Source organism: Artemia franciscana, chromosome 5, assembly GCF_032884065.1.
Source record: "Artemia franciscana chromosome 5, ASM3288406v1, whole genome shotgun sequence".
NCBI classification, from domain to species: domain Eukaryota; kingdom Metazoa; phylum Arthropoda; class Branchiopoda; order Anostraca; family Artemiidae; genus Artemia; species Artemia franciscana.
The window spans coordinates 23,249,330-23,321,418 of record NC_088867.1 but is presented as its reverse complement, the minus strand read 5'-3'; the positions used below and the strand labels follow the sequence as shown (position 1 = coordinate 23,321,418).

General features: G+C 36.3%; 1 protein-coding gene across 2 annotated transcripts; it reads right to left on the bottom strand.

Moving 5' to 3' along the window:
- Nucleotides 1-33,390: 33,390 nt before the first annotated feature.
- Nucleotides 33,391-66,546, bottom strand: LOC136027126 (4-hydroxybutyrate coenzyme A transferase-like). 2 transcript variants are annotated; one of them, XM_065704081.1, is made up of 7 exons: nucleotides 66,265-66,546; nucleotides 51,440-51,592; nucleotides 49,800-50,039; nucleotides 47,105-47,293; nucleotides 38,955-39,170; nucleotides 36,615-36,878; nucleotides 33,391-33,646 (listed from the first exon to the last, which is right to left on the bottom strand). In XM_065704081.1, the coding sequence occupies exons 1-7, from the start codon at nucleotides 66,455-66,457 to the stop codon at nucleotides 33,462-33,464; spliced, it is 1,440 nt and encodes a 479-aa protein (XP_065560153.1). In that variant the 5' UTR covers nucleotides 66,458-66,546; the 3' UTR covers nucleotides 33,391-33,461. The 2 variants fall into 2 exon arrangements, with proteins under 2 accessions (XP_065560153.1, XP_065560154.1); XM_065704082.1 differs by lacking the exon at nucleotides 66,265-66,546 and adding an exon at nucleotides 58,822-59,029.
- Nucleotides 66,547-72,089: the final 5,543 nt, after the last annotated feature.

The window sequence follows — 72,089 nt, the reverse complement described above, 5'->3', positions numbered from 1 at the left end:
TAGATTTCTTAGCACCACAAATTAAGGGACCCCCTCCATTCCCCACCCCAGATAGAATTTGTTGTATCGAGAAAGTCATTAGGCCCAACTGGGAAACTTACTCTTACTTTCCACAAAGACTGCCTTACCAGAATTTAGGGTCCAATATCCCCTTACCTTCCCCCAGGGGGATTGAATTACACGTGGACCTTCAAACACACAACAAGGACAATGACTCATACTTTTCACTAGGTTTATTTGACATCTGAAAACTCTTATGGTAGATGGTCTAAGGACCAGCATTTAAGGACATCCCCCCTCCTTCATCCCCGAAAGAGACCAGTTGAGATAATAATCCCATTAAAGACATAACTAGGACCCTAGTTCTTACTTACGACAAGGTTTGGCCATGATTCAATTGCTCCTTCAGGTAAATTAGTCTTTTTAAAATGCTTTCTAAAAAAGAAGGTTTTTAAAGAAAGATAGAGCCCAAACTAAAACCTAAAACCAGCAGAAATGTCATATAATAATGCATATTCAAAACAAACACAAATAACTATGAATGAGATAATTAAGTCAATTATTGAAATTAATAATCAATCACATTAATAGAGGTCCATTTGCACTTTAGAGAATACAACGTACATTTTAAACAGTTTCTCTTAGGTTCGTTATTAAACTGAAAATTAAAAAATTAAAATTAAAACTGCCAAGATTTCTAGAGACCAATATCATTGTATTTTAAACAATCAATCCATTTTCATAGTCTTACTAGCGGTGTCAATTGGGGTAGAATACCAGGTGTCATTGAAAGATGACTTCTGGTATTTCCAACATAAAAATAATAAAACTGTTCCTCCTGGATTTTGAAAAATTACATTTTAGCCCCATCTCCCTAATTTCCGTGAACTGACAACACCACCGAGTCTGATACACAATCAGTTTTTATCCATACTTTTTTTTTCTTTTAAACGCATCCCTTTCAAACATATAAATCAATTCTCTGGTGAACCATTTTCTTGTGAATTGGGGTCCTTCTGACCTAAGGATTTTAAGATATGATTTTCAGGACCATCATGGAAAAGACTGTCGGCCCATTTTTAGGGGTCTTTTTTGTACACTAGGATCCTAAGCCCAGGAACTTAAGATTAAGTTTCAAGCTTCTCAGAAAAACAACTTTTGGGAAATTTTTTGTCCCTTTTGGGGAGTGTCAATTACTTTATTCTCAATTTTTTATTGTTCATCAGGGTTCTCTTGTCCGAAGGACTTGAAGATATACATTTTAAGCTGATAAGATAAAATAGTCCTTTTCGGGCTGTATTTTCGGCCAGCCTTACCCCCCAACAAATTTTTATATATACTTTAGACTCCTTTTGACCTGGGTATATGTAGCTCTAAGTTTAAAACCGATAAGGGACAACACGGGTTTTAGCTCATTTGCAGGCCACCTAACATCCCCACTTCTTCAAAGCAACATGTGTGGTCACCTCAGCCCAGGCAACGATCCTCGAATAATTCAAGCTAGTCCAAATAAACAAATTTGTTCGCCCTTTGTGGGGCCAAAATTCTGAAGAGAGCCGTATTAAGTGGGAGTCGTCATCTTTCTATTCTTTTATCATCCTCCTCAAATTTTAAGCATTCATTTTCAATAGCTTATGGCACTTATCGCCCTTTTCAAAATTATGGTCTTCTTTCTTTTGGTATGTGGTATGTGTACAGCCCTCCCTCAGCTTCGTCCCCATTAGGTGGAAGTTATCATCTTTCGATTTTTATGGCACTTGGTATTAACCAAGTGACATATAGCAATCGCAAATTCTGTCGGTCTGTCGGTCCCGGTTTTGCTACTTTAGGCACTTCCAGGTAAGCTAGGACGACGAAATTTGGCAGGCATATCAGGGACCGAACCAGATTAAATTAGAAGGTCTTTTTCCCGATTTGGACATTTGGGGGGGGGGGGGGGGGGTGAAGTGGGGGGCCCGTGGATTCGGAAAAATAGAAAAATTTAAGTATTTTTAACTTACGAACGGTTGATCAGATCTTAATGAAATTTGATGTTTGAAAGTATATCATGTCTCAAAGCTGTTATATTAAATCCCAACCGGATCTGGTGATATTGGGGGGGGGGGTCTGGGAGGGGGAAACCTAAAATATTGGAAAACACTTAGAGTGGAGGGATCGGGATGAAACTTGGTGGGAAAAATAAGCACAAGTCCTAGATACATGATTGACATAACAGGAAAGGATCCACTCTCTTTGGGGTAGTTGGGGGGGGGGGGGTTAATTCTGAAATATTAGAAAAAATGAGGTATTTTTAACTTGCGAACGGGCGATCGGATCTCAATAAAATTTGATATTTAGAAGGATATCGTGTCTCAGAGCTCTTATTTTAAATCCCGAACGGATCTGGTGACGTTGGGGGGGAGTTGGGAGGGGAAACCTAAAACTTGGAAAACACTTAGAGTGGAGGGATTGGGATGAAACTTGGTGGTAAAAATAAGCACAAGTCCTAGATACATGATTAACACAACCGGAACGGATCCGCTCTCTTTGGGGTAGTCGGGGGGAGGGGGGGGGGTAATTCTGAAAAATTAGAAAAAATGAGGCATTTTTAACTTACGAACGGGTGACCGGATCTCAATTAAATTTGATATTTAGAAGGATATTGTGTCTCAGAGCTCTTATTTTAAATTCCGACCGGATATGGTGACATTGGGGGGGATTTGGGAAGGGGAAACCAAAAACTTGGAAAACACTTAGAGAGGAGGGATCGGGATGAAACTTGGTGGGAAAAATAAGCACAAGTCCTAGATACGTGACTGATATAACCGGAACAGATCCGCTCTCTTTGGGGTATTTGGGGGGGGGGGTTAATTCTGAAAAATTAGAAAAAATTAGGTACTTTTAACTTACGAACCGGTGATTGGATCTCAATGAAATTTTATATTTAGAAGGATATCGTGTCTCAAAGCTCTTATTTTAAATCCCGACCGGATCTGGTGACATTGGGTGGGGGGAGTTTGGGGTGGGGAAACCTAAAATCATGGAAAACGCTTAGATTGAAGGGATCCGGATGAAACTTGGTGGGAAAAATAAACAGAAGTCTTACATACGTGATTTACATAATTGGAACGCATCCTCTATATTGTGGGGGTGGGGTGTAATCCTGAAAAATTAGAAAATTCGAATGATCGTATCTTCATGAAACTTCATATTTAGAAGGACCTCGTAACTCAGATCTCTTATTTTAAACCTCAACCGGATCAAGCTTAATTGGGTGGGGGGGGTAGTTGGGGGGACCGAAAATCTTAAAAAATACTTAAAGCGGTGAGATCGGGATGAAACTTGATGGGAAGAATAAAAACCTGTCTGAGATACGTGACTGACATAACCGGACCGGATCTGCTCTTTTTGGTGGAGTTGGGGGGGGGGGTAATTTTGAAAATTGAGGTATTTGTAACTTACGAAAGGGAGAACAGATCTTAATGAAATTTGATATTTAAAAGGATCTTGTGCTTTAAAGCTGTAGTTTTAAATTCCGACCAGATCCTGTGACATTGGGGGGAGTTGGAGGGGAAACGGGAATTCTTGGAAAACATGAAAATTGGGGTATTTTTTTCTTACGAATAGGTGATCTGATCTTAATGAAATTTGATATTTAGAAGGAATTCATGTCTCAGAGCTCTTATTTCAAATCCCGACCAGAACTTCTGACATTGGGGGGAGTTGGAGGGGGAAATCTTGGAAAACACTTGGAGTGGAGGAATCGGATGAAGCTTGGTGGATAGAATAAGCAAATGTCCTTGATACGTGATTGACAGAACCGTACTGGATTTGCTCTCTTTGGGGGAGTTGGGGGGAGGGTTCAGGGATTTGGCGAGTTCAGTGATTTAGGACGATGAAAATTGGTAGGCGTGTCAGGGAGCTGCACAATTTGACTTGATGAAGTTGTTTTCCCAGATTCGACCATCTGGGGGGGGGGGGCTAAAGGGAGAGGAAAAATTAGAAAAAATTAGGTATTTATAACTTATGAGTGAGTGATCGGATCTTAATGAATTTTGATATTTAGAAGGACATCTTGACTCAGAGCTGTTATTTTAAATCCTGACCGGCATTAAGTCACTTATTTTCTTTTTTAAATCAATCTATTGATTCATAGAATTTTGTTAGAGCTCATATCATATGATCTCTTGGCTCTTAGCTCTTCTTGCCTCGTCACAAGTGCCATATGAGCTCTTAGCTCTTGTTTTATTCCCCTTCTCAAATTTTAAGCATTCGTTCTCAATAACTTATGGCACTTATCGACCTTTTCAAAATTCTTGTCTTCTTTCTTTTGGTATGTGGCTGAATACTGAAGATGGGTCAGATACTTATAGTTAAAAAATCTTGATGAGAAGCTGGCTACGTTCTACTAAAAGCTAACAAATAAGGTCAAAGAATTGTTCACTACTAAACCGAAAAATTGTTATTCCGAGGTTAAAAGCTATGTGTCAGGAGTCAAGAGCAGATTAACTTCAATCTACCCGAGTCCCCTAATGTCCTCCCAATTATCGAAACAAATTCCTGGCTTCCATTATTCATAGACTTCCCACTATTTCTATCCCCTTCTTTTCCCAGTCTTTCTCCATCTGAGATAGACAGAAATATTGAAAAACTAAGAGAAACAAGTGATTATCCTTTGGATATTCCGTTTCCTCTTATTAGTGCCTTCGGTGACTTCCTTTCTAAACCCTTCTCTTTCCTGTTTAACGAGATTACCGAGTCTGGGCGAATTCCACCAATGGCGCAACAGGGTTTCATAACCCCTTAGAAAAAGAAAGACGAAAAGTCTGTTTTTGAAGGCGTTCGTCCTATTACTCTTACTCCTATTTTCTCAAAACTTTACGAAGGATTCCTTTCAGATGGCTAAAGGGGAAAATCCTACCTCTTACGGGAGGATTCGGGAACCTAAAATCCACTTCTACTTCCCACTACCTCGTTTCTCCTATTGACCACATCGGGAAAATCCTCGAAAAGCCTAATTCCTGGCTAAATTTAATTTCCATTGACCTTCAGAAAGCATTTGACCCTGTTAACCACAATATTTTAATTGAGAAACTTGTCAGCGAGTTCAATATTGATCCCTTACTGGTGAAATTCGTTGCCTCCTTCTTAACAAATAGATCGCAGGTTGTCAAATACAAGAACAATTATTCAAATCCTCTCCCTGTCCACAATAGCATACCCCAAGATACGCTCCTAGGTCTCCTTTTTTTCAGTCATGATTAACAGCCTCGGGAGGAATTTCCTGACCGATAGAAATTTGTTGATGACCTAACAGTTGTTGAAACTTGCTTCAGAAATTTAACAAGCAACCCCATGAGTATCCTCAATGAAATTGGAGATGAGGCCATGGACTTAGACATGACAGTGAACCCCTCTAAGTCCATGATAATCCCGATTTGTTTCCTCAAATCCTCGCCCTTTTTTCTTAAAACTATCCCTCCTGAAATTTTCTGTGTCCTCATTCAAGCAACTTAGCGTCTAAATTTCTTCAAACTCGAAGTGGGATATCCACGTTAAAGACATCATTCATAGAGCTAATGTGTCAATCGCCCTCCTTAAGCTCCTAAATAAATTAAGCGTCCCCCCTCCCCATTCCTGAAGGGTTTATACGTTTTCTGTCCGCACGCATCTCGAATATGCTTGTCCAGTTTGGTACCCAGGTATCTCTCACGAAGAATCGGAAAAAATGAATCAATCAAACAGTTCGTGGTAACGAACTGTAGTAAGGAGCGACCCGGCTCAATAGTAACCAAAACTCTAAAAAAAAAACTCTAAAAAGTTTTTTACTGTTTTAAAAAGAAGAATTGAGAGAAAGAGTCAAACTTTAGCGTAAAGAGCAGGGCGTTGATGAGGAAGCAGCCTCTTTCATATACGAAGTAATTTCTGTGCGTTTTAAGTTTTAATGTCGCTCCTTACTTTCAGTTAAAAAAACTTGTTTTTTTATTTAATCCAAAAAAGAGCCTTGCGAATAATTTTCAAAGAAGGCAAGGTGCCATACTCTCTGGTCCGAGGAAAAGCTTGCTTGAAAACCTTTGAGCCAAGGAGGGTTTCGTTGGGCCTCCGTTTTACAAAAAAGGCAATAACAAACCCTCGAGCGAAAAATATTTTCCCCAAATATCTATCCAGATTATGGCCGCGTCGAGCTGTTTCTGAGCCCAGTCCTATTTTGTCCCAAAATAGCGTTACTTCCAGATATGAAAAAAACTTTTGTACCCTTCATCACAGAAAAAATGAATAAAATATCCCACTAGTTTTTCCTTCTCTCTCTCTCTCTCTCTCTCTCTCTCTCTCTCTCTCTCTCTCTCTCTCTCTCTCTCTCTCTGTTTTATATTGGCTGATGGTGCTGCCCAGTTCTTGTAATTATTTGCTTGTTTCCCCCGTCTGTTTTTTTGTTTCCCTTTTAATTTGTATATTTTTTATATTTCGTTCTGTTTTTTGTGTTTATTCACTTATTTTTATCCCCCCTTTTTTGACCAGCTTTAATCTTTTGTTTCTTTGTATTTATTCGCTTATTCTGCTCCCCTTCCCCCATTTTTCTGTTCCTTTAAATTCTTTATATGACTTATATTTGTTTCAGCTTAGTTTGACCAGTTTTTATCTTTTTACTATTCAATTCATTTTTTTTACAGTTTAATTATTAACTCACAAATGACTATTCCCTTTTTCGTTGTTGTTTTTGCATTTTTGCCAGTTTTAGTGCAACCATATGATTTGTTGACTCCGAATCCGAAAGTCCGAATTCGGCCCTTTGTGGGTTTGTGATAGAGATTTTTTCAAATAAATATCTAATCTCTTATCTTCTCCATAAGCGTCAAGCCAATAAAAAAAAAAACCTGGACTCAGTTTTTTAGGGGAGAGGGATCCATGTCCCCAACCTAATTTTGTTTTGTACATGAGGGTTCACTTGAAAGTTATGGGTGAAGTTTCAAGCCGTTCGGAGAGGAAAAATTGATTGGATTTTTCGCCTTTTTCGGGGAAAATAATATTTGTTTTTCCTTTGTTCTTGTTCACTAGGGCCTGGTCACCCCATGACCTTAGGATATAAGTTTTGAACAGATCAGAAAAAGTCTTCGGGCCGTTTTCAGACGCTGGTTTTAGGATAGTGCTCACCGATCTTTTTTTCTTAATAAGGCTTGCACAGGCTTATGGCTGCTAGTTTCAAACTTATCAGGAACAAAAATAAAAATTTGGCCAAGGTCCCCAGCACCATTCTCCATGTCTCGTCTTAATATTGCTGGCAACGATTCCCAAAAGCTTCAATCCAATCAAAAAAAGTGTCGATCCTTTTTTGGACCTCATTTATAGCTGGTTTCTCTCCCATCACTTACGATTCTTAGGATACTAGAACCTTCCATTTTCGAATTGGATGGGCCCCCTGCCAAATTTCTGCGACCAAAGCTTGAAACGAAGTGGCCAGACAAAAAGAATGATAGCAAATGGAAGGCACACACAAGAATGATAATATACTGAAGGCACAGAATCATGCACTATGGGCAACGCTTGGGCATTGCCTAAGATATCCTGACGACAAGGTCTTAGGAACCTCCCATTACTCACGTCCCAATAAAGGTAAGAATATGTAAGGATAGCTCAGAGCATAACTTAAAAACAGTATTATACGGATTTTAATATATGAATGAGCTGTAAAAATCTGTTCTGGTTGACGTGCAAATGACGAGCTTCCAATCCCCTTTCCCCGCCATTGGGTTCTATCACATTTAGAACTATTTCAGTCTAGAACTATTTCGTCTGGCAAACGAAGTGGCCAGATGACAAGAACGATAATATACTAAAGGCACAGAATCATGCACTATGGGCAACGCTTGGGCATTGCCTAAGATATCCTGACGGCAATGTCTTAGGAACCTCCCATTACTCACGTCCCAATAAAGGTAAGAATATGTAAGGATAGCTCAGAGCATAACTTAAAAACAGTATTATACGGATTTTAATATATGAATGAGCTGTAAAAATCTGTTCTGGTTGATGTGCAAATAACAAGCTTCCGATCCCCTTTCCCCCATCATTGGGTTCGATCAGCTCTAGAATTATTTCAGTTCTAAACTGTTTCTTCTGGCCAACGAAATGGTCAGACGAGAAGAATAATAATACATGGAAGGGATACGACCATGCACTATAGGCAACAATCGGGCATTGCCTATAATATCCTGATGACAAGAACTTAGAGATCCCCCATCCCTCACGTCCCCAAAAAGGTAGGAACATGTAAGGATAGCTCAGAATACAGCTTAAAAAGAGTACAGAGTACTGCAACATAAGGAAGATAGTATTAAAAATGAGCTACTATAAGAGATTAATTCCATCTAGAATCATCATAATTATTATTGTTATCTAAACATATTTATATGAAGTATCACACTTGATATCATACTTGAATATAGCAAACTAAAATTATTTTGCCTGTGCATCATGAAGTGTTGCACCAATCTTTAGCTGGCTTTGCTCACTAAAGGGTTGCATGAGCAAAACTTTGCTCCTTTTTAAAAGAAATTATCAATAAGTACAAGCTAATGCTATATTACTTTTCCCAAAAGCATAAAACATATCATTTATTTCTTGTCTATCTGAGATTAGGAGCAGTTTGGTTCCAGAAAGATTAATGGGTGTGTATGACCCCCCCCCCCCTATTCGAAGCCTTAAGATCTTAATCTGCTTCTTACACTTCCTAAGATATTCACACAAATGTTTAATTAATGTTAATTCCTAATTTTTTTTTCTAGATTGGGGAAACCAAGCCGTGCATAACTTTAGATAAAAACAGAAAACATAATTTGGTTTAAATGAGACCAACTTACCTAGGAGAGAAGCTGACAGCGATTTCAATGTATTGACAATATCATTTCCAGATGGAAGTGGTTGTGTCTGATGAATCAATCCTACATAATAATCCTGTAGATTTTGTACTTTTGCACTGACTGAAAATAAAACGATTCAATGAAATAAAAACTTTAGCACTAGAGAACTAACTGGAAATGTTCTCAGTCTTAGTACTTGTCCAAATTCAAAATTGTCGTTTGTCACAGATATAAATCAGTTTTTACATGCAACCTAAAAAGGAGTCAAATATCAAATTTTGGATCGGGCTGCCGATCCTGAATTAAAGAATTTTAAAAATAAGGCAAAACTTTGGCTTCGAATTTGGGTTGATTGTGTTATATCTGCAACGGGGTCTGTTGCAGATATAAAGCAGAAAACAAAGAATGATTATAAAAAGTACCTTAAATCTATTCGTTATAAGGGTATAGAATTTCCAGCCTCTAAAAAGGATTGGTCTAAAACAGGGCTTCTTAAACTATGGGTCGCGACCCCATTTGGGGCCACGTAGCAAAATTATGGGGTCGCGAGTGGTAAAAATAAAATTTAACAAACATTTTTTTTTAACTTGTAAAATTATTGTTATAAAGAAAAATAACAAACATCGTAGATAAATATATCATAAAATCTTGTGGTTCGGAAAGACTGTTTATACCGGCATTTCTATTCCGATCATTATAATATCTTATATATATTTGCTATAAAACAGAAAATGTTATAGAAATTTATAAAAAATGTAGATTTATTTTTGTCAATCTCTTAAAACCGAAATAATCAGAAACCGAAAACCGAAACCGAAAACAGATGGTACAAGAGCGATGACGGGCAAAAATATTGGTTTTAAATCATTTTTTCAAGCTGTTCATTATGATCATATAACTTTTACTTATTGCCTTATTCACCGAGAGGCTATTGCAGTATTTGTATTTCTATCAGATTAACGACGCTTCTTAACTACTAAGGTCCCTGCGTCGGCCCTGCAGTGCATTGCTTCAGCATGATTCGATCTCTGGGTCCCGTATTACCAAGCTAAGGTCAAACCCACTGCGCCACCACAGGACAGGCTCTTGCAGGAAAAATTAGCACCAGAATTGAACGATGTGCTTCAGGATGCTGTTAAGGTCATACTTTTTATTAAGAGCCATGATCGAAATATTTTTAACTGAAAGAAAATGTAAAATTGCTGCTTTTTTTCAAAATGACTTGTGGCTATCCAAGCTGTGTTATTTATCAGATATTTTTGCGAAGTTAAACGTTCTTAACTTGTCTCTTTAAGGTAAAAATTGCGATATATTTACTTCAAACGATAAAATTGAAAATTTTATTAAAAAGATCAGCATTTGGAAAAGTAGGGTCAAAAAACATTCGTTCGAAATATTTTCCAGTGTCGACAATTTTGTAATTGAGAAAATTCACTGTAAAAATTTTATTGCAAAAACTATTGTAGATCACTTAAAAGCGCTAGAAATACAGTTCCGGATATATTTTATATTAAATATTGATTTACAAAAAATAGTTTGGATGCAAAAGCCGTTTTGGATTTGCTTAAGTGAGATTGATCATCTGCCACTTAAAGCTCAAGAGGAATTTGCTAAGCTTTCGTGTGACTAAAACTTAAAACTACAAATCCAAAAAAAGCCCTTGACTGAACTCTGGATCGGAACTAGAACTGAATTTCCCACAATCGCCGATATGGCGTTAAATGTACTTCTGCCATTCAACACCGCCTATTTATATGAAATTACTTTCTCAGCTTTAACACACATTACATCTCAATATCGTTCGGCGATAAAAAATGTTGAAGAGGTCTTACATCCAGCAGTTTCAAACATTACGCCAAGATTTCATTTATTATGCAATAAAAACAGGCATATCCATCTCATTAAATTTTTAACGTAAACTTTAATTTAATATTTACCAAGCAACTACTTGGATATATTCGAGAGAATTAAGACGGTCAAAATCCACTTTTGTTTTCGAAACTATAATAAAAACGTTTCTATAACATTTTGTACAAATTTCAGTTTTAGATTTTTATATGTTTCAAAACGAATTCTAAATTTATATATTTTCATCTGCATATGTATATTGTTACCTAATAAATATATCATCAAAAAAATATTAATTTATTTTTTTTTACATTTGTTGGGGTCGTTAAGAAACTCGTAATCATTAAAGGGGTCGGGAACGACAAAAGTTTAAGAAGCCCTGGTCTAAATTGATCAATTCTGAGAAGCTGGATAAAAGTGATCTTTATAATAGTGATTCGATTTCTAGTTCAACGTGGTATGTTTACTATTCGGGAATTTTTTTCCAAAATTAATTTTTTCGTGCAGTCACATTATTCTCGGTTACTTTCTAAAATTCTTCCGCCTTCGCTTCATCAAGGCCATATTATTACAGTATCAATAACTGCTGTTGAAAATGCAATTAAGCAACTGAAATCTTCATCCATTGATATTGACGGTATTAGTGTAAATAATATAAATCCAAAGTGTGTTGTTCTTTTATTTCATTTGCAGTTGTTGTTCCAAATGTGTTTCATCTTCTCTGGTTCAGGATAGCTTTCTTTGTGGAAATGTCACCTCAATTCTAAAGCGGGGAAAACTCCCTTCTCAATCTTCATCTTATCGCCTTATAACCACTACGTGTAACTTGAGTAAAATCCTTGAATATATTTTAATTCCTCATTTAAATGAAAATATAAATTTTGGATCGAATCAATTCGGGTTTCAATCTAGTATTGGTTGTCAACATGCACACCGTGTTCTTTCTTCCGCCCTTGAGAATAGCATGGCTGAGGGGTCGCCACTTTATATGTGTACTTTGGACCTTTCTAAAGCTTTTGACCATGTAGTTCACAGTCAAGCTTTTTTTCCCTTTTTAATAATGGTGTAAATCTTTCAGTCATTTTTCTTCTTCGTTTTTGGTATGAGAATTCTTTCCTCCGAATTAATAAATCTGGATCTCCGTTTGTCCGTTTATGTCGAGGTGTCAAGCAGGGAGGGATTTTATCAAATGTGCATTTCTCGTATTTTAGAGGAAATTAGATCAAATTATTTTATTGGACTCTCAGATGCTTCTTATCTTGCTTATGCAGATGACCTTTTACTTTTGTGTAAAAATAAGCTAGGTCTCTCGTTTAGGGTCTCAAAAGTTTCACGTCTATTTTCTAATATTGGTCTTTCTCTTAATGTTGAGAAATGTGAATTTCTAGTTTTTAATGGTCCGACTTCCTCTAATGCTCCCTTAGCTTATCGCGGTTTTTCCATACCCTTTGTTTCCGCCTTTCGGTGGTTGGGTATTACTGTTACAAATTCAATTTCTTGCCTACGGCAATGCACTGTTCGTGATATTCAAAAGAAAATTCAAATGGGCTATTCTAAGATAGTTGCTAATCGAGGGAAGTATAATAGACGTGCACTCGGTAGACTATATGCTACATTCTGTCCTTCATCTTTCTGGTCTTTATCCCCTTCTAAAGAAAAATGATGTTAATCAGATTCGGACTTTTTATTTCAGATATTGTAAATTTTTACTTTATCTCCCCTCATGGTATAGCGATGGGAAGATAATTCGTAAGTTTGATGTCCCTGATATAAGTGCAAAGTTGGCCCTACTTCATGGAAGGTTGTCGGATCAGCTTTTTATCGTTTATCGCCTTATCATCCTTTGGTCTGTCTGTTCGGTTAATCTCATTGTAGCGCAGTGTTTTTTCTATTTGTAGTGTATTTTACTTGCAGTGTATTTCATTTTTAATTTCTTTTTGTTACTCCACAAGTGCCATAACTTGTTATGATGTGGGTTATAAATAAATTATTATTATTATTATTATTAAATGTGTTATTATAATATTCTCCATGTACAAAATGGAATATTCCAAGGTATGGTCCAACACCCTCTAATTTTCAAATGATGATTAAGAGCCTGGCCGAGGAATTTCCTGACAGACAAAAATTTAGCAATGACCTAGCGTTTGTTTAAACCTGCTGTAGAAATTTAATGAGCAGCCCTATCAGCATCCTCAGTGACATTGGATATTATGCCTTGGACTTGGATTTGAGAGTAAACAATTATAAATCCATGATAGTGTTAATCTTTCCCTTAAATTGCAAGCCCCATTTTCTTAATTGTATTCTTCCTGAAACTTCTGTGTCCCTCTTTAAATTACTTGCTGTCATATTTTCTTTTAATTTGAAGAGGGATATCCATGTTAAAAAACGGTATCCATGAAGCTAATTATCTCCTTCATCAAGCTCCTAAATAAACTTGGCATTTCCCCTCCATCACTTAGGGGTGATACTTATACTTCCTTTGTCTGCATTCACATGGAATGTGCTTGTCCAGTTTGTTACCCTGGCTTCTCCCAGGAAGAGTCTACTAAAATTGAATCCATTTGAAAAGAGCCCTAATAATACTTATTAAGACAGTAAAGTTCCATAGTCTCATCTTCTAAAAAAAAAAGCTATGTTAGAAACACTTGAGTGAGAGAGAATTACGTTGTGACTCTGTTGTCCAAAAAATGCAATGACAAACCCTCACCCAGGAAAAAATGTTCCCTAAAGACAATACCCACCTAGAATCGATCTGTCCCAGGCTGCTTCTCAGCCCGTTGCTATCTTGTCCCAGTTTGCTCTCCAGACATGAATAAACTTCACATCAGGAGTTTTGAGATGACTCCATTGAAACCACGTCCCAAGGTTTGAGATGGCTTATTGGACCTTCTTTTGAGGGAGTCAATAAATAAAATTTTTGGTACAACAGCAAAGGATCATTCCAAATTGAAGTGCTACGTTGAATGAAGCTGTTGTCCAAGAATTCTATTCTTGGTGTTTCAACTTTCACATAACTGGGCTGGGCCATGTGCCTTCAAGTCTACTTGTCAATTGGACAATGAAGGCACAATACAAGAGAGCTCTAAAGAAAGAGGTGAATTTGTTTACTAGCTGAGAACAACCGTCATTGCTACATCAAACTTTTCATTAATAGACTGGAAAGAGTCATGGAGACTGACTAATCCTACCCTATTCTGGATCAGTTGGAGCGATACCAATCATGTTTTCAGGACACTACTATGCAGTGGGTATCTATACTTGGCAATGGGTCAGCCGCAAAACTTGTAAAGTGGGATGACAAAACGAAGCAGTAGAAGGTTTATGCAACAAACAGTTATCCCCAGATTTCTTGCACAGATGGTTCTGACCTGATTAAGGAGACAAAGCTTGTCAAATCTTTATTAGGCTATAGCATCATTCAGGAAGATGAAATTGGGGTGCATGCATGACGCTTTGATCAGGAGATCAGCAGTTCCTTTGTTGTTCATGCATTGAAAACCTTCATTAAAATTCTTCTATGGGCTGGATCAAATTCTTGTTCTTAATCAACAAAACTGAAGACAAAAGGGGTATGATAACTCAGACACTTGTTAAACATTAATCTAAGGATGAAAATGTTTTTGATGTTTCCTCTCCCCTTCCCAAAACCACGCTGTTCTTCTCTTAAAACTTTATCTACAGGATCTCCAAGTCTTAGGAGTATCATAATACTAAGTAACTGTTCCTACAGAAACCAAGCTATTGCCTCTATAATCACCACACTGACTCCCATCACCTTTGTTTTAGAGGGGTTTTATTGAAGTTTTACTAAAATCGCTAAGTACTTCCACTTTTCAAAAATCATCTTCTTAGTTTTTAATAATTTGCTCTAGCCTTGCAACCACCATGTTCAGAAACTTATTCACCACACTATCACCACCTGGTACCTTATCAGGATTTAGCATTCTCAAAATATTGCACACATCTCTCTTTAGATGTTTCTTTATCAATAATTGTGGCCCTAGTCCTATCTTTCTATTCCTATTGTAAAAAAAATATGGAATCAATTCTTTGAAGATAAAGTGACTGCTGATTTAACAGGTGATTCAACAGTGACTGCATTCAAGCGAAATCTTGACCAAGAGTGGCTACAGCAAGAGTTCCTGTGCAATTGGGAAGCTGCCGAGTCGTTAGCACAAATAAAGCAAGCAAATGCATCAAACAAAATACAGAAGTCATAATGGAGCATTACAAGGATTTTCATCCTCCAGATTCGCTCTAAGCAATGATTTAAGGTAATTTTAAGCTAAAATTCAGATAGCCATTCCCTCATTCTCTCTCAGTTTTTTAAAAAGTAAAAATATATTTTGCTATTAAGCCATCTGGCAGGTCTTCAGTAATTTTATGCATAACCTCCGCTTCACATCTCCTTAGTTCATATTTTGGTACTTTCTCTACTTACATTACATTCTTCTTATTTCATGTGATTTTATCACTCAAATGCCTCTTGTACAAGTCCCTGCATCTCTCTATCCGACTTTAAGCATTTTAACTAATATGCCTAGCTACGTTTTAAGCATTCCTCCCAAAGACAAATCTAAAACATCATGAACTATTTTCCTAAAATTATTCCATCAACCTTCTAGAGTGTCAGATTTCAGACTCTCAGTTTAATAGCAAACTATTTCTGCAGAGTTTCTCTTAAAATCTCATCCTGTAGTCTACCAGCGTCAAAACTTTCTGGAATACAGTTGCCTATCCTGGATTTTAGCTTCAAATTAACCCTAGACAGAACTAGACGGTGATAATTATTTTTAACATCAATAACAGCACTTCTAAATACCCCAGTATATTGTATTGATCCTGCCAGTTTTTGATTTACAATAGCCTTAATTACCTTACCTTAATTCATACTTTGCAGCAAAATAAGGTCCAATATTCAATCTGTTTGGCTCCATTGTCAAGATGCCAGTTAAAGCACTTTACACAAAATATAAAAAAGGGTCGGAACTGTGCTTATGGTACAGTGATATGCTTTCCAACCGGAAGGTTCTACCGGCACCGCCGTTAGGGACTGTAAAGTCTAATGCCGTATCCTTTACCTTTTTTTTATATTAATTACTATTTACGAGATCCAGATGATGGGCAGCTCCAGTCATCAAAATGTTAGTGGTAATAAACTCTAGTAGGGAGCAACCCAGCTCAGTAGTAACCAAAACTCTAAAAAATAGAATTTTGATACCAATAGTTACATCAAAAGAATCTTTTAAGATTTTAAATATATAAGTTTCATCAAGTTTAGTCTTACCCATCAAAAGTTACGAGCCAGAGAAATCTTGCCTTATTTAGAAAATAGGGGGAACACCGCCTAAAAGTCATACAATCTTAACGAAAATCACAGTAACAGATTCAGTATATCCGAGAACCATACAGTTCAAGCTCCTATCGACAAAAAAGATGGAATTTCACATTTTTTGCCAGAAGCCAAATCACAGATGCATGTTTGTTTTTTGTTGTTGTTGTTTTTTCCCAGGGGTGATTGTATTGATACAGTGGTCCTAAAATGTCGCGATAGGACCCATTCGAACGGAAATTAAAAGTTCTAAGGGCCCTTTTTAAGTGACCAAAATAATTTGAGGGCACCTAGGCCCCCTTCCATGCTCATTTTTTCCCCAAAGCAACAGATTGAAATTCTGAGATAGCCATTTTATTCACCATAGTCGAAAAACTTAATAACTATGTCTTTGGGGACGACTTACTCCCCAATAGTCCCCATGGGAGGGGCTGCAAGTTAAAAACTTTGACCAGTGTTTACATACAGTAATGGTTATTGGGAGGTGTACGTTTTAAGGGGGATTTTTTTGGTTTGAGGGGGAGGAGTTGAGGAGGGGTTATGTGGGAAGATCTTTCCATGGATGAATTTGTCATGGGAGAAGAGAATTGCAATGAAGGGGGCGCAGGATTTTCTAGCGTTATTTAAAAAAAAGTGAAAAAATAAATATGAGAATTTTTTTCAACTGAACATAAGGAGCAACATTAAAACTTAAAACGAACAGAAATTATTACGCATATGAGGGGTTCACCTCCTTGTAATACCTTGCTTTTTATGCTAAAGTATTTTTAGTAATTTAAACTGTTTATTCAATGGCCTTTGTGATTCAGGGGTCATTCTTAAGGAATTGGGACAAAATTTGAGCTTTAGTGTAAAGAGCGAGGTACTGACGAGGGGTGAACCACCTCATATATGTAATAAAAACATACAAATATAGAAGTTCATTACGTAAGTTAATTCGTAAGTTACATATATTTTTACTAATGAAAACGTTTCTAAAAATTAAAAGCTCTAGTTACCTTTTTAAGTAACCAAAAATTTGGAGGACAACTAGGCCTCCTCCCCCGCTCCTGTTTTCTCAAAATCTTCCAATTAAAACTATGAGAAAGCTATTTAGCCAAAAAAATAATATGCAAATTTCATTTTAATTATTTATGTTTGGAGAGCCAAAATCAAAACATGCATTAATTCAAAAACGATCAGAAATTAAATAAAAAAACAAGTTTTTTTTAACTGAAAGTAAGGAGCAGCATCAAAACTTAAAACGAACATAACTCTGTATATGAAAGAGGCTTTTCCTCCTCAACGCCCCACTCTTTACGCTATAGTTTTTTACTGTTTTAAAAAATAGAGTTAAGAGAAAGAGTCAAACTTTAGCATAAAGAGTGGGGAGTTGAGGTGGAAAAGCCCCTTCCACATATGGAGTAATTTCTTTTCCTTTTAAGTTTTAATGTTGCTCCTTACTTTCAGTTATAAAAACTTGTTTTTTTTTATTTAATATCTTGAAAGGTTTGGTTGGCTTCCCATTCATTGTCAAGTCTCCTTTTGACAATTTTGGCTTATGTTGACAACATGGTCTCCTCACCTAAACAGTTGAAATCATTCATCAGCTAAAAAAGCCTTGTCTGATTTTGCACTTAGCTCTGGGCTTATAAAGCTTCTTAATGGCCATGTGTTGGTCTTTCCTTAAGTAACTGAGTAAAGAGCAATAAACACAACCAATAGGGTTGGCCATCTTATGATCATGTTACCTAGGCATAATAACAAATTTACCAAGGCTAGGATATCATATCCCCCTGTTTCTACCAGGCTAAGCATTAGAGTACTATACAAATATTTCTAACTGAAGCCCTTTCTATTTTTCTACAAAAAGCATTGGTCTAAAATCAGTGTAGGATAGGAGGACTAATGGATCTTCTCATCCCTACAAAAAGCACTTAAGCCAGCTTAGAACTGGGTAGCAAAAAGTCCCTAGGACTTCCAGCAGTATTTGAGCCTTTTTGCAGTCCTATACCAATGTTGATCATACAAATGTTTTCCTTGCTTGGTAATGCTTGGCAGTCTACAAGAGTTTAGATCCTGCACAAGCAATAGGTAGTCTATTGCCTCCAAGTCATTACATATTCACACCAGCAAATATCACACTGATATGGTGAGGCAGTCCATAATAGGCTACATAACTTGGCTAGGAAAAGATTTTTCAGCCCAAAAAGCCTATCAAAACAAACTAAAACCAAGAAAAAGTATACATCCTAAAAATTTATTGTAATTGCTACACTGCTTACTCAGCTAGTTTTTTGGGGGAGTGCTACTCTTCAAGGTCACCTTGCAGTGGTGTTTTCAAATGTGGTTCTGATAAGATAAACTTGTGAAAGGTCCACCCTGATGCCACTATAAGGTCATGCAAGGAGGATTTCCCTTATGGGGATAGAAACTAAGGAAGGGCTTATGATGGGATAGAGACCCCAAATTATCTCGAAGCATTAGAATAGCTCCAACCTTTTATACTCAGACTATCTTCATTTAGCTGTTCTAACCAAGTGGATGGTGCATTATCCTCAGTCTCAAGTGTAGGGGTTAGATTCCTGGTTTGGGACAGGGGTCAGTGGAGTGACTTAGTAAGCTCAGCTAGGGTTGAACCAGTTCTATATAGGTATCTGGAGGAATATGGAGAAGGAAAGTAGGAAGGGTGTTCAAAAGCATAGGATGGCTGACTCCCATCCCCCATTGCACTTCCTGACCCAAGGAGCTTGAATTGGAGATCTGCACCACCAGCTCAGAACGCAAGAGTCTAGTCTGTATCCTTTGCCTTTTTTATCTTCATCAGGTACTTCTTTTTACAGTAGCAATTAATCATAGAAATAGCAAATATGCAACAAGTTTAGAATTTCTACACAAACATTACTCAATAGTTGGTTGATTTTGGGCTTTTAAATAATTTGTTTCAGTTCTAAATAATTAGACTTTATTATTATTTTTATCTTGACATAACAGGTCTATTATCTCACTAGCATCAATATCCACTTTAATCTGACACAACTAGACAATTTCTTTAATTGGCTGAATTGCCACTCTTTGACCTAAGTTAATTCACCAAAGTGATTTGTAAATAAGAATAATTACAATGCCTGTCACTGAAACACATTCAACTTACCTTAAATTACAGGTAGGAGTAATCTATAGATTTCTCCTTGTAGAGCTCCTAGAATGATGACTTGAGCTGTATACAATGCACATTAGTGACCAGGTGCTGTTCCATGTTCAGTAGCATCCCAATTGAGTTTATACTCTCTGGAGGACCACTCAGCATCTAGCCTTCATTTGATATATCAATGGATTCAGCAGTAACTATTCCATTAGACAGGGATATCTAACGTTCCATTAGATAGGGACTCTAGACAGTGTAGACTGCTTAAAAAGTTACAGGTGATGACCTCTAGTTCTTGAGTTGGTACCAACAGTAGGGAATAATGCTGGGGGATTATTAGCCCTCAATAACATGTAGGCTAAAATAGCATCTTCTCTATTTCTACTATATACAAGAGCAGGGAGAATCAGCTTTGATATTCTTACAGGGTAGGAAAGTTCCTGCATGACAGATAGCCTATCACTTTAATGGCATGTTTCTGTACTTTCAGAACTTTTACTTGTACTTCAAGAACTTTTGGGGAGGTAAGAGACATTTCAGCATTAGGCTTAGGACACACACATCCCTATGTAGAAGACTGAAGACTTTAGGGGAACTTGTGTTTGAGTCTTTGAGGAATAGTTCCTCTTTGTATGATCACTGATATTTGATATTACTTTTTGACTTCACATCATTCAGAGTAATTACCATTATTATTCAGCGGATTTGTTAGCTTCATGACAGATATGTAATCAATTTTTTTTCATATAGCCTATTATAGCTACTGGTAAATCTTTTTCTCAGATTTTATCTAATTTATTCTAATCAATAAATTTCCCACTATTTAGGGCAATAATGCAAGAAAGGTAGAGATGGCTAGAACATGTTCTGCAGATGGATGATGGCAGATTTCCCAAATAGTGTACTTATTTTTTCAGCCATCTATGGCTTAAGAATAAGCAAATAGGAGGCTTTTGTAAGGACAGAATTAAAGAAAATAGAAATTTTGGATGAAATTCTAGTTAATTGACTTCTTGCTATCTCAGAAAGGGTTTAAGGTTAGGAAAATGAAAGTTTCAGGGATGAATCTACAGACTAAAGTATATCCTGGGAAGGTATTTTGAAGCAACTACCTACACTCCTTCTCCCTCTAGAGGGCCCTGACCTTTAAAAATATATGTGTTATAAGTGAAACCTTGCAAAATAGATCTTCTGGTTAATTAAAGTATAATAAAATTGTTTTCAGCTTCACAACTTTGCTGAATCCAAATTTATAAGGTTTTAAAGATATTCAAATACATTTCCTAAGTTAAAAAAAAAACATTGATATGGCTTAAAATTCTACTCAAATAACAGAAATTGCATTTTCAGAACTAAAGGCAGAAAAAAAGCAACTAGTAACTCAAAATTAAGGTAAAATGTTGTTTTGCCAAAATTTCCATAGGTATAGACCTGTCATGTAGACAAATTTCAAGGCCCTCTAGAAGGAGAAGGAGTGGAGGTAGTTGCTTCAAAATACCATCCGAGGACATAGTCTGTAGATTTATCCCTGAAAGTTTCATTTTCCAAACCTAAACCCTTTCTGAGATAGCAAGAAGTCAATTAACTAGAATTTTACTAAGCTTTTGTTGCTATTTAGGCTAGATAATTAGTAAAACTTCAAAAACTAACCCAGTTGCTCTATAGCCTAATCCAGTTTCTAGGCTTGAAAAGCGGGCTAGCCTAGGCCTACAAGAAAAAAACGACTGAACATCAACTTCAGAATAGAATCAGCATCCCAAAGGTAGAAGTACTTGTATTAAGGAAAAGGAAACTTACAGGCAGCAGCTCTAGTATTTTTGGTTAAAAAGATCAATATAAAAATTCATTGATTTTTTCTACTTCAATAAAGAAACCCAGAACGAAAATAGATGGCACACATGATGCCTAAGGATTACCGACGCTACCATTCAGAAATGGGGCAACAATGGCTGAGTTTACAGAATCACACAACTGACCCCCATTCCAAGCCAAGTAGTCTGTGATATCAGGACTCAAACCCCTGACCTCATTATTTCAAGTCTGGAGCGCTAGCCACTTAACATAAAAGGTTAGAACTATTCCAGTGCTGCGAGATGGTTTGGAGTCTCCATTCCATCATAAGTTCCTTCCTCTGTCCCTATCCCCTTAAGGAGAATCCTCCTTGTGTGGCCTCATAGTGGCGTCAAGGCGGACCTTTTTGTCATGAGGCCATTATGATTTTAAATCATATATTGCAATTTTGAATCTTACATTGTTAAAAGAAACAACAATCTTGTTGATATATTGACTGACGAACTCAGAATTTTTGAACAAGACTTGTTAGGAGTCTCAGAAACTCATATCCCAGGGATATAAATCATGAAATTAGATGACATAGAATTTATTTATTCAGGCGGGGAGGATGGAATGCTTAAGCTGGGAGTAGAGCTTATAATAAATAAGTTAGTTGCTAAATCTTGCTCATGTTGGGAACGTATCAACAATAATAGAATGCCAGTTTCTAATTTTATGACTAAAAACTGTAAAGTACCAATCACAGTTGTTTATGCCCACCCCTGTAGAGCTGACTGATGGCGATAGTAGTGACTCAGACAAAACTTACTTACTGCTACAAGAGCAAACAGACAGTACCCCAAGTAGTAAAGATTGTATTTTATAAAAGGATTTTAATGCTCAAAATAGTAGAAACAGGGATATATAGTATCCTAACATAGATAAAATTGGTTTAGGAAAAGGAAATAGTTATAGTTCTATTTTGCTGAAACTTTATAGCTAGAATAATTAAGTTATAACCAAACACGTATTTGGTCACAAATGGCCTATAAGTTGACATGATATTCACATGATCAAAAGACGGCCACCTAACTAATTATTTGATTGCTCCTTTCTCAGTTACCAAAAGGGAAACAAAGCAGAGGACACATTAAGAAGCTTCATAAGCCCAGGGTTAAATGAAGAATCAGACAAAACATTTTTAGCCAAAGGGTCATCAATAATTTCAACTGTTTAAGTAAGGGAACCGTGTCTTTGACTTCTACCAAAATTTTCAAAAGGAAACTTGACAAAGAACGGGAAGCTAAGCCTTCAAGATATAATTCGAGTTATTCACCATCTGTATCTTATAGTATATCAAATTATACAAACTAACTCACATACTCTATCGAAATTGATGTTATGCGGTGGTGTGTACTCGAAATTACAAAAGAATTGTCCCCTTGATCATACTTATCTGCAGTCTCTGTTATCGAGTGGCCTTAAATTGCATCTATCCTAGCATTCTCGTAGTTGGAAGGTGTTTCACTGGGCTTCAAACACAGTCACAACTCTCATTTTTATATTATTTCATCTCATTGTGTAAAATATTTTCATCGCTGTCTCAACAATGGAGCCGAACAAATCCAATATTGGACCTTATTCTGCTCCAATTTTGATGCGTCTTTGAAAGTTCCTTTTCTACCCCATACTCCCTCCCATCAAAAATGCTCCCTTCTCCCACTGAAAAAAGGAACAAAATTTTGGATAGGGCCTAGGGGAATATATGTCAATTTCTACCTCCACCCTCCCCTCATCATCTTCTTAGAACTAATTCTGTTTTAATCTGATGGCTCGATGAGAGCTGTGATGTTTTGCCATTAAAATGCACCCTTTAAGGTATGTCTCTCCCTCCCTAACTAAAAAAAAATAAGAGAACCCCATTGTATAAGTTTTAATTGCCTTTTTAAGTTTATGTAATTTGTCCATTGTAGAGGGAGGATTGTCTTGGGAAATTTTAAGTGAGGAATAAATTTTTACAATAATTTCCTTTTAACGGGAGGTGGAAGTTTTCCACGGGGGGCATTTCTTGAGGTTTTCCGCGGAAGCATGAACACCTAGAACTGAAATATCATTCCGAGAAAAACTTTATCATTGTTTTGGACCCTCTCTGTATCCAACCTGGCACTAGATAGAATAATGAAAAGATAAAACATTTCAATCTACATAATTTACATGACAAGCTAAGATAGAATGAAAAATTCTTTTAAAGAACGTGAGAAAAAAGATCGTAGGATAATTACAACCCTAAAGATTTCCTTATGAAAGCAACGGAAAGTAATGAGTGTATTAGGGGTAGGGGGAGGTGAGGTTAGTTTTGTGTTTTCAGTAGAACTCTTTTTTTGGAATTCTACAAATATCGGAAAAACAACCAGCTAATTTGGAAGATATCTTGAGCAATCTATGAAACACTAATTTTATCTGTCATCTTCAAGTTCGCTCTTTCACATCGTAAACAGCTTTCATTCGCTCTTTCTTTCATTTCACAAGCGCACAATTTATTAACTTTAGTCAATTAAACCAGACATCACATTAGTAACTCTTACTCTAAAGTATATCGACATCGGTTCTAGGCTTTTATCCCTCTCCCAACCACAAAAAAGAGCCCCGGAAAATACCCCTACCCATGGAGAATACCCCTGGAAAATACCCTCTTGAAAAATACCCCCGTAGATAATCCCCCCCACAGATAGTGCCGTCCCTTAGGGTAAAATACATACTCGTTGAAAGGAAATTATTCACCAAAAATTACTCCCCACTGAAAATTCCCCCATACAATTCCCCCTCCCCCATCACCGTAGAACTCCCCCACGAAAAGTGTTCCTATTTTTTTCAATAAAAAATACTATCTGTAAGCAATGGATACATCACAAAACTGAAAAAGGCACTTAGATTTCAACAATGGAGTCTTCTGATTGTTTTGTAGTTTGGTAAGGATGAAGATACATCAAAGTGTGCATTTTAATGTTAAAACATTCCAGCTCTCATTGAGCCAACAGATAAAGAAATAATTAGTTCTAATCGAGAGATGAGAAGATAGGTCAGGGGCGGATCCAGGGGGCGAGAGGTCCTTAGCCCCCCCCCCCCCCCAGATTTTCTGGCGCCCTCATCCGCATTCCGTTATTTTATCTTTTTAAGTATAATTGTCAATTTAATCAATTATTCGTAGGTGATTTTTCCAATCATCAACAAAAAGCAAAGCTTTCCTATGAATGTAAAGAGCAAAGTTGAAACTTAAAATAAACAAAAATTATTTATCTTCAGCCGGCTCAGTATATATCTGCAAAATTGGCATAAAAATCTTTGATTGCTGCAAAGATTTTTCTACGAACATGGAACTTCCCCCTATTTCACGAAAATGAAAACGCCTGTTGAAGATAAAAGGGTTATTTTCAACACGTTCAATAAACGTTGTAACACAGTTGTAACTATTTGTCTATTTACAGTGACATATTCAAAAGTAGCTTTGTAGTTAAAAGTTCAAAATGGATAAAATCAAAATCTGGACACGAGCATAGAATGGATAAGAGACGAAGAATGATGCCTGAATGTGCAAGGGGATCAAAGGATATTTCTGGATATTTTGGCAAAATATCCGAAAATATTCGGAAATCGAAAGATAAGTTTTGACTAATAATAAACCGCCTCCACCTTCAAAATGTCCTTAATTTTAGTTTTGTGACTAATTAAATAGCAAATGGCCCGATAGGGCTTTCGTGTGAATAAATCTATCTATCTGTTTATTTTAACTATATAGCTAATTTGTATGAAATTAGATGAATGAAAGAATTAAAAGCAATTTAGGCCAGGAACAGATACATGAGGTCAGAGGGGGCAACATTCCTTCTAAGACACTTCTGACACCCTTATTCCGTTCTTTTTTTAATCTTTTTAAAATAGAATTTAGATTTTGGTGCCCACCTCGAGTAATATTGGCACCCTTGGTCCAGCAGCTCCCTTACTCAAGATTTTGCTCTTGATCTGTTAGAGATTCAGACACGAAACTGCTCACTCGATCAGTTTACGAATCATTTTGTCATAAAATTAATAAAGATAAACCTCGTTTCCATGAAAAATCAATCATATAATTAAACTTGCTTGCTAGATCTTCATCTTCAGAATTTGTTTTCTTTATTTCTTTTTTTGGTAGATTTGTTTTATTCTCTTTCTTGTGAGCCTACCGATTTAGGATATGGTGTCTGGGCTTCAATGACGGGGATATGACAAAGCAAATTACAACATTAGTTTATGTTAAGGAGTAATTTTTTTGAATTGCCTCTGTCCACTCCCCACTCAAAAAAATTATTAATTTTAGTTTTGTGACTAATTAAATAGCGAACGGCCCAATAGGGCTTTCGTGTGATAAATCTGTCTATCTATTTATTTTAACTATGTAGCTAATTTATTTGAAATTAGATGAGTGAAAGAGTTAAAAGGAATTTAGGCCAGGATTAGATACATGGGGTCGGGGGGGGGGGGGTGACCCTTCCCTCAAGATATTTCTGGCACCTTTATTCTGTTCTTTTCCTTTTTTAAATCTTTTTAAAATAAAATTTTTAATTTGGTGCCCACCTCGAGTCACATTGGCACCCATGGTCCAGTAGGCCCCTTACCAAAGATTTTGCTCTTGATATGCTAGAGATTCAGACATGAAAATACTCGCACGATCAGTTTACGAATCATTTCGTCATAAAATTACAAGATAAGCCTCGTTTTCAGGAAAAATTAATCATATAATTAAACTTTCTTGCTAAATCTTCATCTTCAGGTTGTGTTTTCTTTTTTGGCAGATTTTTTAATTCTCTTTCTTAATAGTCCATCGATTTAGGGTATGGTTTCTGGGAGTCATTGATAGGGGTATGATAAGGACGGGTCACGGGAGGGGAGACACATTATAAAGGGGGTCTTTGGGAAGTATTTTGGAGATTTGGGTTTGCCGTGTGGGATTTGGGAGAGCTAATTCACATGCCCTATCTTATTGAACTGCCTGACTGTAGTATGATGCAGGGTAATAGAAGTGATCGCCTGCTACAAAGCATGTGGAAAATTTTAGGTCTGCGAAACACCCAAATTTCCTGGTTGGGAACAGTTTTGGTTAAGTGATAGTGCATCCTTTTTTTTGTAGATATTTTGGTGCAATTGTTTCATAGATTCGAAGAGTGGCGATAATAGAACAACAAAACGCTAAAACAAGAGGTTTCAACCACTTGCCTTCCCTGGTATTCCATTAGAAACAAATAGCTTTCAAAAACTTTCTTTTTTCCACATTTTAAAAAATCCAGAGAACCAAACTAAACAAAATTCAAGTCAGAAGAAACTTGAGAACTTCTCTGATACTTATGACAGTTTAAGGTACGCTTAAAATTTGCCCTAGTTGCTTAAACAGCAACTAGTTAGGAATTATTAAGGCACGTGTTTAAACAGCATTTTGACCGTCTTCCGGCAAAACGCCCTAATTTGAGATAAGGCAGAACACCCAAGACCATTCATTTCTGAAGTGAACAATATCACCACAAGGAAAAGCTGTATCTCTACTTAGGGTATATTTTTCTTATTTTTCACCCCTTAACGGGGAATTTTACAAAGAAAAATGACCTAACTGGTTCTAACGAGAGGAATGCTCAGAATTGATCATTTAGGATTTAATTGAGTGCTTGAGGTCAATATACTGATCAAACAGAATTAATGAAACGTAAGAAAGGTAGAAATTTAAGAAACGTAGAGAAAGGTATATCTAGTAGAAAAGGGAACTATTTTACATTGCAATATTAATACTTTGTGATAATATACATGATATTACTTCCATGTTTTGGTTCTGATTCCGATTAAAGAATCCTCGAAAAAAAAGGAGCCCTTGACACAGATAAAAACCAAATATGCCCTTGCTTGTCGTGGAACGTCTTCAAAACATTTTCTAGCTGCCAAAGCTACAAGGTAGGACCCCCACATTTCAAGTGTTAATCAGATATTCCGCAGGAAAAAGGCGTGCGGTTGGTTTTCAGTCTCTTTACAGAAAATGTTGGAATCTTGTAGCGGATCAAAAGGCTGCTTTACAATTCTCTACCTCCTGTAAAAACAGTTGTATTTACACTCTTAGAAATTAAAGGTTTCCCCATTAATTGATTTTTTTATCCAACTCTAAACTAAAAACATTAGTCTGGTCTACTCATTCAGAAAGTCTCAATGAAGCCATAGTAATTTATTCATAAAAGAATCTGCTCGCGTCTGTTGTTAATAAAAGTTTCACTGCTATAGGAAAATTTTATTGGCTTTCAAAGAGGTTTCTTTGTCATTTTACATCAGCACCAACCAGATTCACACAAACGAACTGGTTTGACGAAAGCATTATCTCCACTCCCCCTATCATTACGCTTGAATTATATTGGCACGCTTGGTCCAGTACCCCTTCCCAAGATTTTTCTCTAGATCCGCCCCTGAGACAGATGGAGGTAGAAACTGATATATAATCCCCAGGGCCGTAACTAGAATTTTGTTGGGCAAGGGGATACAAAAGAAACTTACAAAAAGGGATAAAAGATTGCAAGATTGATATATACACCCCTATGATTTCTAGAAATATTTATGGTCTACGCTGTTATTAAGAAAGGAAAGGTAAATTAAACCACAAAATGAGCACAATTTATTCCGTATAGGACTGCCTCTTTCTCATCCATACCTCTACCTTCATGCCGCAAAAACTTCAGAGGGTGCTCATTAGATGAGAAATTAAGACTCCAAGTCCTTTTTTTATAAGTCAAAAGCGATTGGAGACCAACAAGCCTTGGGGGAGGGGGTATTTTCCGTAAGGGAATTCTCAGGAGTGGGGTATCTTAGTTTCTGAGGGGGCAATTTCCACGTGGTATTTTGCAAGGATATTCTTTTTTTTTTGGGGGGGGGGGGTTAACGCAGGTCAATGTGTTATCAATCGCTCTAGAGTATCTTTACATTTTTCACCTAGGTTAAGCAAGTCACTCACCTAAATACTAAAGGTTGTCTAAGAAAGAACACCCAGATTTGAAAAGCCATCTTTATTTGTTGTTGTTTGCACATTATTGAAATTATGTTGTCGATCCTGCTTTTTGTTTTTCTGGTTAATGTATGGGGTTTAAACTCGTAAATACGAGGTAAATTCGATGTGTAGTGGATTCATATCTACCGTTCTTTTTTAGACACCCTTTTGCTCAAATCATACTTTTTACCATCTACCGTTATTGAGCGTAAACAAGTCTAACATAAGTCGAGCACAAAGATAATGTTGGGAGCAAAAGTTAACGAGTCAATGTTTTTTTCAGCAAAATATTACATATACATATATTTTATCACAGATTCGAAGGGCTTGACTTAGTGGTACTTAAGCCATGTTCGTTCTATATTGGCGCAAAGGGTAGGATCTCAGTTTGATAATACGGGACGCAGAGTTCTATCTGAGCTCTACTAACACACTGCAGGGCTTGGAATTTAATTCCAGTCATGAGACTATGCAAAAGCTTCTCCTTATTAATCCAAACACTTAGAAGAAGTAAAGCCAGGTTGTGTTGCAAATGAATTAGAACCCTCATTTCTTTTTTCTGTAATCAGAAGACATTTGTTATATCTGAGATTATGACACCATAAGCCAAAGTAACAATGTTTGACAAATGTAATGGCGAAATTTCAGAACCGACTGAGTACATTCAAGATTTATTTTGGAAGAATCATCTCACGATAGCATAGTGAACAAATAGACTTACTATACTAATGCAAGGTCATATACCAGAGAAGGTGGAGGGGGGATGGTACCAGGTTTGAACACTAACCTTACATAGAGACATTTCCTTACATAGAGGCAAAGGGACCACATACTTACCCCTCAGTACATGAATTTAACAAAGAATGATTTTGTGCACATATATAACATAAAGTCAATAGATAGTAAGAATGTATCTAAAAGACACACAGAAGCAAATATTTTAGTAAAGAATTGTCTGAAGATTTAGCAAAAGTCTATCGAATGAAGGACCTTTTTAGTAAAATAAAGAACGACTATTAATCTTGCATTTTAGCATTTTAGGATTGTATAGGCAGTAATCCTAAAATACTTTATTTTTGAAATGTGTCCTTGATCAGTTTGCTTTTACGGTACCAAGACTTCTATGTTGTTTTGTGTCTTCAGTTAAGCGCTAGTTTTATGCAAATATAATTAGTTGGTTCATTTACACAAGTTTTATTGATATATGCTAGTTATATTATTGCTAGATATAAAGCAATATTTTCTTTTCGTTTTAAGTTTCAACTTCGCTCGATACTTTCCTCAGAAGAACTTATTTCTTTTAAATTATATGTTCTAGAGAGCGGAACACCAGCATTCGACTTAGGACCCTCGTCAATTCATGATGTTTGGCAAGTTGACATAAAACTTTGCTATTTACCCCTTACCCATGCTAATATTAAGCTTTAGATTAACCCTAGTCACCATTAGATGATAATGTTTACTTCTAACACTAATTCGTCCTTCATATATACCCTATTTAAAAGAGTATGGGTAGCTTATAAGAGTAAAAACTGGTGCTAGCGTTGACCAAGAAACTATTAACACCACCTAGCATTTGGCAACACATGGAATTTTTCCAGTGCAATGATAAGAAAAATTAGTTTAACTAGTAACTGGTAAAATTAGGGTAGTAATAAGTGTCTGATCTATTCCTGAAAGAAAAGCAATTACAAGCTTAAAAAAATGTCATGTGTCGCCAGACACTAGACGGTGTTGATAGATTTTTTTTTTAATGCTAGCACCAGTTTCCACTCTTATAAGTAATTCACACCCTTTGCCCTAGTATCTTTAATAGATGCTACCAGTCTGTAGTTTCAAATAGTTCGTGCTAACGAAGTGTAGTAGGGAGCGAGCTGGCTCAATAGCAACCAAAACTCTAAAAAACGGAGCATTGATACATACATAAAAAGAATTAAAATGTTATACCAATTTTAATTATACAAGTTTCATCAAGTTTAGTCTCACCCATCAAAAGTTATTCTCCTTATTTTCAAAAAAAGGACAAAAAACCCCTAAAAGTCATAAAATGTTAACGAAAATTACACCATACGATTCAGTGTATAAGTGAGCCCTATTGTAAAGGTTTCAAGCTCCTATCTGAAAAAAAAGTGGAATTTTGCATTTCTTGCCAGAAGAAAGATCACGGATGCGTGTTATTTGTTTTTTTCCAGGGGTGACCGTATAGACCCTGTGGTCCTAGAATGTCGCGAGAGGGCTCATTTTAACGGAAATTAAAAGTTCTAGTTGCCTCTTTAAGTGAACAAAGTTGAAGGGGCAACTAGGCCCCTCCCACTCTAATTTTATCCCAAAGTTACAAGACCAAAATTTAGAGATAGCCACTTTGTGCAGCATAGTCAAAAAATCTACTACCTGTATCTTTGAGGACGAATTAATCCCCCACAGTCCCTGGGAGAAGGGCTGAAAGTTGTGAACTTAAACCATTGTTTACATATAGTATTGGTTATGGAGAAGTTTACTGACGTTTTAAGGGGGATTTTTCTGGCGGTGGGGGGGGGGAGAGGGATCTACGTGAGAGGATCTTTCCATGGAGTAATTTATCACGGGGGAAGAGAATTTTCATGAAGGGGCGCTGGATTTTTCAGCGTTTAAAAAAAAAAAACGAGAAATGAGATAAAAAAAGGCAAGTTTTTAACTTCAAAGTAAGGAACAACATTAAAACTTAAAACGAACAGAAAATATTACGTATATGAGGGTGATTGTCCTATCCTCAATACCTCGCTCTTTATGCTAAAATATTTTTAATAATTTCAAAAGAGCTATCTATTCTATCTATTCTAAATTAATGGCACTTGTGATTCAGGGTTCATTCTTAAGGATTTGGGCCAAAATTCAAGACTTGGTGTAAAGAGCGAGGTATTGACAAGGGGACGAAACATCTCATACACATAATAGAAATATACAAATATAGAAGTTCGTTACGTAAGTTAATTCGTAAGGTTCGTAGGTTTATCACTAACAAAAACGTTCGCAAAAAAAAAAATCTAGTTGCATTTTTAAGTAACCAAAAATTGGAGGACAACTAGGCCTCCTCTCCCACTCGCTTTTTCTTGTCAACATCATCCGGTCGAAACTATGAGAAAGCAATTTAGCAAAAAAAGTTAATATGCGATTTTCTTTTTAATTATTCATGTGCGGTGAGCGAAAATCAAAACACTAGATTAGTTCAAAAACGTTCAGAAATTAAATAAAAAAAGTTTTTCTAACTGCAAGTAAGGAGCGACATTAAAACTTAAAACGAACAGTGATTATTCCCTATATGAAAAGGTCAAGGTCAAAAGGTATATGACTCACATTCAGCGTATCAGAAAACCCTACTGTAAAAGTTTCAAGCTCCTATCTACAAAAATGTGGAACTTCGTATTTTTTGCCAGAAGACCAATCACGGATGCGTGTTTATTTGCTTTTTTGTTTTTTTCCCAGGGGTCATCGTATCGACCGAGTGGTCCTAGAATGTCCTCCCACGCTCATTTTTCCCAAAGTCAACGGATCAAAATTTTGAGATAGCCATTGTGCTCAGCATAGTCGAAAACCATAATAAATATGTCTTTGGGATGACTTACTCCCCCACAGTTCCCAGTGGAGGGGCTGCAAGTTACAAACTTTGACCAGTGTTTATATACAGTAATGGTTATTGGGAAGTGTACAGACTGTTTTTCAGGGGGATTATTTTGGGTTGAGGGGGGTCGAGGGGAGGGGGCTATGTGGGAGGATCTTTCTTTGGAGGAATATGCCATGGGGGAAAAGAAATTCAATGAAGGGGGTACAGGATTATCTAGCCCTATTATAAAAAAACAATGAAAAAATAAATATGAAAAAGTTTTTTCAAATGAAAGTAAGGAGCAGTATTAAAACTTAAAACGAACAGAGTTTATTACGCATATGAGGGGTTCATCTACTACTAAATACCTCGCTCCTTAGGATAAAGTATTTTTAGTAATTTCAACTCTTTATTTTAAGGCATTTCTGATTCAGGGATCATTCTTAAAGGATCGGGATAAAATTTAAGCTTTAGTGTAAAGAGTGAGGTATTAACGAGGGGACACACTCCACCATATACATAATAAAAATATAAGAATATAAAAGCTCGTTACGTAAGTTAATACTTAAGTTACGTATATTTTTTACTAATAAAAACGTTCATTAAAAATTAAAAGTTCTAGTTGCCTTTTTAAGTAACCAAAAATTGGAGGGCAATTAGGCCTCCTCCCCTACCCTTTTTTCTCAAAATCGTCCAACCAAAACTAAGAGAAAGCCATTTAACCAAAAAAAAGAATTAATGTGCAAATTTCAATTCAATGATTTATGTGCGGAGAGCCAAAATCAAACATGCATTAATTCAAAAACGTTCAGAAATTAAATAAAAAAACTAGTTTTTTAACTGAAAGTAAGGAGCCACATTAAAACTTAAAACGAACAGAAATTAGTCCGTGTATGAAAGGGGCTGTTCCCTTCTCACCGCCCTGCTCTCTACGCTAAAGTTTTTTACTGTTTAATAAAGTAGAATTGAGAGAAAGAGTCAAACTTTAGCGTAAAGAGCGGGGCGTTGAGAAGGGAATAGCCTCTTTCATACACGGAGTAATTTCTGTTCGTTTTAAGTTTTAATGTGGCTCCTTACTTTCAGTTAAAAAAAAACTAGTTTTTTTTTTATTTAATATTATATAAAATATAGTCTGTAATTATAAAACAATGCTTTCTAAGACGGTAGATAGTATTACGTATTAATTCTATCTACAAGAAAATTAAATCAGAAATTATTTCTGTAAACACGCAAGCTTGAATTGCCCTTCTGATTTCCAAACTTGGTTTGGAAATTTCTAATTTCCAATTTCTAAAATTTGTTACATAAAAGTCCCAAACTGCAGAATAAGAAATTGTACAACTCGAGCACAATAAACAGGCCACCTTTAAAAATATGCGTTGCCATCTATACCAAAAAGTCTTTACTGAGGTACGTAACAGGTACAGTTATAAACAGTAAACTGTATAAAAAATATAGATCTTCTCCGCTACCTAAGGCTATAATGAGAGAAATGTTGAAATGGCCGTGGTAAGTTTTGTGGATGAAGGGTGACAGATTGCAAAAGATCGTCCTTTTCGACCATTCATCTAGGGTCAAACGAAAAGCAAGTAGTCCTCGAATAGGGAGAGGAGAGTTCGTAAGAAAGTCTCGGGAGACTCAGAAACTCTCGGGAGGGTGTAAAAAGGGATGCTTTGGATATATTGGGATGAAGAAGGAGCATGCACAGCTGTGTTGGTGTAAGACTTGGTGCTGCAGTAGGTTGTTTGCAGTAGTAGTACTTATAGACTTATTAACCCTTTAGAATCCTTTGGACAACCGAAATATCCGTAATTGTGCTCATAATTTCCAAAACAAAAATTAATACTGAACGATTTTACTTATTAATATTCAAGAAATAACTTGAAAATAGGAAAAAAATTCACAATCAATTATGGTGAGGGCATACATTTAAGCCTTTCAAAAGCTGCTTTCTCTAGTCCTTCTCGGTGGTCTGGATGAGCAACTTGAATCAGAGCATGTGCTCTTTGTCTAAGACTCTTTCCAAAAAGATAAGCAATTCCATACTCTGTGACAATGTAATGAACGTGTGCTCTTGTAGTAACAACACCAGCACCTAAAACAAAACGCCAGAGTCAAAATAAATGAAAGACGTGGCCAGAGATAGAAGAGGGAGAAAAGGCAACAAGAGAAAGAGATAGAAAAATAAAGACAGGAATAATCTGAAATTTTACGATAAGAAAGTCCAGCAAATCCTCAGAGAACCATATCCATACACATTATCCACAGAACCATATCCAAGGTCATCTACGTTTCTTTGAAGTACCAATTCAAGAGCGTCAAAATTAAAATATTTTTTGCCCTCTGGGGCGATCTCAGGTATAGTCACACCTGAAAACCAACATTTCTTAAATTACTTCTTTTGGTTGTTTCAAAATTATCAAGTTTTAGGGCAGTAACACATTTGCGTCTGTGTTGCCACGTTTAGCCATGAAAGTATAAGCAAAACTAATCAGTAGCCAACCTATATAGATCAGTTGAATTCCCGACTGTTCCTAATTTTTAAAGATACATATGGCTCTGTAAGTTCCCACTTAATCAATTGGTTTGTTTACCATTTAAAAGGTGCTAACTCAGTCTTCGTCTGGCCTTTCAATCAGTGAAAAACACGTGTTGTTATATATTTTTATATTTTGGGCGAATCGGAGGTAGGGTTCAAGCAATTACTCCTAATCTATTCCTAGATACAATGTCAATGCCAATATCACTAAACGGGGAGCTATAGGAGCATCTGGTTTCCAATCTACACTTTTGACTGTACTGATATTGCTTACCTATGTTAAAGTTAATGTCAAATTCCAAATAATTAAACTTCATTGAAGAACTTAAGCGTAAGAAAATTCAAGGGAAAGAATTTCGTTCGAAAAGGGGGGGAGAGGGGGGGAACAACAACAAAAAGTCAACACTTACATAAAAATATGTGAAATTTTGGATTTTTGCCAGAAGAAAGGTCACAGACACGTGTTCGTTTTCTTTTTTTGTTTTCCCTAGGGACGACTGTGTGGAGCCCATGGTCTTAGAAAGTCAGAATGAGGCTCATTCGAATGGAACTGAAAAGTTCTAGCGCCCCTTTCAAGTGGCCCAAAAGTTTGGAAGGCAAATAGCCCGCCTCCTACACCTCTCTTTTTCCGAAAAGCATCCAATCAAAATTTTCAGATAGCCGTTTGATTCAGGATAGTTGAAAAGTACAATAACAATGCCACTAGGGATGATAAAACCCTTCATAGTCCCTGAGGAAAAGGTTGTAAGTTATGCAATTCGCACATTATTTACATATAGAATTTGTTATCGAGAACTATTCGGAATTTTTTTTTAGTGTGATTTTCGATGGGAGAATTTTGGCGCAGAGAGAAGTTTCCAGGGGGATTTTTCAAGGAAAATTTTACAAACGAAAGGGGAGGGAGGAAGGAGATTTCCTCGTATGGTTTAAAAACGCTCATAAATTAAATAAAAAAAAACATTTTTTTTTCAAATGAAAGTTAGGAGCAAGATTAAAACTTAAAACGAAGAGAGATTATTCCACACATGAGGCAAGGCTACCCCATCTTCAACCCTCTTTACATTAAAATTAGCAATTGGGCATACTTTTGTTATCATTTTACACAAACAACACAGTTAAAAGTGAGGGAACTTGGTGCAGCAGGACTTATACCCTATTTACCAGAGGGTTGCTTTTAAAGCAGGAGAGAAGGGTTACTAAATATCTTATTACAGAAAGAATCCAACCCTGGTCAATAATGTATGCCTCTTCTCCTATTCTAATGTTGAGTGTGAACCATCTCTTCAGAAGGATTGAGCCCTGAAAATGTACTTTTTTCGTGTTCACGGTGTTCCCACGATGATACACAAAAGTATGCACGAACTCTCTAACACAAAGTTGGTTAATGGTTACAGCAGTAGCTACAACCTACTATTGGCCGAACCACAGCCCATAGTAACAAAAAATTCAAATAGGCGTTTAAAAAAAACTGGCTATTGAGAAAAAATTGTCCTTTGTATCTTATTCAGGAATGGTAATTATTATCACGATTAGTCTTAGTAGTAAAATGAAATTTTGAAATTAATTTCTTGGAATCTCAAAACATGCCCAAAACTCCCCAAAAAGGCGTCAGATTGAAACAAGAAACATACCAGTGGAATCGCCGTGATCAAAAGCCTAGTACAAGAGATTTACAGTCCCCTTATGTGAATAACCAGGAAAATTCTTGTTGCTTTTTGCATGGGTAGCAATGATGTGTCCTCTTTTTTTACGCTGCTAGCAGCGTCTTTTTTAACACTGCTTTTTACACAAATAAGAAAATTGGACCCTAACAGTTTTTGCTGGCACTAAAAAACCTTTTTCTAAAAAAAACGTTTCTATTCTAGCTATTAAGCTAGTGACCGGGGCTTTTAGAAGAAAAAGTGCAATTTGTGCTTTTAGAAGTGTGCTTTTGCGTGAGCTTTTTGTGCTTTTTCCCAATTGATGAATCAGAAAAGATTAGAGGAAAGTAAAATTCAAGAAAGATCACCTTCTTTGAGAACTTTCCTCCCACTCTCCAGACATTGGACAATTGTGAGGACCACTCTTCCTTCTGACCCTTCCCAAATATCTTATTATTTCCCAAAGTGGCATAGAATTACCTCCACATGAAATTACCCATTTAATATCATTCCCAGTCAACAGAACTCTAAACTACACCTGTAGGCCTATCCCTGTTTCTGTTTCCCTAGAATGAGTGGAACCCTAGTGGATAGAAGAGCTAGGAATGCCACTGCTAATGTCATTTAATGTTACGCCAGCTTTTTTTTCAACAAAATGAGCTTGAATTTGGATAATTGTCTCAAGATATGATCACTCAGATATTGGTTTTTATCTAACTTAAAAAATATAAAAAACTTTTGTCACAATCTTATTAGGAAAAGACCATGAAAGTGTAGAACATGGTGCTTTTTGAAGAGGTGTGCTTTTGTGTGAGTTTTTTGTGCTTTTCGCCAATTGATGAATCAGACAAGATTAGAGAAAAGTAAAATTCAAGAAAGATCACCTTCTTTAAGAACTGGTACAATCTTTGATTCACCCCGTTTTGTCGTTGCGGGAAGGGCTAAGATAGGTTTTCCAGCTTCAGGACAAATGGCTGCACCTCTAAGGAAATCCACTTGCCCACCAAAGCCTGAATACATTCGAGTACCAATGGAATCAGCAGCAACTTGTCCAGTAAGGTCAACTTCAATGCAGGAATTAATGGCGGTCACTTTTGGATTTTGAGCAATAATCGGAGAGTAGTTTACCCACTGAACATCTCCCATTACTAAAAAAGAAAGAAAAGTATACTTCGCCATACTACCCAAATTTGCCGATATCTTTCATGGTTGCGGGGCAACCGTAGGGCCACCCTACTGAAGAACCAACTCTAGCCCATAATTAATAAAAATTTAAAAATCGTTGCCATTTGAAACTTATAATGGAATTATAATTATTATTTTGATTAATTCTGAAAAATTCCCAGAAATCTAATAAAAATAGTATTGGATCGAAACGATATCACACAAGATTGAGACTAATGGATTGAGGTTGTTACCGTATAGAAACTTCCATATAGACCTAGAAATTCCACATTGATCCCAATTTAAGCTTTTTTAAGAAAAGTTAAAAAAGTTTCAAAAAGTCTAAAAAGTTTTAAGAAAAGTTTAAGAAAAGTTTTTTAAGAAAAGTCTCGAATTTACTTTATTTCAAGATTTACAAGTTAAAATTGCAATTTTGTTTTATCCCTCTGAAAAAATATCCTCCCCCCAAACAAGATCTTGGACACAGCCTTGACCGTGATGACGTTTTTTTTTAAATAAAACGATATTTTAGCACACAAATATAAATTTGGCCAATAAATTACAATAAATGCGCAAAATACCCTGACATGTTTTTTTTCAGGAATTCGCAGTTCTTTTTTAATTCTTTAGTTGATGATGATTGAAACATTTTTTAGACTTTCTTAGTAAGATCTTTCGAAAAAATTTTGACACAAAAATATAAATTTGGCCAAAAAACTAAATTTTTTAGAAAAGAATCCACAGTTCATATTTATTTTACATTTATAATCAAAATAAATTTTTTCGGAATCTATATATATAAAAATAAGTTGTCTGTCTGTCTGTCTGTCGAGTGACGTCATTATAAGGATGAGCTGTATGTAAACTGAAAAAGAAAAAAAAAGAAAAAAAGGAAAAAAACTGAAAAATAAAGGAGAAAAAGAAAACAAAGAAAATAAAATCTATATGTATAAAAATAAGTTGTTTGTCTGTCTTTCCGCATATAACGTCTAAATTATTTTATCATATACCAATTCCAAAACGAATGTATACAAGCTGAAGTAGCTGATTTGGTAGAGCGTTATGTTTCAGGTTTTAGGTCCGAGAGGTTCCAGGTTCGAACCTTGAATACAAAAGAAGAAAAAAACTAAAAAAGTAAAAACTACAAAAAAACTACTAAAAAAACTAAAATAGCTAAAAAACTAAAAAAAAATAAAAAACTAAAAAAGAAAAAAAACTAAAAAAAGGTAAAAACTACAAAAAAACTAAAAACAAAAAAACTAAAACTAATAAAAAAACTAAAATAACTAAAAACTGAAAAAGAAAAAAAAATATATGCGAAATACTGAAAAATAAAAAAAAAATATATGGGGTCCACCAACTAGGTGTTGGGGTGGCGCGAAGCGCCACCCCAACAGCTAGTTTTATAATAATATCTTCCGAAAAGAAACTAGTGGGGCTATAACAGATGAGCCAATCTGTGGTCATAGAACCCAATTTAAATATACAACAAACTACATAATCGTTTGCTAGTGTAGGTACTAACTGTGGGCCCGCTGTTGAAAATAAATAGAGGCATACAACCAGAATGTTTTTAACAACGTTATAATACAGGATACAACCCCAAAAAGCATAAGAGGAGGGAAGGTGTAACTTTTTACTATACCTTACTATATCAAAAAATGATTGGCAGAAGTGGCGATCCTGCTTCCATATCCAGCACCGATGCCACGATCTGCAACCTTCATAGGCGTCATTCCAAAAACTGAGCCTCATTCCAAAAACTATCTCAGCCCCCCTCTCACCCTGTAATCACTAATAGTACGCTGGTACTATGTGCGCTGTTGCTGTTAAAACAAAAAAGAATGAAAGATAACAAGTAGTAACAGCGACAACGAAATTTATTTTCCATGACTCACTCCTTGGTTTCCTATACGCCTTTCTATGGACTCTACAAAGTCCTTTCTAGCTTCTTAGATGTCGCAGGGGATGATGAGCCTCATTCCAAAACCATCTCAGCCCCCCCCCCCATACTCTGTGGGCACCAATAGTAATACGCAAAGATGCTATTTTATACTCACAAACGAAAGGGTTGTTATCCAAAAAGTCATAGAGTTTCTTGGAACCAATGCAGAAAGAGCCAACAATTTTTCCTGGTAAAACTTTCTTATGGTGATTTGTAACACAGCCTGCTTCAACCAGGTCAACAACACCGTCACTAAACATTTCAGAATGAATTCCTAGATCTTTGTGATCCTTCAAAGCTGCTAGCACAGAATCTGGAATGTTGCCAATACCTAAAATATGAATGATTATAAGACAATTCCTCTCCATTTACTTTTAAAACGGAACGAAAGTGTAAAATGAGTAAAACTTTTAATCAGGATAATAAACTTAAAAAAAACTGTTTTAAACAAGTAAGCCTTTTAATAAATGTCCAAATATTTCGGTTATAAACCCGCTAAAAAAACGCAATAATAGTTTCCTAACTATAACAGCTCAATTAAAAATCGGGTAAGACCCTCATGTATTTGAGAATTTCTAATAGTGAACTTACTTGAACTAACTTTGAGCATTCAAAATAAAAGTTCAAATAAAACGAACCTTAAGAATGAATTGAAATCTCAGTTAAAAAATTTTCATCATGTCAATTTCAAATGTCAATGAAAAAGTCTAACCTAAGTTACACACAAGATTATACATCAAATAAGACTTTTATTTTGTACGAACCTTGTATTAGAAGATAACTACAGTTACAGCATTGCCAGTGCGGTACAACTGTAAACTCTTTACCTGAAATTTAAAATGTCCCGGAACAATAGGGTACATTTGGATATTTTCTGCTACATACAAATCGTCGGGTACATTTTGGTTTCACTTACTCCTTTCGGACTCGTATGGTCTGTTCAGGTTTTAGTTTATCGAAAGTTTTCTTCTTGTTACGGTAAATTTTTAACCTCTGTTCAGATGGTGCAAATTAATCTCTTGCAGTACAATTTTAGTCAGAAAATCAGTACAGTTGTTTTCAAAGCGTTGGCAACACTGAACAGTCATACACAGTGTAATACAGCAGTCTCCCTGCGTTATGCCTCTGTGTGACTGCCTTATTTAGATTTGTTTCGAAAAACATCATCCATTGTTTATTATATGTGAGTTCCCTCCACTTTTCCTTTTTATATTGTTTTCTAGTGTGTGTACATTTATTCAATTTACTTTTATTTTTTATTTTCTCTTATTTTCCCATTGATAAAAGCTTCTGGGTGTGAAACCGAAATATTTGTACATTTAGTAGTATTTGTATAAAGAATTCAGTTTCTTTGTTCAAAATCCACAGTCGTAATGCAGAGTTTTACCCATTTTCCACTTTCATTTCATTTCCATTCTAAGCATCTACTAATGCTTACAGAGCCCATAGGCAATCATACACAGGCGGGGGAGGGGGGAAGCTTATGGGCTGATTTACGAAACAATTATTCTAAACAATATGGAAACCTGGGATTTTGAACATCTTAAGACAGGGACATGTACAAGGGAGAAGCGGTAGAGGTTTCAGCCTCCTTCCTTTTAAATATTGGAATATTCTATAAAATTCGGTTATCAGTTTTTTTTTCGAATAAGTCCTCGATTCTTCTCTCCCCCTCTTCCCCAGTCGAAACTATATATTTCTTGAATTTATGGTCACTTCTTATTCAGGTCATCAAATAAAATGCATTATTATGTTATTGCTCCCCCTCGAAAAACTCCAGGTTACGTCTCTGTTTTGGCAATCGAGCTGGTGCCAAATAAAATCAGGATATCCCTGAGTTGATTGGGAAAGTATCCTAAAAAGATTTAAAGGAAGCGGAAGCTCTGTGGGAGGGAGTAAAGAATGAAGTGTACAGCTGAGTGTGCTGATTTAAGAGCATTCACAGCTGTAATGACATCAGGCGGCTTGCCGTCGTGACGAGTCGTAAGTATTAATATTCTCATAATGCCAACAAGACGCTTTAGTATTTTTATCATTTACTTGAAGCACTAAATCTGCAATTAGCGAATCATAAAATATCCGTCCTGATTCTTACAAAAGTATGATGGAATATCATTGTCAGCGTCGGTGTGATATGAAGAACAGCACCATTCCTTTGATCTTATTTCAGTCGTCCAGTAGCCTACATTTTTGTTTATTTCAAGTTTTCAAGGGGGGGGGCTACATGACCCCAGTGGCACTCTTGGCTAAAAAAATTAGATGATTTTGTTGTTTGTTTATTTTTTTTTGAAGCAGTATCTCGTATCAAAAACAACCGAAAACTAATTAAATGTAATATGAATGAGTGAAAGGAGTGACAATTATCTTCCTTCATTCTTAATCTCATTTGTATTTTGAGACCTTATATGTAATTTATTGTTTCAAACTTTTATGTAAATTCATGTAAATGTACACTTTCATCTGTTTGTTATATGCCATTTATATAATTGTTCCACTGGCTGTCAGAAAGCTTATACAAGGTTTATATATTAGGAAAGTTATATCATGTTTTTAAATTCAGCATAGTTTGTCGGCTAAATGAATGAATGAATGAACTTTATTACCCGTAAAAGTATAAAAAACACAAAGTACGGAGTATTATAAATAAACAAAAACAAAAACGATAAACAGCGAAGAAAAAAAAAATTCAAACTAACAAAAGACAACATCGACTAACTAACCAGTATCAATATGGAAAAAAGGCTGCAGAGGGTCATAAACGTGAATGAAGTTGATAGTCTTTTTACATAAATCATCACTGGAAGACCGAATCCGAGAAGGCACATCAATTAAACCAAATCGAGCAATTATTTTTTTGTTTCGGTGCCATCTAGGAAGCCGGAGGAGGAATTTGCAATATCTGAAATAAGCCGTACGTAGAGTATGTCGATCTTTCTTACGAAACAGACGAGCCATGCCTGATAAAAACAAAAGCACAGGGGCGCAATAAGCGTTATAAATCATGCACAAACCGTTGCGGTTGTAACGGCTTTTGTTTGGGGATATTTTTCCGTAAGCGACGCGTAGGTTTTTCACGGCTTGATTCACTAGGGATTAACAGGTAGTGGAAAGTGTTGGGCCGAAACACAGACCAAGCCAACTAATTAAAGAAGAATATGGTAGAACTGCAGTCCCAGTAACGAATGGAGCGACCGCATAAGGGCTATTAAAACAAATAAACTCGCATTTAGATGCATTAACTGACAGTCCAATCTTAGATAGTTCATTGGTTAATATAGTAAAATTAGAAAGCAATCCACAGCGAGTCCGGGCAACAAGAAGAACGTCATCTGCATATGCAATAGAAGACAAACCAGTATTACCGTAAAAAACAGAATTTCTAAGGGGACGCAGGCACGATGCAAGCACGCATTTAAATATACTAGGAGACAATACGGCACCTTGCCGAACTCCCTTATTAATTTTTACCGGGTCAGATATTTGGCCATTCCAGGTAACTTGAATTTTATACTTTGAATACCAAAAAGACAATAAACTTAGTATGGAAGGATTAACACCTGAAGACGCAAGGGAAAATAGAGCCTGAGAGTGCACAATATTGTCGAAAGCTCCAGAAATATCAACAGTAAGACAGTATAAAGACATTTTAGTTTTTACGGCATCTTTCATGAGTCGGCTTAAAACATGATGTGCATGGGAGCAACCGAAACTTTTCCGAAAACCAAATTGAAAAGGCGTAAAATCACAATTCGACTCAATTTCTGGTAGTAGCAAATGTTCAAGCAACTTACTTAAGAAACACGATACTGTAATGGGACGATAATTCACACATGACGTGGGGTCCTTGCCTCGCTTTTGAATAGACGTTACACGGCCACAAAGAAAACTATCAGGAACAAGCGACTGTGCTAAGCAAGACTGGAAAAATATTTGCAGATGGTTAAGTAGAGCAGGACAATCATAAGCAAAAAATCGGTAAGAAAGGCCGTCACCATCAAGGCTATTTGAACGCTTAATTTTTCTTAAAGCCCGGCGAATTTCAGATATTGCTACAGGCTGGACATGAGCCTGCAGGAGACGGTATGGTAAAAGCGGTTTAAGCAACTTATAATGAAAAGACTGAAGAAAACTATTAAATACACTGAACACACGCTTATAATGATCAACAAAATTAGCTAGCTGGAGACAAGATAGGGTAGATGGGGAACATTTCTCACTATTAATAACCTTGTTCCAGGAGGCCTTATCGGTGGGGCCTGGCCATACATTCAAGCGTGCCCTCTTCAAACTGGCCTTATATTCAAGTTTACACTTTTGTTTCACAGAGAAAACAGTTCCGGAAGATGGTCGGTCACATGATATCCACATACGTAGCCAAAATTTGGCTTTTTGCTTAGCACGTTTTACTTCAGGATCAACGTTCCAATTAGGCTTTCTTGTACCAATCCTAACTTTATCCACAGGCACTGCAGCTTTGGAAGCTGATTTAAGGCTATGGACGATTTGACAATAATAGAAATTTAGGTCAACTCTACTTGAAGGCGAGGAAACTGACGTTTGCAGCAGGTGATATGGCACTTTTATGGTCAACAGTAAAGCAGTTAGCGTAGCAAGGTATAGTGGGACATTAGCACGATCCCAATTCAACTTCGTATGCCACTTCGGCTGAGCCGAAAGTGTTTTGCCAGATAGCTCACAGGACAAATTACAGCTAAGAATAAGGTGATCGTCATCAATCTTCTCTTCGTCCACCCTGACAATAGATGATATTAATCTGGAACTGGAAGAGATCACGTGATCCAGGTTCGATTTTGAACAGCCTCTGTTATGAATATACGTGAATGGGAGGCTCTTAACTGCGACGTGATATATGCTAGGAAGTGATTCTAGCAAGAGGATTGATCTATTGGAGGTATCAAGAATGTCACAGTTAAGGTCACCAGCTAAAACCCAATTTAGGTCTTTCAAACGTAGACTTTCGAGTAGAGACTTTATAAACTGGAGCAACATTTAGCGAAAGATGTGAACGATGCTATAGAACGTCGATCGCAAGGTAAGTAAACGTTTATAAAGGCGGTACTGTCACATTGAATCGCTAAGATGTTATCATCACAATGAATCACAGAGGGCTTTGATGGGGAACGGAAAAAAATTGCTAGGCCACCGGAAGGGCGGCCTCTAGTTTTCTTGGCCTCTTGCGAAAAAAAATGGTGGACAGAAGATCGCTTCAGGCTAAAAACGTTTGATTTGGTCAAAAGATGTTCTTGCAAGAACACTATGTCATGGACTAATAATTCATTAATTAACAAGTCTTTGTCTTTTGTGCCGTTAATATTAAGAGAAGCAAAACTTAAAATAGTGGCTTGGTTCATTTTGGAGCAGAGTTCAGAGCGCGTTTTATCACTGGGCAATTCATACTATAGGAAACATGAGCTTCGCCGCAGTTGGCACATTTCGGAGCCTCTAAGCAAGGATTGTCTTTAGTATTGGAATGGCATCCAGAACATTTAGAGCACTTCATCTCATTCGGGGCACATGGGCAGTGAGCTAACGAATGATGGATACTTTGGCATCTAAGACACCGTCTGGGCAATTCTTTGTATTCTGATATTTTAAAAGACTCGTAACCCAAGCGCAGACCTGTAGCGATGGCAGATTTTAGTGCAGCGGAATCAAGGAACTCTAAACGGAATGTATGAGAAGAGCCGATCTGGCTGGCCTCAACAAGACCAGGAATAACGGAGATGAGTATACTGCTAGAAACACTATCGGGAAGTCCCCTAATTACTCCAAGAGGTTTGCGATAAATCACTTTAGCAAGAATATTTTGATAGCTCACAACAGTAGATGCGGCAAGAGAATTGGCGGAAACTTTATCCCGCGTAAAAACAACCCATCTTTTCCTTACCGGATCGGACTTTACCGACACAATACCGTCGAATCCGGCGAAAGAATCAAGCTTTTCCTTGCGAGAAACGGGGTCTCTTAGTTCTGGAGGCGGATATTTAAGAACAACGGCGTACGAGGGTTTGTGATTGGTACCCTTACTATCTGAGACCAAAGAACTATTTATAGACGTTGTTGGACTATTGAGGTGAGCAAGCGATTTTAACTGATCAAGGCACTGGTTGATTTTGGCGGTAAGGATAGAATAAGCTGACGCCGGAATGCTAGGGACTTCAGAGGGGGATTTGATCACGAACTCTGGAATATCAATATTTTCTGCAGAGCAGCGAGAAAGAGTAGCGATAATGTCCGACAATGAACTATTCTTATCACTGGGTCCCGAACGACGAGGTATAGGCTCATCTGGGAAGCAATTGCTATATAAAAGTTTCTTAGCTCCAAGAACATCTTCATGCGGGAAAAAATCACTAGCGTATTTCACAATAGACTGATGGCTCAACCCCTCATCGAGATTGTGCTGAGCAAAATTCAAAACTGGGCAATAATAAAGCGTACTAGTATTCCAATTGTCCATGATAAGCAAATTTCACTCACGACTCGGCATCAGTCCAAAAACAATTAATTGAAAAAGGTATATCCACAGAGAAGTTCTCAATAAGCACAATTATGAAATGATCCACACTGGCTAAATGAATGCAATGAGAATAAATAATAACTTATCTTTGAGTGGGGCAAGTAATCCAGTGATTTCCAAGTAATCCGAATATTTCAATGCACGACTCAGATGATAGTAGTGCTGAATACTAACTCACAGCCACAATCCATAAATAATCCTTAAGCCGTTATCATATACAAGTTTATAAATTTATCTAACAAGTTTCAATTACAACTTCAAAAGTATTTCACTCGTTATTTATTCCAAACAGGTACAGAGTTAATCCGGCTTAAATTCAATTAGTTGTTGACTGGTCAAATACCAAAAGAGAATGAGAAAATGTCAAAAAACTTAAGTCATGTGTTAAGATGAATGCACGCTTGAAAAACCATGGCGAAAGAAACAGAGCCAAACATTCCATACCTAAATTCTTCAGAACATTTTTACCCCTGGTTTTACGCTCAGAATCAGCCATCTCCCAAAAAAGCAAAACTCCCCATCACGGTTTTTTTAACGTTCATGATTTATTTCCTTATATCAATTTAAGACACCCCTCTCCTCCACTTCAATTTCCTTGACCGATAAAGATGGACGTTTGGCCAGCAACTTATGTCTTAACGAACTACCTAATGAATGCACTTTTACCTCTACAGTTCACCAATTTAACGGCGAAACATTATTTTTGCCGTTAAATTACGCCATTCTTCATAAAAAAAACGCAACATTCATAGAGACGTCCCAAAGGAGGGGGTAGAAGATTTCATCTGCGAATAAAAGTGCAAACAAATTGAGCCACAATTCCTCTATGAATGCCTTGAAATATTCTAAAACCTATTTTATTTGCTAGATTTCTAGTAAAAGTAATATACTGATGAGACAATCGCTTTTTATGTATTTTTTTTTAACAGAAAAAATATTTAAACAACTTGAACTTCTTCTAATTTAAAAACAAAATTTTGGGCTTTGATTTAATTACAGAGAGCAGAGCAAAGCTATCCAGCTAGAGACGTATGCATGCTTCATCAAGGGTATGAGAAAACAACAGGTGAATTCTACGAAAATTAAGTGAATTATGGGAGGAAGGAATAATGATATTTCCGTTTGTCCAATCTTCTAATACCCTCCTCTCTTTCATAACACTTGTCTGTCAGAGTAAACTACAATTTTAAGAGACTTCTGAAAATATTTACAAAAACCATCTAAAGCTAGAAGGAAACAAGTACCATAAAAACATACAAATGATTCTGTCTGTTTTACTTCAGTTTTATTTCTGGTTTCCTTTTCATCCAACTCAAATAAAATATTCGTTTACAATGAGGTAGTAGTTACTGATGTAGTTTCAACCTCTTTTTATTGATTCATGGTAATACCTGATATGCGACCACACTTTGTTCTTGATCTGTAATGAAACCGGTATTCTGTATCCACTCGGAGATAATCAGCTGAGTCTGAGCATTTATATACAGGCATATTTCAATTAAATATTTAATATATAAGAGGTGGTTAGGTTATGTTTTTAATATCATGCGCTCTTAGCGGCCTACTTTTCTTAATTCTCTGTTGTAGTTTGCATAATTTTTTTTTAGTAAAGTCTTACATTTTCATCGTATTTTGGTATATATCATTATGATCAACCTAAATTGACTTCTTTAGTGTGGTCAATATAACAAGTAAGTACCTGATTCATTTAAAAGCAAACATACCCATCTGCAATGTAGCACCGTTGTCAACCAAATTCTCGGCAATTAGTTCTCCGATAGTTTTTTCTACGTCTGTCATCTTGGTCGTATGTCTCACATGCATAGGAGCGTCATGTTCTACCATAGCATCAAAATGAGACATGTGGATAATACCGTCTCCAAAGGTCCTTGGCATCTGAGGGTTAACTTGACCTAAAAAAAAAAAACAACAAGTCTATTTCAGCAGACTACCGTAAAAATAGTTACACTAGCAGGGTATGTCCCTTATAAACTTATCAATACCCTATTTGCATTTAACCCTCTTCGAAAGTCTAAATTTTAAGCCTCAAGCTCTTTCCTAAAAATTCTGATACTTTTCTTTTTTAGGTATGTATAAAAATGATTTTTGTTGACATGTACCTATTTTTTGAAAACGTTCATATTAGTAGTACATAAGCTACATCTATGGGATAGCCTAAATTTCCAGAGAATAATGAAACGATTTGAAAAACTTTTATATGAATGAAGAATAGAGAGAATATTTATATGAATGAAACTTTTACATGAAGACTAAAACTAAAAAACACAATGTCGGGGTAGACGAACACCAAAAATTACGAGCGTATGACTCCCAATACCCTGGCCTCTTATAATTTCCTTACCTAACACCCTTAGGTGTCTGACTGATGCAAAACCTTAAAAAACTTCCGATTTCTTACAAATCGTCACATAATGTTTTTCATATTTCATGTTATTTCATTTCATGTTTTTTCTTTTACTCAGCAGGCGAATTTGCCCCCACCCCCTCCTTCAATGACTTTTAGTGTATTTGTCCATCACGACATATTTATGAAACTTCATATTATGGCTGCAATTACATACCATGTTGCATTTTATTAAAAATATCAGCAGTGTTCAAAGGCAATAATTTAAGGGGACAATTCCTCTCCTAGATTTTGACAAATATTCTTCTGTATATTCATAAAAAATGAACTGAGCAAAAATCCTTCCACCCTAGATTTGGAAAAATACCCTTTTTTGTATCTTCACTATAAAAAACAACTCTTCCTCCCTACATTTTCATGAATTAGCCCCCTGTAACCATCAGATATCTATTAATATCTCCCCTTTTCGTTGATTTAAGATAGTTCAACAATGATTTCAATGAATGTTTGTGAATATTTTTTTACCAGTTGTCCTGAAATATTCCTATAAAACTTTTCTAAATACGGAGGCTGGATGATATTGAACGATTGTGCTTGGCCCAACGCCTGAGAAACTAGGTTTAGCTGTCGTTTCTGGAAGTGCCGCTGTCAAGCACCTGCGACTAGTCTTCTACCACCATTCCCCTTTGAGCATACTACAAGACAGCTGTTGAATGTTGATAAATCCTCTCCTCCCAAGATTGACCAAAAAACCTGCCCCCATTTCTCTATGAAAATTATTGCCTACAACTATAACTCTTTTGTTTTTCCAACCATCCTAAAGCATATTCTGACAGCAACCCCAGATTCTAATATATACATCTATTGGAACGTTTCACATAAATTAAGACATTTTGTTGATTTTCCGCTTAGTGAAATAGACTGTATGGATTCCGTCCCAAATAAACTGGCTTTTGCTTGGGGAAAGTCAAGAAATCTTCTATCTATTTTTGTTATTTATTTATAAACACAGCAGCATAAAGTTAAACTAAGAATGGGTGGAGGCGTAGTTTGTCAGTTTCAATACGTCAAAAAAAAAAAACACTTGATTTCGAAACCAAAAAATGTAAAGGCTCACCTCGTTTTTACAACTAAAGGAGAAAAAGTAACAAGAATGGGTACATTACGCCTTCATTAAGTTTATTTGCCATCAGCTCTCACACAGGACGATCACCTAAGCAAAGCGAGAACCTACAGCTTCAGGAAGCTAGGAGTCGTTCTAAGGTGCAAAAACCTTCTCCCTGACGAGTTCATTTTAAACCATTCATATCATTCATCAGACCAGTCATGGATTAAGCATGACCTCTCTTTGTCTCCAATAGCCACATCGCTGTTCTTCAACCGGTCCAGAATCAAGCAGCTTGCACAGCAAATTCTAGTGACTCTGATACGAAGCCCCTGGAGTTGAACCTTGACCATTCCAACGTGAGGTCTACGCCAGTGTTTTACAAATACATTCCTTGCCCTCCATCAGAGGAGTTGCCAAAGCTTGTTTTGAAGAGATCAAAGCCTTTGCAATCCAATCATCAGCGTAAAGGTCGTCAAGACCATCTTGTGCAGGGTGCATCCCGCTAGGAATGCTCAAAAATTAGTTTCGCCCGACGGTCTGTTGCCATGCGCAATGGCCTTCCAACAGAGGTACTCGCAAAAAATCCTCCTCTCGAAGCCTTCAAGAGATGGTCTGAAAGATCTATTCTAATCTAATTGTAGAAGAAAAAACTAATATAAACTACAAAAAAAACAAGAGCATGAACCTGGATGCATAAGTAAGTGCATTTCTATGCACTTACTTATGTGCATTAATACATAAATTCCTGCTTAGGAATTCAATAAAATTACACCCTTTACATTGGAGAAGAATCCCAAGAAACAGATAGGTCTTTTTTGGGAAAAATTTCCTTCCTTCTTTATAAACGTTATCTTGAAAAAGAACCTTCAGGACAAATAAAAGCGTATAATAGAAGGGATCACCTTATGTTAGAAATAAAATACGTCGCAACATATAACAACCTTACCAATGATATACTTCGCGCACTGAACAGCCATCCGAGAGACATCTACACTGACACCCATACTGCAAAACCCATGCTTGTCAGGTGGCGAGACTTGTATAAGGGCTACATCGATAGGGACAATTCCGCGTTTAAATAGGAGCGGAATTTCAGAGAGAAAAATTGGTACACAATCGGCTCTACCTTCATTGACAGCCCCCCGGACATTCGCACCAATGAAGAAAGAGTTGTCCCGGAATATTCCTGGAAAAGATGAAGAAACTACTAGATTGAATTTAATTAAAAAAACAGTTTTTTTTAACGGGAAGTAAGGAGCGACATTAAAACGAACAGAAATTACTTCGTATATGAAAGAGGCTGCTTCCTCATCAACGCCCCGCTCTTTACGCTAAAGTTTTTGCTTTTTAAAACAGTAAAAAACTTTCAAACTGTTCACATAATGCAGTTATATAACAGTTACATAACTTATTACATAAACCCAATGGTTTCGAGCACTGAATGCTTATTACTATCACTAAACTACGCTATTTTTTTCTGTATTACTGACAGGGCTGTCATAGGAGTGTGTCATATTTTTTCCGAAAATGTGCTTTTTGTGTCATCTCAGATTCCATAATGTGTCACAAAATGTGTCATATTTTTTGCTACAAGTGGTATCATATTTAATTGTCAAATCTTTATTTAGAGTTTTGAATATATAATCTTTTCCAAATCAGTTCAAAAAGGAGTAAACTTAACCTTATCCTATTATCTTGGGATCTTGACCTTTTTGTGACGTCATGAAAGAAATAGAAACAATCGATTAAATTAATGTTACACACTATGAATTTGTGTCTGGGTGGCCAACGAGGCAAGTTTACATTTATAAAAGTTTTAGGGACAATCAATTCCGACAGCAAATTGAAAATAGACTTTTCGTATGACGTTGTAATTGTAATCGGCTCTATACATAATTGGCTTTATTGGCTAAGCTTTTTATTTACTCAATATGTAAGCCATTCAACCAGCTTCAATCTAGTATTTCTGTCATATTTTTTGGTGCCTTTTTAGGCAAGATGGATTATTCTGAAGGAAAGAAATCTTTGGAAATTTGTAATCTTGTCCAAGGTTGGATACCCCTCCTATACTCCTAAAAATGGGAGTTGCTGCTTATGCACACAGCTTTGGTAAACTGCATGCTGTTTAATTTTTACTATTAAGTACGTACCAGTTGGCTACATCAAATACTCAATCAAGAAGCCAATTAAGTTCAGATATTCAGCGTGCATTTTGATTTGAAATTTCCGCCTATGGTTGTTTTTTCGCGTAGTTTAAATTTTAGATACGGTGATGGCAGCTGTCCTGTATTCTGCACTGTTTGTGTACTATTGCCACCGTTAGGCGGCACTATTCCCTTCCATTAATTTGTAGCTTTTCTGGAGGTAGAAAATTGAAATTTTACTTTTCTTTTATTACCATTTAAAAATCAAGACTAGGATGACAAAAATGTGTCATTTTTTTGAAAAATGTGTCATTTTTGTCGATTGTGTCATTTTTTATTGAAAAATGTGTCATTTTCGTCGATTGTGTCATCATTTCGTCTGAATGTGTCAATTTGGCAGCCATGATTACTGATACCATTATTTTGTCATAGAACTATTTACCTTCACACTCTGGGTCTAAATGAGCAGCTTTTCCTTCAATATGTATATGGCATACGGTAACATTCTTTAAACTGGACTTCTTTCCATGATCTGCTAAAGCTCCAAGCAGTGGAGTGGGGGTAGCCGCTGCGCTATGAACAAACACAGTATCACCTGGAAAAGAAGTAACTGAAATGAGGACTTTATAAATTTTTGGTTGCTGTCAAAGACAGAGCAAAATTTTTGGATAGCTCGGAGTTAACGTAGATTTTGAAAAATTTTACTGATTGCTTAACGTTTCTGCCGGCAACTGTTATTGAGAAAAGTTAAAAACAAGCTTTTAGAAGCAGCACAATATTAAAGTCAATTTTTTAGTTTATTCTAAACAGTAGCCCAATTTAAATAGCGACGAAAACCACACTGCCTTTGCATCACAAACACCAAAAACAAGAAGAATAATAGGGAATTTCCCAAGACAGTGGGGAACAAATTAGAATGAATAATCAGTCCTGGTTGAACTTTGCTGAGGTAAGGATGCTGGGACTGTTTTGAAGAATTTTTCATTTTAGTTTTATTGATTTTATCCTGTGTTAAGGTTTTCTTCTTCAATATCTTTGAATTGCTGAGGACTGCCCTTGGACATAGGGCCGAAATATTCATTCTAATTTGTTGATCCCCACTATCTTGAAAAATTCCCTATTGTTCTTCTTGTTTTTGGTGTTTGAGCTTAATTTAATCATTTGTTCTATGTTGCTACATATTTTTTTCGATAGTATACCCATTAACACATTAAATATACTGTAGAAAGAAAGAAAAAACATGTAAGAGCATTTTTTCCAGAAATTATTCGTTTGTAATCCAATTAACTGTCTGCTTGAAAACATGAAAAAAAAAGAGATATCAATGCCACTATTTTTTCTTTTAGGGAAGGGTACTTCCGACTAGTCTCGAGAGGAGAGACGGGGTGGTACACATGAATGCATGTCTCAATTTTAATGACCTAGCGGAAACATTAGGTTCCAAAACGGCTTCAATAATTCAAAGAAGGTGTGTTACAAAATACGTATTTTTACAGAATATTAGAAGATTTGTTTCCGTTACAGAGAAAGAAAATTTGGTTTCTATTGCTAGTTGTTCGTGCAAAGAACATTTTCAAGCATCAAAGATATGGCAAAAACAACACTAAAGGCTTCAGGCTCATACTTCAAGCATTTCAGCGCCTGAGAAAATGGTATATAGTAGGCTGCACTTTGGAAATATTAAATATTTGAAGTTTCTTGAAAACTACATAAGACAAATAAGGATACAGGCAAATAAGGATATAAGCTATTAGATACTGGTTGACACCAATGTGATACACACATAGCGCCTTTGGAATTACCGCAGACGAGGTCTTGCTTTTTATTTTTCAAGGATGCTCATTAGGAGCTTACGCATCATGGGCGCCCAAAAACTGAATTTTAGGGGGGGGGAGCTACCTGGTCTAGGCAACACTTCCAATGTTGTATAATACAAATCTCCAAAAAATACGTAACACAGCGTCATTCTGCCCCCTTTTCCTTATGGGCGCCCATGTTACGCAGGATTCCTCTTCCTGGACATGTACACTTGTGACAGACACTATACAACCCAAAGATGTAGCCCCCAGACAAGGCCGTATCCAAGGGGTGGGGTTAGGTTGTATGAACACTCTCTCGAAACGTTTGTCCAATTTGTGAGATGCCCAACAAAAACACGTAACAAATGCATGCACTCACATTTTGAATGCACTTTTTAAAGTGTTTTTTAAGCCCCCAGAAAAAATAATAAAATCCTGGGTAAAGTCTTTCCCCTGCAAATCCTCACTTCTTTCCCTCAAGATGAAAACTGCGGATTCTGATATGACAATGACCGTCAGCCTATTTTTTACAAGCCATGACTATAAAAATACGAAACTTCAAAAACGAGGCTCCTAGTGATAAGAAGAAGTAGATAAGACAGTTTACATGTTTAGAATCAGTTTCACTCCAAACGTTGTCACAAAACAGAGTGATAAAAGTAAAGACAAAACAAACACGAAGCTGTATTTTTCCAATTTTTAAATTACTGTGTCTTATGACTTTATTTAACTTAAACGTACTGCGATAAAAATCAACATACCAAAACACACTGCACTGAGTCATTAGGAAAATTACTTTAAAAAAAAAAAAAATTCAAGGAAAGTAAGGAGCAAAGTTGAAAATTGAAACGAACAAAAATTATTACTTCACAGCCTATCTAACATATATCAATAAAAACAATGCAAATAAATCAAATGGTAATATTTCCCTATGTTCGTAGGATTACAGAAAACTACCGCTTTACTGAAAGCACAAAAACCAAGCATAAAAAACAAGAATATTGATTTAGGAGTCGAAAGTAAAAACCTAGCCTTACAGCAACAAACTGTTCTATAAGGCTTTTCATAGTCGTACAGGAGTCATTTAGTATACGTCCATGGGTTGGGTGGCAACTTTGGTGCCTCTGAGGGTGTCGGGCATTCAAGACACTGACGAAAGATATCGGCCATGGGATAGACAGAGCACACGGAAATTATTACTCTTTAGAGGTGGGGCTTTTGGTGACACAACAAGCCCAGAGCGTAAGTAGAAAACTTTTACTTTTTAAGACGGGGCTACGACTCGTCACATTCCTTTTAATCCGATTCCAATGTACTAAAATAAATCCTTCAGATTATTTCTAAGCGTTTCAAGTGGGGGAACAGCTCTCCCCCCAGAGCATTTTTATGGGACTCCGGACCCTAAGCTTCCATATATTTCACGCCGAGTAGGTCCATTATTTGCAGATGGGGAGGGACGACATAGTTATAGCTAGTTGGCCTGCATGAAATTTCTCTCTCCAAAAGTCAGGCATGGTGGAGAGGGAAGGGAGAAAAGCATGTATAGATGTTTTGTGACTATACTCTCTGTGAATATGAGTCTACTCTTATGCTAACTCTCATGTGAGTCCGGTACTGCCTTGTTAGGTCATCCTACATATTGATAGTTCATCAAAATATTGTTGGTCAATTAGGGGATGAACACCCATGAGGGCAGACTAGCACTAATGAGAGGATTCGTGGATACACCTCCCCTGGTCATGGCAAAATAAATGGCTGTTCTCTCGAAATAATTGTCTACCACTGATCTCATTCTGGGGGTGGTTTTACGGGAATGGACCCCCACTCCAGAAGATCAAAAGTAAAACTAATTTCAGCAGTGAAATATACCGATGGGGAGCAGAATTTTAATCGATGCCCCCCCAGACATTAATTTTATATCCACCCCTGATCACACCAAGCCAAATTCGTGGAGAGGTTTAACCCCATTTCAGGGTATAGAGACAACACGCCTAGTAGCCTGGACATCAACAGGTACATCGAACTTAAATACGTGAACATAAATTGGTAAATCATAGTGAAACTTTTTTCCCTTTTTTACTCATATAAACTTTTCTTCTTTTTTTGGTCTAGGAAATATTGAGCCAGATCACTGCTCCATACATGAAACTATGTCTAATATTAATTTTCCCTTTACAGAAGAATTTCAGCTACAAAGGCACTTAAATAATTTAATACATCTTTGCGCATTAGATAAAATACCCCAGATACTTAATTGAAATGCCTGGCCGTATGAAATTTTATTAAGTTTGTAAAAGTAGAACTAATAATACAGAAAATAAAACCAAATTATTTTTATTCGTTTTAAATTTGTCAGGCCGATATATCGGTGCGATATACACCGAGCAGCTAAACAGACAGTAATATAGTAGGCTATTATTCACTAAGTATATGCTAAATAGCCTCTCTCTATAATGAGAAACTAAAAAAAAGTGGAAAGGAGGATTCCTGGTATTACGGCCCCGGGATTTTCGACCCAGTTGTGGCATGGATCTCAGGGTAACTCACTCACTTACGCCTCTCCATTGGAGGTCGTGGCTGCTTTAAAATCAGGCTCAGTTATTCCTATGGCAACAAAAAAAAATTCTGCAATTGCCTAAATTCGCTAATTGCATCGATATACAATTTGCATGCAGTTGTGTTCACAACGAATCTTTATGTCATCCATTTTATTTCAGCAAGAGCTAAATAATCACTCTTGTCTTCCATCGCTGATGTTGCTTGTGTTTAGAAAATATTACCTAGTCATTGTAAAAAGTTGAACATCTTACTTTTGTTAATTGCCTGAAAAAGTAATCATAATGGGATTTGACTAATAACGCGAGTATTAGTTCAGTTTTATTGTAATGGGTCGTTAGTTTCAAGCTAATTATCGTGGCAAGGGGGGCCATTGCAGTGGTTCTTGCCTCTCTTGCACCAGGTGGAAAATATTGATTAGCATCCAACCCTTCCATCCCCCAAAAAATTTTCTACTTAGAAACAAGATTATTTTCAATGTTTTAATTAATTGATAGCTTATAGTTCAATTTTTATTTATTATTTAAATTATTTAATTATTTTTTTAATATTTTAATTTTTTTTATATTATTAACTAATTAACGATATACTAAGTATTTTCATTTATTAACTGCACACTCAACTTTTCTTAATTAATTAAATAAAAAAGTTTTTTGCTGAAAGTAAGAAGCGACATTAAAACTTAAACGAACAGAAATTACTTCGTATATGAAAGTGGCTGCTCCCTCCTCAACGCCCCACTCTTTACGCTAAAGTTTGACTCTTTCTCTACTTTTTAAACAGTAAAAAAAAAAACAACTTTAGCGTAAAGAACGGGACGCTGAGGAGAGAGCAGCCCCTTTCATATACGAAGTAATTTCTGTTCGTTTCAAGTTTTATTGTCGCTTCTTACTTTCAGTTAAAAAAAAGGTTTTTTTTATTTAATTTCTGAACGTTTTTGAATCAATGCATGTTTTGATTTCGGCTCTCCGCAGAGGAGTAATTAAAAGAGCAGAGGAGTTTTGATTGAATGTTTTGAGAAAAAAAAGAGCGGGAGAGGAAGCCTAGTTGCCCTCCGATTTTTTGCGTATTTACTTAAATACGCAACTAGAACTTTCAATTTTTTACAAATATTTTTATTAGTAAAAGATATACGCAACTTATAAATTAGCTTACGTAACGAACTTTTGTATTCTCATGTTTTATTACATATATGAGGGGGTTCACCCCCTCGTTCTTTACACTAAAGCTTAAATTTATTCCCAATCCATTAAGAATGATCCCTGAATCACAAAAGCCGTAGAATAAATAGTTGAAATTACTAAAAATACTTTAGCGTAAAGAGCGAGGTATTAGGAGGATGTGAACCCCTCATATGCGGAATAATTATTGTTTGTTTTAAGCTTTAATCCTGCTCCCTACTTTCAGTTGAAAAAACTTTTTTATATTCATTTTTTCATTGTTTTTTTAAATAATGCTAGAAAATCCTGCGCTCCCTTCATGGAAATTATCTTCCCCCATGATAAATTCCTCCATGGAAAGTTCTCCCAACATATTCTTTTCTTCTCAACCCCTCCACCAACCAACAAATCCCCCTGAAAATGTCTGTACACTTCCGATTAACCATTACTATATGTAAGCACTGGTCAAAGTTTGTAACTTGTAGCCCCTCCCATGGGGACTATGGGGGAGTAAGTCGTCCCCAAAGGCATAGTTGTAAGCTTTTTCGACTATACTGAATAAAATGGCTATCTCAGAATTTTGATCCGGTGATTTTGGGAAAATAATTAGCGTGGGGGGCCTAGGTTTCCTCCAATTTTTTGGTCACTTGAAGGACACTAGAACTTTTCATTTCCGTTAGAATTAGCCCTCTCGCGACATTCTAGGATCACTGGGTCGATACGATCACCCCTGAAAAAAACGCATCCATGATCTGTCTTCTGGGAAAAAATACAAAATTCCACGTTTTTGTAGGTAGGAGCTTCAAACTTCTACAGTAGGGTTCTCTGATACGCTGAATGCGATGGTGTTATTTTTATTAACATTTTATGACTTCTAGGGGTGTTTCCCCCTATTTTCTAAAATAAGGCGAATTTTCTCAGGCTCGTAACTTTTGATGGGAAAAACTAAACTTGATGAAACTTAAATATTTAAAATCAGCATCAAAATTCAATTCTTTTGATGTAGCTATTGATATCAAAATTCCGTTTTTAGAGTTTTGGTTACTATTGAGGCGGGTCGCTCCTTACTACAGTTCATTACCACGAACTGTTTGATAAAATAAAATATAAAAATTAGAAATGATTATAACCGCTTTTTATTTATTTGAAATTTTGTGCACGAACATTTCTGCAAGTGTCCATCCTCTAGATCCGTCGCAATACTTCTAGCTCACAAATTGGTCTTAGAAATGTCGGAAAAAAAAACAAGAACAAGAATCTTGGTAAAATTTCTAATTAACTCATTATTAAGATAGCTAAGAAATGGACATACCTTTAGAATCAGAAGGTCGTTCTAAATTCAAATGTAACATTCACTTCCGTCAGAAATGAGCTTCACCCCTCCTCCCCTAATGTGCAAATATATACCCTGAATCGTATATATGCACTGACTTAAAGATTAGTCAAAATAGTGGAAAAATCTTAGCATATACGAAACAATTCAGGTTAAATATTTGTACATTAGGGGGTGGTATAAAGTACATTTCCAATACGAATGAATATTATGTTTGAATTCAGGATGAAATTTTGATTCTTCAAGTATATCTATTTCTTAGCTCTCATTAGCGAGTTAATCAGAAAATTTGGTACTTGTCTGTTAGCGGAACACACCTAAAAAGTGAAGTTAGGTTAATCCTAATGAAATATTCCAGACGTGATGATAATATAACATTGTAGAAACACAATTGTAGAAATCCCAACCATCTCTATATATTAAATATTGGTACTTGTTAATTAAAAGAAATACACCCAAGAAGTGAAGTTAGATTAATCCTAATGAAATATAACCTTTAGTTCACATAATAACATAATCTAGATTATATATTTGCGAATTAGGGGGATGTGGGTAACGTATTTGGACGGCGCCCCTAACCTAACCCAACCCAAATTATATAAGTTCAATGCATTCTATCACCCATCACTTGTCTTTGTTGCTATAAAACTGGTTTTCTAATATATAGTCTAAGCGTAATCTTTTAGTGTCTTTCGTTCAATCAACAAGTCCCAAATATTTAATTAAAATATACATACATTGTAGTTTTTCTCACTCAAAATAAGCAAATCATAACAAACCCCAGAGAGGAAACCGGTTTAGCCAGATCTTACACAGCGTAATTCTTGACTCTGTTTCGCTCAACAGACAAGTACCGAATATTTACCAAATTCTTTCGGTATCCTCCTCCCCCGAACAAAATCCAGAGTAAGACCCTACTAGTACTTGCTAGAAAAAACGAGGGAAACCAATATAAATAATATTTAAAAATTCAAACCAGATTTCACAATTGACGAAACAGCTTCATCAGCTTTCATATAAACTGGAACCTTTCCAGGTATCGGAAAAGATATCTCTGGTGTGTAAGTCTGATATTTGCGAATAAAAGAGCCAACAGTTCTTGCAAACTGTGTTCTTGACATTTTTGCACGAATAATCAGACAAAACTGTTTTCGTTTTGCCTTGTTTTAAGATTTGTGTCTACTGATAAAAATAATAAGCAAATTTATTCATTATTGCTTATTTATTCAGACTGATAAAATTGGGACATTTCTGATAACAAATCATAAATAGAATTTAGTGCTACAGGTTTTGATTCACAGGAAGTTTAAAATAATAAGGTATACCAAAGCATAATTCAATGGAAACTACATGTCAGTCTAAAATTATCTAGCTAGTAGATAGATAAAAATATACTCATAACTAAACAGGGACGCCTGGAAATCATAGATATGTGAATACCATGCTCATTCAGTAGCATCGACTGAGGAGGGTGGGAATTTTGGGCTTTAACCTCCAAGATTTTGAAAAATGCCTTTTCAGGGTATTTTCGTTGAAAATTTTCACTGAAACATTTGAAAAGAAGATAACACAATTGCCGTTTCCCTACTAGATTTTAAAATACATTTTAAAACCTCCCCTTACACTTTCGTGAATTGACACCAAAACCTGTGTTAGTGAGTCTTGCCAAAAATGACCATTTACAGGTTAGGACCCTTATATACAAGCTTGGAATATCCGTTAGATGCCAATCAGGGCGTGAAAAGTAAACCATGTTGCCACTGATAGAGATTAATGTAAACAAAAGCTAAGAGCTCCTCTGCACTTGTGACGAGGTCGGAAGAGCTCATACGGCATGAGCTCTAGCATTATTTTAAGAAACAATAGCTTGATTTAAATGGAAAATCAGAGGCTTAATGTCGGTCGGTATTTCAAATAAGAGCTCTGAGACACGAGGTCCTTCTATATATCAAAATTCATTAAGATCCGATCACCCACTCGTAAGTTAAAAAATACCTCATTTTTTTCTAATTTTTCCTCTCCCTTCAGCACCCCAGATGGTCGAATTGGAAAAAAACGACTTTATCAAGTCAATTTGTGCAGGCCCCTGACACGCCAACCAATTTTCATCGTCCTAGCACGTCCGGAAGCACCGAACTCGGTGAAGCACTGGACCCCCCTAACTCCCCCAAAGAGAGCGGATCCAGTTCGGCTACGTCAATCACGTATCTACGACATTTGCTCATTTTAACCTACCAATTTTCATCGTCTTAGTACCTCTAGAAGCACCGAACTCACCAATGCACTGGAAATCCCCCAACTCCCCAAAGAGAGCGAATCCGTTCAAATTATGTCAATCACGCATCTATAACTTGTGCTTATCCTTCCCATCAGGTTTCATCCCTATCTCTCGACTCTAATCGTTTCCCAGGATTTCCGGTTTCCCTGATTTCTGTTTCCCCCCTCCAGCTCCCTATGTCACGGGATCCGATTCTAATTGAAAATAGAGCATCTGAGACATAAGATCTGTCAATATATCAAGTTTCATCAAGATCTGATAACCCATTCGAAAGATAAAGATACCTCAATTGTCACAATTTCCAAGATTTTCGGTCCCCTTCCCCAACTCCCACCAATGTCACTGAATATGGTACGGATTTACAATAAGAGCTCTGAAGCACAAGATCCTTCTAAATATCAAAATTCATTAAGATCTGATCATCCGTTTGTAAGTTACAAATACCTCATTTTTTCTAATTTTTCCGAATCCCCCCACCCTAACTCCCCCAAAGAGACCGGATCAGGTCCAGTTATGTCAGTCACGTATCTTGGACTTGCGCTTGTTCTTCCCGCCAAGTTTCATTGTGATCTCTCCACTCTAAGCCTTTCCCAAAATTTCCGGTTCCCCCCCGTCAACTCCCCCAATGACACTGGATCTGGTCTGGATTTAAAATGCGAGACCTGAGTTACGAGATCCTTCTAAATATGAAATTTCATTAAGATCCAATCACTCCTTCGTAAGTAAAAAAATACCTCATTTTTTCTAATTTTTCAGAATTAAACCTCCGCCCAACTCCCCAAAAGAGACCAGATCCGTTCCAGTTATGTCAGTCACGTATCTAGGACTTGTGCTTATTTATCCCGCTAAGTTTCATCCCGATCCCTCTACTCTAAGCGTTTTCCAAGATTTTAGGTTTCCCCCTCTAACTCCCATCAATGTCACCGGATCCGGTCGGGATTTAAAGTAAAAGCTCTGAGACACGATATCCTTCTAAATATCAAATTTCATTCAAATCCGATCACCCGTTCGTAAGTTAAAAATACCTCCTTTTTTTATTTTTCCGAATTGACCGTCCCCCAATCCCTCCCCAGATGGTCGAATCGGGAAACGACTATTTTTAATTTAATCTGGTCTGGCCCCTGATACGCCTGCCAAATTCCATCGTCCTAGGGACAGACAGACCGACAGAATTTGCAAGCGCTATATGTCACTTTGTAAATACCAAGTGCCATAAAAACAAAGTTTTTCCGAGGGAAGTAAGGAGCGAAGTTGAAACTTAAACGGACAAATTTTTTTGCATCACAGCCTATCTAATATACATCAATAAAACTAGCACAAATAAACCAACTAATTATGCTTGGCTACTGTTCTGGGATTATAGAAAACTAGCACTTTACTAAAAACACAAAAGTATAAGAAACAGGAATATTGATTTGGGAGTCAAATGTGAGTATGTATACGGAAACCTTGGAAAACACTTAGACTGGAGAGATCGGGATGAAACTAGGTGGGTACAGTTCGTTACCACGAACTGTTTGATAGGGTATTAAAATTAGCATCACCAGAATACATGAGTGGTGAACTATTTTTTATTAAGAATATTCTAGTAGAAAATGGATATCCCAAAAACATGATCTCTTAAATACTTGAAAAAACGAAGAAAATTTAATAGAACCTGTAATATTAGAAGACGGGTTAACTCAAAAAACAAATTACATAACTTTGCCTTATATCCCAATGTTGTCACAGAAATTAAGAAGAAAATTAAAAAAGCACAATATAAGAACAACATTTAAATCAGGACAAACTATAACCTCTTTGCTAAATAATGGAAAAGACAAAGTTCTAAGAAACATACAAAAGGGGATATACAAAATTCCATGTTCTTGTGGTAAATTTTATGTAGGAAGAATACAGCAGAATTTAGAATATAGACTATAGCAACACAAAAATACCATAGATTGCTCGCTAAAACACGATAAAAAAACCTTGAACGTTTGAATCAGCTGTAGCAGAATACGTATTTAATTTTCCTTATCACAGTTTTTTATTTGATCAGACAAAAATTGTAAATACGTCTGTAGGACTTAAAGTTTCAGAGAAATTATAGAAAAAAAAATTATCGATGGGGTATTAGTATTAATAGAGATGAAGGGCATTTTAGGATACATTCTATTTATGATAGTTTAATTAAGGAGCAGGTAAAAACTTCAACCAGCAGTGGTTTGCATAATTGTCCTGAAACAGGTGATAAGCTTGCGAACAAAAGTCGGAATGAGGTCAAACCTGGGAAAAGCTAATGGACAGCAGCTAAGCTAGCAAACAAATAAAAATCCATTAATTTGTTGATTAACATGTGAGATTTAATTAGGGGTGATGGACCTTTTTTGTTTGCTCAAGTAAATTCTTTCTTTTTCCTTTTTTTTTACTAAATCCTTCTTTTGTTTGCTCAAGTCTTCACTTTTAATAGATTCAAATTTAGACACTGATTATTGAGAAGTGAGTGACCCATGATTTCACTGTAGACATTCGCTTTGGTTTTTTTCTCATGTTGTAACATCAGCGCTGGAAGTTTGTTGATAATGTTCTTTATTTATTGTTTTTTTTTCTTCATCTTCGTGTGTTTAAAAAACATTGTTTATTATTTTTTTTTCGTCCTTTTCCTTTTTTTCCGTTGAGAAAAGCTCCCGGACGAGGCGCCGAAATATTCCAAATATTTTTAAATTAAAGTGTAGTTTTGTTCTTATTTTTTGTTCACTGTTTTGTTTAAATTAAAACCCGTTTTCTCTTGCTTAATTTTTCGCAAATGATATTGAAAAAGTTTCGTAATTTAACCAATGTCAAACGATTAACGTATTTAGCACCTTGTCCCCCGACACGTAGGCCTATGCAGTTCTTTTTCTGAGGGGGTGTTATTAACTTCAATAAGAAGAGTCCAGAAATCCGGCCCCGCCCTTTTAAGGTGGGGCACGAGCCCCAATGCCTCCTCCCTACACATGTCCCAGCCTTGTCCCTTGGGCGACAGGTACTATATAGCTCAAAGGGGCATATTTTATAAGGCTCCACTACTATCTATATATATAAAAATAAGTTGTCTGTCTGTCTGTCTGTGGATCAGGTGACGTCATGTTTCTGTGTCGGCTGACGTCATGAAATTAGTTGTCGTCATTTTTGCTTTGACGGTGACGTCATTAATGGTATTTAAGACATGCGTTCACGGAAAAATGTTTAATTGTAAAATGACTGAAGGTTCGGCGATATGTACTTCATAGTGACGCTGAAAAATAAAGAAGAAAAAAAACTGAAAAAATGTAAAAAACTAAGAAAAACTAAAAAGAAAAAACACTCAAAGATAAATTACAGACCGGGACACAAATGACGACCGACACAGAGGGAATATAAATGACGACCAGGAACCTCAAAGAAAAATTACAGACTGGGACACCCGGACACAAATCACGACCGGGAATATAAATGACGACCGAGACGCAGGGACACAACTACAACGGGGACGCCGGGGGCACAGGTGGGATATATAATTGACGACTGAGACACATGGATTGTTTGAATAGAAATTACAGACCGGGACACCGGGACACAAATGACGACCGGGACACTGGGACACAGGGAATATAAATGACGACCGGGACACTCAAAGAGGAAATACAAACTCGGACACCAGGACACAAATGACGACCGGGACACAGGGAATATAAATGCTATTTATATGCACAGACAATGGGACAGCGAAGAATGTTGTATATTCGCATGTTTTACGTAGTTAAAAATATATATTTATATCTATCTCTATTCACAGGTGGGACACAAGGACACTGCTACAATGGCGCGTAACTAATATGGCGCGTAACGACTTACGCGCGCGGGGGGGCTTGGGGGGGGCGAAGCGCCCCACCAACTAGGTGTTGGGGTGGCGCGAAGCGCCACCCCAACAGCTAGTTCTGAATAAAACGGCTAAATTGAAATTCTAGTCCAATTTCAAAAATGACTTCGGAGACCCAAACACCTTTTAAGTAGACAGTCTCCTGGTCGTTTACCTGTTGTTTGCGTAAAGGACACTGTGGCATATTTCCGAATATTTTGCCTCTGGTAAAATGCGGTGTCCGTATCATGACAATGAATTTTACATGTCTTTTCATTGATTTGCCAACTAACTAGCCTAGACAGTTTTCAGTGACTGTGCATGCATCAATGACTAGAGAAAGAACTAGGCTAGCTTTCATGCACTATATTAATACATACGTAAGCTGTGTACTAATCTGTTATAGCGCCTATATTAAGTTCTTCATCCATTGACGCACTGTAGAATGGGTTTCTCCGTAATTTTCTTTCAGCTTAGCGCGAGACAAGACAAAGAGAAGTGACAGAATAGATGAGACACATATAGTTTGGGCTAAATATTTGCACATTAGGGTTCGTAGGGGTAAAGTACTTGGACAGTGTGAAGTTAGAGAACAATTTGGTACTTGTGTATTAAACGCCACTCGCTCAATTTTAAGTTGCGTAAAACTCGAGAACAAACCGTTTTCTTCGTCACTTTAGAAACAAATCTAGACTATATATTTGCGTTTTCGGGGGGATGGGGTAAAGTATAGCGGGTCTGCATGGAAGATGTGTTAGTAAACAGTTTGATAGCCAACAGTCACTAAACTAGAATTTTACCCAAACTTGTAGCTTTCAAAGGAGGAATATTACCGCTTAATTACCCAAACTGAGAAAACAAAAAGCTTTGAAACCAGTGTTGTTTTTACATACAAAAAAAAGGTAAATTTATAGCAAACAGTATTCCTGGCTTTTTTATAAAGTGAATGTACCCCTCGATGCCTTTTTTTATGCTCTTCACAAATATAATAATTGCTTCTACTGGAAATTCAGATTTAAGCACTTTTTGACCCCTTAAAAATGACCTAAATATGGGGTATTTAAAAAGGCTAAGAAAATTGGTCTCATACCTTATAACATTGATCTCAAACTTACTGTTTCATTATAAATCCATTTTTTTCATGTTATATAATCAACAAGCACTGATTTTCCAATATTAATTTGGATAAATTAGTTTTTCCAATGTTATGACTTTTTCTTCTTCATTGAGATCGAATTTTAAATAAAAGCATGCGTTTTTGGTTGAAAATATGAAAGCCGGCTATTACAAACGCCAGTTATACTGTTTGCTAGAAATTTAATTATATTAAATACAGCAATGATTAGTTTACATATTTAATATATGCTATGTTTTACCCCCACCCCCCTGATGCGGGGTCATTATCGAGTGGTATATTCACTTTATGTGAAAGCCAGTAATACTGTTTGCTATAAATTTACCAAAAAAAATAAAAAAATACTACTACTGCTTTTTCTAATTTATAATCAATACATATAAGCACTTAAAACGAAGCCTGCCCCAAGATTTTACTAGTCTCTATGCTAGAATTTTATAAGAAAACTTATAGAATTTTTTATAAAATTCTAGTTAATTGACTTCTTGCTATTTTGGAAAGGGTTTCGGTTAGGTAAACGAAACTTTCAGGGATGAATCTACAGACCAAAGCATGTACTGGGAAGGTATTTTGAAGCAACTGCCTCCACTCCTTCTCCCTCTAGAGGGCTCTGACCTTTAAAAATATGTGTGTTATAAAAGTGAAACCTTGCGAAATAGATCTTCTGCTTAATTGAAGTAGAACAAAATTGTTTTCAGCTTCATAACTTTGTTCAATTCCATTTTATAAGGTTTTAAAGATATGGAAAAATATTTCCTAAATTTTGAAAAAAAAGCTTTGATATGGCTCAGAATTCTACTCAAATAACAGGAATTACACTTTCAGAACTAAAGGCAGAGAAAGGGCAACTGGTAACTGAAAATTAAGGTAAAATGTTGTTTTGTCAAAATTTCAATAGATATAGACCTGTCAAGTAGGCAAATTTCAGGGCCCTCTAGAGGGAGAAAGAATGGAGGTGGGTACTTTAAAAGACCTTCCCGGGACACACTTTAGCCTGTAGACCCATCCCTGAAAGTTTCATTTTCCTAACCTAAACCCTTTCTGAGATAGCAAGAAGTCAATTAACTGGAATTTTACCCTTTATTCATAGCTCCTAAAGCTAGTAAGTGCGACTTGGGGCAATTAAAACAAAAATCAAAGCTACCTGATCGTACTGCTTTAACTGAATCTTCCAATGAAGTCCATTTTGGACTTCGCCCTTGAATTGGATGGAAAGGCTCCTGTGAATACGAATAAAAATCTCTTTTCACAATATCAGTTTTCAGCAATTCACAATTTCTTATTTTCAAAATTTCACTCAAAGATTTGTACAGTAAATTCACAGCCCGTTTATCCATTAAAAACAACAATAGCCTATCCAATTTCCTCGTATCAGCAGAAAAGCATAGCACTTATTGAGCGCGATCGTGAGGCGTGACTAACTTCATTTTCTGAAGAACCGGAAACCAAACTTTCATGACCGAAAAGACCTCAGGAAAACATCTATGACATCACGTATTGCGCCAGGATGATCATAATTGCAAAATTAGTAGAACAAAACTTGCTAATTTGCTACCGTCTATATGATTAATTATCTGGCATTATTTTCTTCTAAGAGATTGGACACCACAAAAATATTAGCAATTCTATTGCTATATATGTAGGATGGAGCACAGTGTCCGCAGTGGTGTAATTTTTTATGTCCTGGGGGTGAAGAGGGACTAATTTGGAGCCAATTTTCCCAAATCATATGAAAATGACAGTGAAAACTGAAAAATGAACCATATATTAACACAAAGGTAAAGCTACACTAAAGAAAACTGACTTGTTTCTGTGGATGCTTGAATTAGTTTGACAAGATTTTTGAAGAAACAAAATTTCAGATGGAGAGTGGGGGCAAACTAGGGTCTGGGTGAGGGGAAAAACCCAATGTCTGAGAAGGGCAGTTGCCCTTCTTCGCCGTGGCAATTTATTGTGTCTTATAAGCATTTAGGGGCTAATGTTGTTTCTGTTTTTCTGCCATTTTGGCTAACGATAATTAACGAATTATCAATGATTATTACTGATAACTGTGTTCTGAAACACACTCGAAGAGAGTGCAAGAATTGCTAGGATTAATATTAGGCTTATACATAGACATTAATTTTGAGAAGAGTTTATATTTCAGATGATACATGGGCCTAACCTGGTGGGTAAAAGACCCTGGTGGATAGACCCCTTCTAGAAATAGTTTAGATAGCAAGCACACAGCAAAAGTCGACGAAAAGACGGTACGTGCTGACCTCCTTGGCAGTTGACCCCATAGGAAAATTCCTCTGCTATGCCCACAGAAATATGCAACAAAATGCATATATTTTAGAGTACCAGACTCCCCAGCGGGAGAGGGGACCCCCCTTGAGATTTTTCTGGTGCCTTCGTTCCTCGTTTTATATTTATTTTATGACTCTTTTTTTGTAGAATAAATTTTTCAATTATTGGCCCCTTAGTCCCATTCCCCTGCCCCGATTTTGCTCGTTGATTTTGCTCCTTGGTGCCCTTGTCACATTCGGCCTCTAAGATTTTGCTCTAGATCCAATTCTGTCCCTCCCCTCAATATTGGTCCCTGGCTAGGGCAACCTTTTTTTCTGTTACAATACCCAATATACCCTTTAAGATTATTCTGGTATTAATTGCAGTAGTAGTGCCAAGACGAGACCGGAGCTACAATCCCCGAAGCTTCAAAGATAGGGTCAGAAATAGCTTACAGTCTGAGGAAAATTTCCATAACCGATTACTATCTCTGCAACAGGAACGACGCTTACATAATTTACGTAACCGGTTTACCTAGCAACCAGATGCGGTTAAGGACCTTTCCTGGCAACCAGATTGTCTATCCTATAGAAGGTACATCTCTTTGAATACTTCCATGAGAACCTCATTCGCATTCATACATGAAGCACTAGCAACCAGATTTAGTAGCCGGATCCAATCTAAGGCTGGATTTTCAATGAGTTTTATGCTAGTAAGAAAGTGGAATTCAAAGAGAGAGAAAAGTATGAATATATCTTTTTCGTAAAGCTTTTACTTTACATGACAGAATAGTAAAAATAAGTAGTTTTCTACACTATCATAAGTCAGCCTTGAATGGGATGAGATGTATACAAGATGTCTGATATCATTGAGTGATTTCGAATTGGAGCAGCAGTTATATTTTGCAGCAAAACTTAATATAATGAATATACATAGACTTCAAGCTTCTTTAAATGTAATAATGAAATATATTAAGGGCAATAAGTTGAATCGGTATGTAACAAATGAATGATTTATTGCTCTAATCATTTAATAAAAATATTTCTTAATCGAAAATCTTTCTCTCTCTAGGGATATTTCCGAAGTAGATATGATCTCTGGAATTGTTAGTTAGTCTGCAGTCAGTTTTGAGAGTGTTAGGAGTTAAAAATGGATGGATTTATGAAACATAAAATCATGCAGAATCTTGTGCTTTTGGGAAAACGCCTGAATCTAAATGATCGTTTTCAAAAATTATCAGTGCAAAAGAAAATATTTTTTCAAAGAATACTTGATGACATTTTGAAAGGTGAATCACCAGCTTTTAATTATTGTATGATGCTTATAAGTCGTGGCCAAAACATTTTATTGTTAAAATTTATTCAATTTGTACTAATTAAATTGTACTAAACATACATATCGAAACAAAACAGAATGTTATTGTAGATTTACCTTGGAAATTCAACGAAGATTTAAAACTCTATTCAATTTTTTATGACAGCAATAAATAGATTGCCAATTTATCCTGCTCTCAAACAGGTTCAGTTAATTTTGAATTGCGACGTCACTCGATTACTCCTCTCACTGTAGAACTAAAAGAATACTCTCTTTATCGATCTTAAGCGAGTTTAATTTTGGCGGTGAGAGAGTCAACATTGTATCGATTGCTCGATACATGTCCACTATGCATGTATGCACTGGAAAGCTGGTCAGTCTGTGAGAATTTTACAATTATTAACAAATATAATGAAAAGTGTAAGCTATACAATCCGTGTAAATGGCATAGAGGATATGCAGTACAAATTAAAGACTGCAATTCATGTCTTGAAGAGATTTGTTGCTCTCTTGCCTGAGGATTCCTATGCTTCAATTGTCATTACTATAAATATGATCAGTGAGAGAATAAATACCTCGGTATGATTGGATGGAACCCTAAACAATGTTTTAGTTTATTTCTAAGAGACGGTTATCGTCGTGGTTTTAAAGTGTTTTGGGAGGAAGAATGAGGTCTGCGCTTCAATTGTTGGAATAACAAAAGAATCTCGTTTCTACGTCACTGCTTTGAAGACAATGGTTACTATGATTAAAAGCCGACTGATTTTTATTTGGCTGTTGCAGAATGTAAATTATCCATTTGAAAATACCGTATCTGACATTGCTTCAAATAAGCAAACTAAAACAAATGAATTTTGCAATACGAATGAAAAAAGTACTATTGACTTGAGAAAGAGATATAATGAAAACGAAGCTGCATTATATTGTAGAAAATATGACCCTCAATTTGCTTGCCAAGATGAATGCAAGTTGAATCCTGACGAGCTTTCACCACTTAATATTACTGATGGTTACCTATAGGTGAAAGAAGAAATCTAAAGAACACAGATCATTGATAGTACAAATAAGTTTTATTTAAAAACAAAATCATAACTATTTTATAAAGGATTTCACTTCTAGGGCACAGAAGTTTATATTATGCAGGTAGGAAAGAGTATTTTACACTAGAAAGACTTTCAGTCGAGGAATGTCTACACAAATGCTAAGGACTTCACTGTAACTATATATACGACATGGAAAATAAAATGTAGCAGTGCAGGTTGATAAGCTTTTGGTTGATAAGTCTTGTCCTCGTTTCCGATTTTAAATATGGGGTTTTCCCTTTGTTCAAGAATGTATCTAATATGAGGCATGTATAAAGCAAAACTCTCCTCGAGTCCGATGGTGGGAGAGAGTTTTGTCCAAAAAACTTTTGCTTTATTCAAATATTTGAAGAGTGGATCAGAGACATTGGACAAGAATGTCATATAAACATCGTTAGGTTTTTGTTAGTGTCTTCAGTGACAAACTAAACATCAAAATCAGAGTAATATCATAGCCAACGAACAAGCAACTTTCTCTTGTCCTTTTGTGAACGACTCTTTAATATCTTTTCAGTCTGCTAGATTTTTATTATTATTTTTGACTTGTGAAATTCATAGTCATAAAAGCCACCAAGAATATCTTTATCTTTGGTGTCTCTTAGACGATACGTTACAGGTTTGGTGTCTAGTATTTTTGATACTTTAAAACGTTCATTGAACCATAAGAAATTCTTCCTTTTCAAAAATGTTAGTAGTTCTAATTGTTCGAACTGTATCACCACGATTGGATTTTTTTCATAATCTTTTCACTACAATATTGTTAAAAAAAGTGTCAACTGTATTATAATCTCCTTGATGAGCTTCAGGAGGACTAAGACTGGACAGATATTAATAGGGACGTTGATTATAAATCTGCATGATTTTATCTAAATCTTGAATAAAAGCAGCTGTATTTTTCAGTGTACAATATCTTGAAATTAAAAGTCGAATAGTTTTTATTAATCGTTTGGCCAATGTAGCCTTTAGAGGACAATGACTATGGTAGATTCCTGTCGATTCCCAAATCACTACGTCGATCCGTTTAGTTTTGTATTTCAATCTTGGTCAATAATACTTTCTGTAGGTCTAGCAACTTCAACACCTCTTTCGGTCCAAAATGGAATTGCACATAAAGAGTGACAAAAGACGCTGATTGCAAGTAGAATATATTTACAGGGTGTATTGTGACCCCTTTGAATCTCATCTAGAGATAGAGATCTGCTTGCATTATATGCAGTGGGGAAAAGGCCTTAGTTCTGATAGTAAATGCCATATACTCTTTTATTTTGATGTAGAGTGTAACTTGATTACTTTTTGTCGATAAACTCTCGCTAGCCCCTTTGGAAGTCCAGAGACATGAGAAAGTGTGGTGAAAGAGCTTAGAATTCCCACTTCAACTACATTATCTTAAAAACCTTTCAAAACTTGCGCCATTTTGAACATAAACACGTTGTGAAGCGTCAACTACTCTTTTGCATACTAATAGAAGGTATATTGAAAATACGACACCTTCGTTTGATACCCTTTAAATCATCATCCGCACTTGCTGTACGAGTATTTTCCAAAAATGATTAAAAAAAAATCCTTTCATATTTCTCCATATTCCCTTAATCGTTTTTAAAATATGTCTATTCAAAATAAGACTTCTTGGAAAGTTTGACGGCTTAAAAAATTCATACAAATGACTATCAAATGATTCGACTATTTCACAATTTGCAATTGAATATAATACCAAATAAATTAAATTGTAATTATTGCTCTTGATTGTGACTTCAACTTCTTTGTCATTAATTTGTACATGTTTATTTTCAGCGATACAGGTCAAGAGTCTTTTACTTTACTCACGATATAAATGAGGCATTAGGTCTATAATACTTGATAAAGCTTTAGGTAAATTTTCTTATGCTTTGTTTATGATGGTGGTGGTGGTGGCTATGGTGCTGACGGTGAATTTTGAGATTGATCAATGACATATACCTTGAGTGGTCTTCCACGATAGGGTTTATGTTTGTCAGTACGTCAAAGGGCACTTTGGAAAAAAATTATATATTATTGTCGGCAATTATCTCAGCCTTACATCAAAATGCTCTTTTGGTGAAAGAGCAAGTTCTATTGGCTTCAACTTGTAAAGTTCATCCATCTAAAGAATAGTGTTTACAGTCCCTTGATTACTGGCAGTAACAGTGAAAAGAAGCTACTACCCACTTGAACAAGCCGTTCTTCATTAAGACTATTTTGCTTTCTTTTTGCAAGCTAGGGTACGTGCGAGTGAACGATGTTTCTTTTTCCGTTGCTTAACTACTTCTGGCAGTTGAAGGTTGCCTTC

What these genes read in the sequence shown, in the direction of transcription:
- LOC136027126 (XM_065704081.1), bottom strand. Translation starts at nt 66,457, where the DNA reads ATGGATAAACGGGCTGTGAATTTACTGTACAAATCTTTGAGTGAAATT. An exon ending in GTGCGCGAAGTATATCATTG is followed by an intron (nt 47,294 to 49,799) that starts GTAAGGTTGTTA and finishes TTTTTTTTTTAG; the next exon opens with GTCAAGTTAACCCTCAGATG. An exon ending in CGGTGCTACATTGCAGATGG is followed by an intron (nt 39,171 to 47,104) that starts GTATGTTTGCTT and finishes TTCATATTTTAG; the next exon opens with GTATTGGCAACATTCCAGAT.